Source organism: Melitaea cinxia, chromosome 1, assembly GCF_905220565.1.
Source record: "Melitaea cinxia chromosome 1, ilMelCinx1.1, whole genome shotgun sequence".
Classification (NCBI taxonomy): Eukaryota; Metazoa; Arthropoda; class Insecta; order Lepidoptera; family Nymphalidae; genus Melitaea; species Melitaea cinxia.
In genome coordinates, this window is record NC_059394.1 from 16,359,829 (window position 1) to 16,431,917 (window position 72,089).

At 32.4% G+C, this 72,089-nt stretch overlaps 2 protein-coding genes across 2 annotated transcripts; both read right to left on the reverse strand.

Annotated features, from left to right (window-relative positions):
* Positions 1-922: 922 nt before the first annotated feature.
* On the reverse strand, positions 923-52,984 carry LOC123657816 (protein eiger). Its single transcript, XM_045593328.1, has 8 exons — positions 52,331-52,984; positions 20,573-20,782; positions 18,013-18,148; positions 17,064-17,202; positions 4,151-4,232; positions 3,517-3,601; positions 2,290-2,441; positions 923-2,041 (listed from the first exon to the last, which is right to left on the reverse strand). The coding sequence occupies exons 1-8, from the start codon at positions 52,691-52,693 to the stop codon at positions 1,754-1,756; spliced, it is 1,455 nt and encodes a 484-aa protein (XP_045449284.1). The 5' UTR covers positions 52,694-52,984; the 3' UTR covers positions 923-1,753.
* A 17,014-nt stretch (positions 52,985-69,998) lies between these two features.
* LOC123654380 lies at positions 69,999-71,903 on the reverse strand. The gene has a single exon (XM_045590293.1). The coding sequence runs from the start codon at positions 71,901-71,903 to the stop codon at positions 69,999-70,001; it is 1,905 nt and encodes a 634-aa protein (XP_045446249.1).
* Positions 71,904-72,089: the final 186 nt, after the last annotated feature.

A 72,089-nucleotide genomic window follows, 5' to 3' on the forward strand; every position in this document is an offset into this window, starting at 1 on the left:
AATACGAACGACTACAAACTACGTAATTAGAGAAAACTGACGTATGCTACATCGCGCTATCAGAGTTTTCAATGTGAATAAGTATATATACAAGATCCTGACAACAGTCGTCGGGGCGTTAGCCCACCAGACACAACACCCGTCTGGTTGGAGGATCCTCCCTTTTCAATGATTGATGAGGAATTCCATCACCATGTTCCTCATACTTCCAAACTTTATTTTTAGTCCGAGTATATAAATATTTATTTTTAAGTTATTCGTAATATAATCTATAGGTATATATAAAACTCGTGTCACGCTGTTTTTCCGGGCTAATGTCCGAAGCTACTCGACCGATTTTTTTGAAATTTTGCACACTTATGTTACATAATTCAACTTAAAATATAGGCTGTATATAACTTCAATGACCTGACTACATTATTTTTATATTTACGGATGATTTCATACCCATTTATGATTACAAGAAATACCGAAGCTTAATTCGGATAAATCCGAGAGTAACGTTGTGTATAAATTAATAAGAGGTAAGACCACATGCTGCTCAGACGTATACCGCGTCACTTGCACACAAATCAATATTTAAATTTACATATTTATAGTAAGTGCACAACTGCACACATAAGCGGCGTGTCAAGATAAGTTGAACGATCTATATCTCCTCTTGAACTTCATAACCAAACATACACAATTCCAAACCATATAATGATACATATATAATATAACTATCTTACTGAATATTGAGTAATAATTACGGTATAAAAATATTTCGAAAAATTATTTTGCTAAGCTAAAACTGGACATCTATGTATAAAATGTCATATTTTGTAAGGATTTCTAAGATGTTACCAATCAAGAATTTAAATATTAATTTTTATAAATAATGTTTTATAGTTTTTGTAAATGGAATTCAATAAAAAAGCTCTTCAGTTTTGTACTAGTTTAATCTTACCATTTTAACATCAATATACACAACGAGACATTGCGTTAAATTTTCAGAAAATAATTATTCAATAAAAAAAGTAAATATAATTGTACGAATAAATTAATTATGTACCTTAAAATATCAATGGCATAACAGATCTTTCGTAAACATTTCGTTAGCGTTTATATGCTTATAACTTATGATCTATAAATACTATTACGTACCTATTTATTACGTCGACATTAAAGTACGAAATAGTTCACAATCTTAACATAAGAAGAAACAATAAAAGTATATGGTCAGCCTAACGGTAACACAATTGTTTCAAAATAATGATCAACATTCGAATGATTTTTTTTTTTTTTTTAAATTAAAGGCGGCCACTTTTTATACCAAGAATATTTAAAAAAATAATAATAATTTAAATATGAGTAGTTTTACTGTTACAATAAGTACGCACATATGTAAATTCAATACGCAATAATAATTATGTTACTATTATAACATGAATTGATTCAAAATAATAAGGAAACCTTAAATTAAAATAAAACTTAATTATAATTATCGATTTCCCATAATGGCACTCGTTTGACTACTAAACATTAATATACATAATATATATTAAAGCTGGGCAAGAATAAGCTTTCGTTTGAAATGATATGCGTGTAACAATTTCCATGCCAAATAAATCCACTGAAGGCAATGTTCGCCTTTAACCAATAAGAATAGATACATACTAGTTTATTGTAATGGATACCCAATTATCCTGAATTTATTTGAATAGAATTATCGAATAACGATTTACACAACATAGATAACATAATATTTTAACTAGAATTCCTCGGTCGGATCTTCGGCATCGGCCAGTTTAACGAGACCTATGAAACTCTTCTCGGGTTGCATGAGGGAGTGTCTATCTCCACCGGTGTTCCTCACGGCGAGTCTGTCGCCCGCTTTCAGGAAGAGAGCGGAAGCAGAAAAGCAGGAGTTTGGTTTGTCTTGCGGTTCAACAGAGTGAGAGGATTGCGCGCATTGCAGGAGTGTCTCCCTTTCGTCCATGTACGCGTTTGTGCGGTGTAAGACCCAAGATATTATGTCGTGGCTGTCCAAATAGTAAATCTGAAAATAATAGTGGACTTTATTAAAGATAAACAGTTATAATACTAAGTAATCTATTAACATTGAATTTAATTCTTTCGCAAGCTATAATAATCCAGTGTAGTTTCGTTTATTAGCATGACATTTAGTTAATATAGGCCAAACGATTTTGATTGTGATTAAGTTGACGTAAAAGAGGTATACATATCTACTAATATATGCTTTAAATATGTCGACAAAACATGGTATATTATAAAGGATTACAGTACCTGAACATATACGAGGTATATTCCAGTGTGGTGCACGTGTATGTGTCCGTTGCGCGTGAGAGTGGGGCGAGGGTGTGGTGAAGCAATCGTCCACGGAGCGGGGTACCACACGTCGTGCGGAGCGCCGTGCGCTACACGGACTAGACCGTTTCCTGCACGAATCATTGTCATGTTATCTCTATACTCGTATGTGTTTTATCGAGGTATTCAGAACGGGATGAGTTAGAAAGAATATTTATTAAATTCAATCACAATAATCCTGATCAATTAATACGGAAAACTATTGGAAATACCGAAATTTGAACATTTATTTTTAATAAGTTTTTACGATTATGTTATAACCGATAAGGAAATCATTCGTCTTAGAGCAAAACACTAGAAATTCGGTTTTTGAATTATAAGAACAATCCTGTAACTCTCTCCTTAACGAAATTCACGCTTCAAGGCATATTAGTACTATAATAATTAATATTCGTAATGGAATATTATCCTAATAAATATAAAGGTGTTTTGTTCTGTTTGGCGTAAATTAAATCAGACGATGATTATGTTTGAGAATTGGAAGAGCCCATAAATATCTTTTAGACAAGGTAATTTGTGATTTTCATGGGAAGTTCAAAATAGGCCAACGCCACTGGTTTTCAAATGTACATTTTGTTCTTAGACTTTCTACTGAAATCTTTCTCTACACCAGAAGTAAGATTGTGGGCCAGGACAGAAGTCGTTTTAAGCTGTAACAGGAGCTTGCATACTACATTAGAAGTATTTTCACTTAACATTCGACAAGATTTATTTACATCTTTCTGCCTGTTTTAATACTTATTTCAAAAATAAATTTAATTACTTTAGTAATAGGAGATTACAAACTATTATTTACCTTTACATGCTGTGTGGTTACGGCAGTAAAAAATATAGCCACCCCTTCTCTTCCCGTGGGTGTCGTAAGAGCCGATTAAGGGATAACACAGTTCCATTACCACCTTGGAACTTAAAAAGCGGACCGATGGCGGGATAGTCATCCAACTGCTGAAAATCCGGCTTTGAAATACACAGGCCGATGACGGGCAGCAGCGTCTTCGGTGTGACAAAGCCAGCCCTGCGGTCACCAACTCACCTGCCTGCAAAGCGTGGTGACTATGGGCAGCACACGTGAGTTCACGCCATTTTTGGCGCAAACTTGTGGAGGCCTATGTCCGCAGTAGACTGCGATAGGCTGAAGTGATTTACCTTTAAAGTTTTCATGAATTTCGGTGCTCAGATGTGACGTGTTGCCGTGAAAGTGAGCGGCTATGAAGGGTCTCCTTTGACCGTCCTGTAAATAAAGGACCTTAAATAAATTCAACATTTTATAATAATCAAGGATTTATTACTGAGAGCCCTAGCCTTTACGTTAACACGTCACGTAGTAGCTGTGTCATTACGACGTTTAAGCAAGGTATTATAGTTCAGTAGCTGAGACTATATTGTATACAACAGTCTTAATCTCTATTACAATAAAAATAATACATTTTTTTTATTTAAGCGACTTGTTTTATTTTTAAGTAAATAAAATGTGTTATTTCCGGATTCTTAATAATATAATTAAAAATAAAAATGTTTTCACTGTGAAAATTTAAATCTAGGATAGATATTGAAAAAGGAATTTATCCTTTTTGAATTTAAAATTGATATTTAAGCAATCGATTTTGTTCCACCAATCGACTAATCGATCTTTAGGACTCTAATTAAATCGTGATTTTCAATAAAAGTAGTCAATGGTATTGCGATCGTTCAGCTGGTACATAGATATGCATTAACTTATTACGTTTAATTAATTTAAAAAATTAATAAAAAATCTATAAATCTACTTCGTTACTCTTACCTCAGAATCACTGTTCCTGGCGGTTCTTGTTACTTTGTGAAGCGGTGGAGGGTTGCTTGGGTTGAACTTTTTCGTCTTTCGTCTGGTGAATATAAATATTACATAAATAAGTTATTCTATTTTTTTTTTGTCGCAACAGAAATGCGAAAAGAAAGAAAGTTGTAGTATCGAGTTTGTTTTTATATAATTTTTAGGATGACGTCTGCCGGATTTATTTTGCATAGGTATTAAAATCCGTGCTAATATTCTTATTATAGCGGTGATTTACAAATAACTGTCTGTCTGATGTATTAAAACAAAAAAAAAAAATCTACACAAATAAATAAAATTGGAGTGTCTGTTTGTAATATTAAAATAATGTCTTTTTACTAAATTCATATGTATGCACACGGTACATATACCAAAAAAACGTTTGTTATAATTTTTGTCTCTCTGTCTGTCTGTCTGTCTGTTTGTTCCGGCTAATCTTTGAAACGGCTGGACCAATTTTGACGAGATTTTCACTGGAAGATAATAAGGATGATGTAATAAGGAGTAACTAAACCTACTTTAATTTTAATAATAATAATAATAATTACTTTATTTGTTAAACACACTGATCCTAACATACACAATACATACATATACATATAACATCATACAATATTTGAGAAATAAAAAAATAAAATAAAAAATAATCAATAAAAGAAGATAGTAGCGCGGCAACAGTGTGTTTCACAAAAAGGTGGGACCTCAGCTATATTCAGGACTAAAAGCCTTGACACTGGTTTTCTGGACCACCATTAGTTTTCCCATTTTTGCGGCAATAACAAAAAGAATAATAATAATAAAAATAATAATAAACTTTTTTTTGTTAAATTCCACGCGGACGAAGTCGCTGGCACAGCTAGTATATAAATAAACAGATAATAAAAGATTAAGGTGATACATATAAAATGGAGAGGGTAGGTGCTACTGAGCCACGATAAACGTTGACTTCATATATAGTGTAAAATAAAAATATATACCAGTGACTTTTAATATTAAGAATAAGTGCAGTGGAACTATAAGCAAGTGACTATCGAAAGGCATTGTGGGCAAGGACCAAAAACAGTGAATAACAAATCATTATACGTGAAAAACAATTAGTGAATAATATTTCAAAACTGAACTATTTAGCAACATTTCCTACATTAAATTGTTAACAGTGGTCTACAAAAAGATAAAAAATGTGCAAAAATTAAAACACACATTATTCAAATATAAAACTTGCAGAAAACAATTAAATATATGCATAATTTCTAGTTTGATCAATAAAATGAGCGCCATCTAGAGAAAATACTTGAAAATACTACTATAACTATATAGCTTGTCACTTACCAAACAGCTTCTAGTACCTAGTTAGAGCAACAGAGGGCAGCGCAAGTATCAAAACAACATTAAAAATAATCACAATATTATATTACCGCAAAACATAACCGATAATCATGGAAGAAGTTTTAGATATGCTCAGAAAAATTCAAAATGAATTAAATGAACAAAAAGCAACAATTTTACAGTCAGCTGATAAAGTTACGGAACAAGTTACGCAAAATATAAACTGCTCATTGGAGGAAAAGTTCAAAACAATAGATGTAAAATACGAAAATCTCAAAGAGAAGCTGGAAAACCAAGAAAAAAGATTATACTTCCTAGAAAAACAATCAAGACAGAGAAACATCGTAATTTTTGGTTTAGCGGAAACTGAAACATCATATGCAAATTTAGAAAAAACCGTTTTAGGTTTCATAAATCAATATTTCTCTTTAGGCCTAGAATACAGAGATATACAAGAAACTAGGAGAATAGGGAAGAAAGGAGAAAAACCCCGGCCTATTATTGTAACTTTTACTACATTGGGCACAAAAATAGAAATCTTTAAAAAGAAGAGTTTATTAAAAGATACCACTTACTATATAAAAGAAGACTTTCGCACAGCATATTTTAGAAAAAAGAAGGGAACTGCAAGAGCAAGTTAAATTAGAAAAAGAGAAAGGAAACTCTGCCACTATCAAGTACGACAAACTGATAATACATCACAAAAATGCAAATTCACCAAGCAACAAGAAAAGAACTCTATCGATATCACCAAACCACAATGATCTTACGCAACCAGAGCCAAGGGCACAGGCTAATAAAAAGAACAAAACTCAAACAGGACTACAAAGATCATCGAGTTTATCAGAGGGAGTTATTAAACCAGGAATACTTAGTTTCCTAACCCCCAAAAACCAAATCACTAACAACCAAAAGGCCAACCCAACAAACGATCAAACAAACAAAAATAATGAACAGTAGCAATTACCGCCCTCTCTCACGGAAAACGTATTACAAATAAAAACTAAGACTAAGCCATATCTTCCAAGCCGGCTGGTCACCGTGGAAGATTACGACCAAAACCCTCCAGAGGAAACACTAGCAGGTTCTTCGTACACTGTAAAAAACAATTATCATAACAACCTATATATAACAACTTACAATGTCAAAACCCTATCGACTTATTCACGTCTACTGGAACTATTAGAATCTTTAAAAAACGTAAAATACGATATTATTGGTCTCTCAGAAGTCAGAAAACTCGGCAACAAAATAGAGGAACACGATGAATTTATCTTCTATTACATCGGAGAAACGCCAGGATTATATGGAGTAGGCTTCATTATCAAAAAACAATTAAAAAAATACATAAAAAGTTTCAAGGGATTGTCAGAAAGAGTAGCGATGATAAGAATGCATATCAACAATTTGGACTTAAGCATCATTCAAGCTTACGCCCCAACAGAAGCCTCGATGGAAGAAGAAATAGAGCTTTTCTACAGTACTGTCGACAGAGCCATAGAACTCTCAGGGAATAATATAATAGTGATGGGTGACTTTAATGCCAAAATTGGTCTAACCGAACCAAACAAAACTATCATGGGAAACTACGGCTATGGCAATAGAAACTCTAGGGGAACTAGACTCATTGAGTTCGCGTACGAGAATAATCTAGCCATTATGAACACTTTTTTCAAAAAGAACAACAGACAGAGATGGACTTGGAGATCACCTGATGGTAAAACAAGAAACGAAATAGACTACATCTTAACAAACCTACCGAGAAATGTAGACAATATACAAGTTCTAAACATCACTTACCCTTCGGACCATAGACCTGTTAGGGCAGCGCTCAATATACTTTCAAGATCAAAAAATCGTATCAAGTTTGGTAAATGTCCCAGATCTCAGTTAAGAAACGAAGAGGAAGTGAAAACCTACATTGAATCACTAAAAAACTGCTCAGCAAATCTACTCGACTACTGGAATGAAAACGACACCGTCCAGAATTGCTACGATAAAATAACAAACGCAATAGACATTAGCCTAAAAAAATCATACGAGCTAGCATCTAGCACAAAGGCAAAGAAAAACCAAATAATTTCAGCACAAACAAAGGCACTAATCGGCAGAAGACAAGAAATACAAAAGACAAAACCAAAATCTAGGGCTATGAAAAACGAATTAAAAGCACTTTATAAGATGATAAGTAAAAGAATAAACCAAGACTATAAGGTACACCGCACACAAACCATCGAAAAATGTCTTCAAGCCACAGGGAGCGCCAAGAAAGCGTACAAGGAATTGAGAACACACAAATCATGGATTGAAGAGTTAAAGGACAAATCTAAAAGCACACAAAATAGAACGGAAATACTCAAAATAGCAACAGATTTCTATAAAAACCTTTATAGCTCGCCAAATCTACCAGCATATAACTTACCAAGTAGTAGTACAAATGAGATAAAAGCAACCGTTGGTGAAGACGAAGTGGCCAAACGAATTAAAGCACTAAAGACAGATAAAAGCCCAGGACCCGACAAAATCACCAACGAGGCTATAAAAATAGGATATATGTATCTAGTTGGACCTCTAACTCGACTATTCAACATGATATTGAATTGTAAAAACACTCCACGTCAATGGTCAGAGTCGGAAATAGTTTTGCTCTACAAAAAAGGAGACCCACAGAATATTAGTAATTATAGACCGATAAGTCTGCTACCTTCACTATACAAACTTTTTTCCTCCATAATAGAGAAAAAAATAAAAGAAACCACAGAAAAATTCCAACCAATAGAACAGGCGGGCTTCAGACGAGGATTTTCCACAGTTGACCATATACACTCGCTAGAGATGTTAATAGAAAAATTCCAAGAGTTTAACAGACCACTCTATGTTGTCTTTATTGATTACCAAAAAGCCTTCGACACTCTACATCACTCATCGATTTGGGAAGCTCTAATATCTCAAGACGTGGCATTGGATTATATACAAGTCCTAAAAAACATTTATGACAATAGTATTAGCAGAGTGAAGTTGGAGACCACTGGGCCACTCATACAAATAAAAAGAGGTGTTAGGCAAGGAGACCCAGTCTCACCAACAATCTTTATAGCGGTGCTAGAGTCCATCATCCGCAAACTAAACTGGGAGAAAGTCGGGATAAACATAAACGGATGTTATTTGAGTCACCTAAGATTTGCTGACGATATAGTTCTGCTATCAGGAAGCACAAACCAACTACAGCTAATGATAAACTCTCTACAAGAAGAAAGTTGTAAAGTAGGCCTAGAAATCAACTTTAATAAAACGAATGTCATGACAAACCATAAAAAAACACCTATATATTTAAAACATCTGCCTCTATCCTATGTTGATACCTACATTTACCTGGGTAAACAAATTTCATTTAATCAACACAACAACGAACTTGAAGTAGAGAGAAGAGTCAATATCACTTGGAAAAAGTTCTGGAGCCTAAAGGAAATTTTAAAAAGCGACTTGCCCATAAGGTTGAAGAGTAGAGTCATGAACAACTGTCTACTCCCCTCACTAACATACGCCTGTCAGACCTGGAAATTTACTAGGAAAATAAAAAATATGATAATAACAAGTCAAAGAAGTATGGAAAGAAGCATTATGAAGATTAGGAAGATCCAAAGAATCCGCCACACTGCCATAAGACAGAAAAGCAAAGTCATCGACGCTCTCAGTTACTCACAGAAGCTGAAATGGCGATGGGCCGGACATGTAGCCAGACTTACTGACAGTCGCTGGACCAAAAGGACTACATCATGGTTGGGACCATCGGGCCAAAGAAAAAGGGGTAGACCAATAGCACGCTGGGCAGACGACATTACAAAAATAGCTGGTAATCAATGGATGCAGGTAGCAGGGGATAGAGAATATTGGTCATCTCTGGAGGAGGCCTTTACCCTCCGTTGAGAGGGGTTCTTGCTTTTGTACATTTACATCCAAAATTCAATTTAGAATATTCACATAATTTATTAAAGCACTTTTAAAGACTTTTTTATTTTTTTATTTTATGTTTATAGCATTGTTTAAAATTAATTTTGTATGCACGCTGTCTTTTTAAATTGTAAATATTTACTGTAATGCAGGAAATAAAAGGCTTTTTTATTTTTATTTTATTTATATAAAATGGAACCAGGTTGCAGAGTTATAAAATAAATATATTTCTAAAATAAAAGTAGCCTACTTTACTCCTTATTGTATCAGCTATTTGCCAGTGAAAGTCCTGTCAAAATAGATCCAGCCGTTTCAGAGATTAGCTGGAACAAACAGACAGACAGACCGACAAAAAATGTAAAAAATGTCATTTTGGTACATGTATCGTGTATCCATCCATATGCATTTAGTAAAAAGCGGTTATTTTAATATTACAAACAGACACTCCAAATTTATTTATATAACTATATATAGAAAAAATATATAAAAATCTTCAAACATATTAGCTATACTATAATTAAAAAACTTAAAGCTTCATTCATTCTAAAACTCTATTTTTACGAGATTAAAACTTGGAAAACATAGCAAAACTTGGGATGCTAAAGACTTTTTAATTACATTTTGGTAAGTGTCACCTTAAGGTAATTAATTACAGTCTCAGTTCAGCTGAAAATTTTGAGTAAGAAGAAAAATTCTAATGCGGTGGTCAGGAAATCAACATATTAAGTAACATCGTACCACTGCAAATGACAATACGAATGGATCATGATTATAATCCTATCTGCGTAATTTTTTGCGAAATTTCCATCAAAAGAAGCGTCAGAGGTTTCTTATATACTATTAGGGTAGCACGAAACAAACTAGATTAAAAGTTGAATAAAAACTGAAACCGAACTTAGACGAGATCGTTAGACTCAATTTCATTCTATTTGATTTGGTGCTTTTCACCCCAAAATTTCCGCAGATTTTTACTTCTCCATCCACCGTGGTAATAAGCCAATAAAATAATGAAATATTTATTTTTGTATGAGATATATCTTATACTAACTGGACCCGCGGTTTCATCCGCATTGATTTGAGGAATAAAATAGCCTCCCTTCTTCTCGAGCATGCCTAAAATTCCTTTTTACCCGACTGCCAAGGAAGGGTTATGTTTTTTTAAATAATTTAATTTTTTTAGTTATGGATGCTGTGTGGTTACGGCAGTAAGAATATAGCCACCCCGGGAAGACTCCCGTGGGTGTCGTAAGAGGCGACTAAGGGATAAGACAGTTCCACTACCACCTTGGAATTTAAAAAGGCGACCGATGGCGGGAAAACCATCCAACTGCTGGCTTTGAAATACACAGGCCGAAGACGGGCAGCAGCGTCTTCGATGCGACAAAGCCAGCCCTGCGTCACCAACCCGCCTGCCCATCGTGGTGACTATGGGCAAAACACACGAGTTCACGCTATTTTTGGCACGAACTTTTGGAATCCTATGCCTAGCAGTGGACTGTATTAGGCTGAAGGGAGGTGAGGGAGGGAGTTATGGATGCCGGTGGCGCAAGCAATTATGTATATAATGATATATTATTTAAGTGGAGTAATTGTGAGGTTTTCCTAAAAAGGGAGGCAAACATCTTAACCTTAGCGTATTAATATATACTAGCAATACCCGTGCGAATAATTCGCATTTCAATATTTTAATAATTAATTAATTTACAAAAACATAAGTAATACTATTTTTTTTGTTGTAGATGCCGGTAGAGCAAGCAATTATTTATAAAATGATATATAATTTATGTGGAGTAATTGTGAGGTTTTTTCTAAAACGGGAGCTAAACAACCCTAGCGTACCTTAAACCTAGTAAACCTTAGCGTATTAATATAATGAATAACCTGACTAGAAAAAAGGTCAGGCTCAACCAGATCATGTATCTGGACCGGATACAATGAGGCATGCCGGATCCGGCAAGCTCTATCAGGACCAGGTCTGGTCCAGACAAGGACAGCCTGAAATTGACGCTTTATAATCGTATACCAACAGTAAATTCTAGAATACTATTATACCTGTATCTTACGTAAATAGCTTAAAGCACCGCAAAGCTCTCAGCGTCACTGCTCATCATGTTTCACACAAATTCACTTCCCATAGTTTTGTATACCGCGCGCCTTATATTTTTACATGCTGTTTTTTTATTGTTGGCTTCACCTGTATGTTTGTATCTATCATACAAATGTTTGTAACCAACTCCTTTGGACTTCATTTTAAACCACTTTAAACGTTCAGATTTCATTGAAACGAAGTTGAATTATCGAGGACCTATGACAATATACAAATTTGAAAAGCTTATTCCTTTTTAGTTTGGTTTATTTATAAAAGCGTGTTTTTTTTTAAGTATTATTTATTATTTTATCAGAAAGTGAATTCCAATAAAATAGACCAATCATAACTACTCGACTAGAAAAAAGGTCAGGCTCAACCAGATCATGTATCTGGACCGGATCAGGATAGAATGAAGCATGCCAGATCCGGCAAACTTTATCAGGACCAGGTCTGGTCCAGATCAGGATAGCCTGATGTAAAATATAATCAAGCATGGTAAGGCATACTGGATCAGGACCCGGTCCGGTCCAGATCAGGATAGTCTGATGTAAAATATAATCAAGTATGGTAAGCATACTGGATCAGGACCCGGTCCGGTCCAGATCAGGGTAGCCTGATGTAAAATGATTTCAAGTATGGTAAGGCATACTGGATCAGGACTCGGTCCGGTCCAGATCAGTATAGCCTGAAAGAAATTACGCGAACTGAGCCTGAATCGCGCTATTAATGTTTTTAAGCGAATTTAGTATATATACAGTTATCAGGACTGTCTAGCAGGGAGTCCATTTCTACGCAGTGGATCAGTCGTTAGTAATAGGAAATAGTTAATTATTAGTTAATTATAAGAAGTTAATAAATGAAATTTAATTAATAATAATTAATTAATAACAAAAATAAATATAAATAATTAATATTAATATTTAAAGTAAAAACATAAATAAATAATACATTGGAACAAATAAACGGAAATAAATATCATAATAATTATGTTAAGTAACATATTTATAATACCAATTCGCTTTTTTTTTTTGTTAAACAATTTTTTCAAGAATATACATTCGTGTTTTTTAAAAGGACCGGACCGAACCGGCTGATCAGGATGAGATGAGATTTCCTGATCTGGACCCGATCAGGAAATCTCATCTCATCCTGATCAGGTCCAGACCAATCATCTGCGTTACATGCCTTATCTAGTCCTGATCAGGCATGCCTGGTCCGGTCCTTCTAAGGAAGACGAAAAAATTTCTACTCGGGTTAATGGCGATAATCCTTAATTCTAGAGAGATATTTTTCTAACTAAATAAAATATTGTCGTTCGTCTTTAAATAATTAATGTCACAAAGATTGAACAATAATCTATTTTTCAATTAAGCCAGACATTGTTGTTTATACTTGAAAATGAAATTATTACAACAATGCTACAACAACAATTTAATGATATTATTTACGACGTCGACTTTTTGTTATTGAAATCCTTCTTCTTAAACCGAAATAATTCCAACAGCGGGACATTGACAGATTTATGCAGCACAATAAAAAAAAATATTACAGGTATTTTTTTCTACATTTAAAATGACAATAACTTTCTAAAGTTCAATGTACGATATTCATATTGAAGCCATAAAATTTCACATTTTCTCCTCATATTACACGGATTCTATAATTTAACACCCAAACCGCATGATGTTTTGTTAATGATTTTACTACGATACTGCTAACGCATATATCAGTATAAGATGCATATGAAATTTAATACACGTGTTATGATCAAAAACAAAAGAGTAAAGCCAGTGTTACATAACAGGCGTGTTATATTAGTGCTTGAAGACTCTCGTATTGATTTCGTCGCGACTCGTCGCATTATATTACGGGTCCTGTGTCCGTGATATTAAATTCACCATCGAGTTGAGGCACGTTGAAAAGAATTTATATTATTATTGCTAGCGTTATACTTGGCTAATGCTTCTTGCTATTATAGTAAAATGAAATTGCTTTTATCTATACTTTAGGTTCCATAATGTTATTATTAAAGTTTAGTAATAAGCTGTTCGCTATTTTTAACCGACTTCAAAAAAGGAGGGGGTTACTCAATTCAACCGTATATATTTTTCTTTTTTTTATTGTGTTTGGGGATGACTTCGTCGTTTATGAACCGATTTTGATCATTCTTTTTTTTGTTAGAAAGGAGAGACCCCAAGTGTGGTGGTATCGCATAATAAGGGAACTAGGATCTGATGATGGAATCCCAGAGAAATCGAGGGAAACCCTCGAAAATCGTAGTGCGTTTGTTGATTTTTTTCGTCTACTTGCGTTGTATTACTTGTCGATGTAATTGAAGTCGGTTTTTTTTTCGTTTGCTAGCAAACGCAATCATATGTATGTGAATTACCACAAAATTTACGTTTTTATCTTTAAAGTCAACCTTTTCGTTACGCGTATTTAAGTTTACCAAGCTTCTTCCGCCTCATACTTTAGCTACAACCAACGCTAATTGGAAAGCAAAAAAACCTGTTTAGAACAGGCAGCTTGCATTATATTTTAAAAGTAAATATACTCTGTATGTGTATTTTAAATTAAGTATATATACGATATTTACTAGTCTCATATTTATATTTAAAATAGCTTCAATATAATAAGATTTGGCTATAGTTAATCAATCAGTCAGTCTGCAAAGATAACTGTATTTAAAGAACTTTTCGCCACATTAAAGGGGGTTGCTGAATCTTCTAGAGTAGAGCTTTTGCGGATTGGCGGTTAGTCAAACAAAAAGCAATATCAGTTGTCTGAATATTGGTATTTTACGAGTAAAAATTATTTAAATTCTACAGTTTAATACATTTTGTCATCAAGCTAGAACATTTTTTAAACATTAGAAACAAATTAACGAAACGTAAATAATTTATTTCAAGAAGTAACCCTAAAAACATGTCATACGTGTTTTCATAGTGAAACTCGATAGCTAGTGCAATTGAATTCCTTCTCCGCAGCGTAATCGCAAACCTTAAACAAGTTTATACAACGTGACAACTTTTATAAATTATTTTGTAATCACATAATTTGTAGACGCTAGTTTCAACTAATTAAAAAAAAAACAACTGGCAACAATTTTCTTTTAATGGTAAATTACCCATTAATTTCTTAATACGCTATGTTCCCAAAAATGCATTAAAATATAGAGTGTTCTTCTACAAATCGTAAGAAGTTTGTACCGCCAACTAAACTTACTCCTCTTAACATTAGATTATAGCGTCAGCGTAATATTCCTTGACGGGGTCAAAATGTAGTCATTATTTCGAAGTTTTTCTTTTATGCACATCGGCATTTCCATATTAAGCGTTGAGGGCTTTCATATTACAAGCCACTGTCTTCGTATTAACATCTGATAACCTGCAGTGGATCAGCGTGGTGAATTAAGCTGATCCTTCCCCTACATGGAGAAAGAGGCCTGTGTCCAGCAGTGGGATATTAGAGGCTGAATCGTATTAATATCCGATTAACAACTAAAAATGAATGTATTAAAACGCATCATGACGGCAGGTTAGCCCAGTTGTTACAGCAACTGACGATTACGGTTGAGGGTCGTGCATTTAATTCCTGCTTATTACAAACTAGCTTCGGCCCACGACTTCGTCCGCGTAGAATACTTAGTTACTTTGGGCCAATTGGGGAACCTCTTACAAGGAAAAAACCCGATTTTGAAACATTTTTCATTGGTGCTCCGCTCCTATTGGTTTTAGCGTGATGATATATGGCCTACAGTCTTCCTCGATAAATGGGCTATCTAAAACTAAAAGTAATTTACAAATCGGATCCGTAGTTCCTGAGATTAGCGCGTTCAAACAAACAAACTCTACAACTTTATAATATCAAAATTGTATAGATGATTATATAGTTCATACAAATGGTTGTCATGATCTGAGCGTTTGTGGTTGCAGTGTGTGTTTAAGGACCCTGAATACAAGATTTTATACTACTGAAAGTGCGCGCTGAATGTGATTCGTTTATTTATTTTATTGTAAAGTAAAACGGCAATGAGGCGGAGTATAAATTATTATTTCACCATTGTTTTGTTCGGAAAACTAAATTTATAAAAATAGAAAAACTGGTGAAAATGGGCTAGGATATTCTAGTGACTCTTTCCGAAGTAGACTTCGAACAATTTTATAACAATGCCCTATAACTTTTACGCTCGCTGCTCAGAGAGTTATGTGAAAATTTTTCACTTCTTCGAAATAACAAATAAAACGAAAATTTCTTTTACAACGTCTTCGTACAACTGTTACAGTTCTATGTCTTTGTAGTAACAAAAAGGCGGTAATGTATATATGACTTACATTTATAAACTGACCTAATAAAATTTCTTTTAAGATTTATTGGGCGTCTTGAAACATTGGCCATATATTTTTAACGAGCATTATACTCAATGGATATTACTTGAAAGAATACGTGGATTATATGAGAACAACTGGTTTCTTATGATTTTAGGTAAAAAACGTACATTTTTCGTATTAATACAATCTTTAGTCACAGCTGACTAACATGAAATTTGGAAATATTTGAAATTTTTCTATAAATATACCTATACAATTTTTTTTTTATGTCACTAGGTCGGCAAACAAGCATACGGCTCACCTGATGGTAAGCGATTACCGTAGCTTATAGACACCTGCAATACCAGAAGCTTCGCAAGCGCGTTGCCGACCCAATCCCCAATCCCCCCCAGGAGCTCTGGTCACCTTACTCACCAACAGGAACACAATACTGCTTGAAAACAGCATTATTTTGCTGTGATCTTCTGTAAGGTCGAGGTACTACCCCAGTCGGAATTATATACAAGTTATCACGCCATTGAACGCCCACATTTATTCCTTTTTTAATAATAATATTTTTGAATACTAATAATTTTATTTACTTAAATTTTTCTTACAAAAAGCCACTAGTGATTGGAGCCTCATTTAAGCATGTTGTTGCCTGTACCAGGAGACTTCGCTCTTCCATTAGCACAGTAGTAAAAAATAATCATAATAAAAAAAAACAACAGTATAGTAGATAGTAAAAAATAACAGAATTGGTTTTACAAAATAATGACAATTATGACAATCATTTTTGTTCTTTTGTTCTTATTTAAGTTGCCTAAATGTAGTGATGTGTCAGGTGAAGTGTGTGGTGTGAGTTGAGGTGGATGCATTATTATTACGAATATGTTATGCGTGTGTAGGATGTGTGTATTATGTATACGGGTATGATGTGTAGTGTAAATATTTTTGTTGCATAACAATCTGATTAAAAGATTCTGTTTCCTCATAACCGTATGGTGTCAACCATTCTTTAATTTTTTTCTTACACTCATATATCATGGGGTATACATTTAATATTTTATTTATTTTATTATACAAAAAGCATGAACGTGACTCATATTGAATGCTAGCAAATAAAGTTCTAGTTCCAAGGGTACGTTCTATTATATATTTATTAGTTTTGTAAAATGTAAGCATTTGCATTTGCAGGAAATCTTACCTTTCTTCCATTTTGGACATAACTTTAGGTACTCCAAAATCGAATATGGCATCAGCACTACTATCTGGGAACACACTGCGTTTGTCACGCGAGGTCTTCTCGGCACTAGCATCTGTCGTCGGTACTAATGAAGGTAAAGCTGTGAAAATATTATAAATTACTTTTCTTTCATACTTTGAAAGATCGAGAAGATTAGTCAGAAATAGTTCTTGAAATGTTTCTATATCGGACAAAATGTTGATAATAGTTAAGACTATTTTGCATGCAAGTCTCATGACGTTAACATATCCGAATAAAATAAAAAATAACAAAATAATTCGAATTTATACTTAAAATTATAAATTATAATTGTGTTTGCAGGCAAACTAAAAAAAACGACTTCGATTATATCGACAAGTAATACCTACGTTATATAGGTAGACGAAAAAATAGTCAAGAAAATACGCATTATCAAAGATTACTCCAAAAGTCGTAATCAGATCTCGATAAAATTTAAATGTGATCACATGATAAATATCAGTTTTCAATTAAATTAAAAATTATCAAAATCGGTACACCCAGTAAAAAGTTATGCGGATTTTTGAGTTTCCCTCGATTTCTCTGGGATTCCATTATCAGATCCTGGCTTCCTTATACACCAGGGATATCTCCTTTCCAACAAAAATGCGATTATAAAAATCGGTTCATAAACGAGGAAGTTATCCTCGAACATACACACACACACACACACATATATATATATATATATATATATATATATATATATACGGTCGAATTGAGTAACCTCCTTTTTTGAAATCGGTTAAAAAATAAAAAAAGGCAATTAAATCCAAGTAACAAACAATCATTAGCGTTCTCGGTAGCCTTCATTTTCATTCATTGAATGTAATGGTATACAATTACTGGTAAATGAGGAATCCACAATCAATGAAGTGGTAAAAACCCGTACCGCTTTCCGGTATCTCCGGGTTCTCGTTCAGTAGTCGTTTGATTTCTTTGATGTTAGACGCCAGCTCCGACTTGACTACTGCGACTGAATCCGTGAAGTCCTCGGGTTTCAGACGTACCATATTCGTCGTGCCAATCTGAGGAAACGTGATAAACACGAATAAAAATCTATCTATATATTTAATACGTGAAGCAAAAAATTTGTACCCTTTTTAACGAAAATTGCGCGGACAGAGGAGTATGAAATTTCGCACACTTATAGTTTATATAGTGCAGAATGCTAATATTTTTTTTTATTTATGCGTAATAAAGACATTAAATCATTAAAAAAACTTTAAGTTTTATATATATAGCCGTAAGTTTTTAAAAATAAATACATTCCGATCCGAACAGCGAAAGTGTTAATTCTCTCCAACTCCAAAAGAAGAAGTCTACAATTAGAATTGTTAGGGACAACCCAGTCTGTACCCAGATAAACCCGCGAGGTTTTCGTGGTACTTAAATTGCAAATTATAATGTATTTGTTATGTATTGGCCAATAAATTGAAAAAAAACAACACCCCTATATAATAAAACATAAAGTAGGTAAAGAGGCAAAATAACCTAATCTGATCTAACTACGATTCTGTAGGATTCATTCAGATTAATTACAAGGAAACTTGAAAAGTAAACACATAAACTGATTGAAATAACTCCGCTCTATTCCTGTGTAGAGCCGATTGGAATGGAACTTCACGCCACGCTTAATACTTTGTGAATAGTTATATACATGCGCAAAACTATTGTTTCAAACAAAAACACTACAACCTCAAGAATAGTTATACTTTTCTGGAACATTTTACATAGGTACATTAACGACTCACGAGTTAGAATTAGTAACATACACTCGTAGAGTCCAGATTTCGTTAGACCCTTTTCGTTAGGATATAACTATAAAATAAAACAAAAAAATGATAAACGCTAACTTAAAACATACCCTGATAAAACAACGGCGGTACTGCTTTAGTCGCCCCACATAAACCTTTTATCAAGCATAAATTGAATTCTTTATTAAATACACTAAGGTAACATTAGCTAGCACCTCAAAAAAATTTTTTATGTAAAACATTAAAGTCATGCGTTTAGTGATAAAAAGGTTGATACCTAAACCTTCTAACTAAGGTTTTTTTAGAGACTGGTACTTTATGGCACGGTTCCTATCTGTTTTATTTAAAAATCTTCATCAGAAGTTAAATAATTGCAGTAAAGATATCGAAGTTATAACTTTGAACAAGTTTGCAGAATGGCTGCAATCTTCAGCTGTAATACCTACTTATTATAATATAAGAGCTAGATATCTCTTTCGTCAACATTTGGCACACGTCTTACGTGTAGGTAGTAACTTAATAGTACCTACCTCAAAGTGACATTATCTTAATGGGACACTAATAGGTACTATTAATATCTGTAATGGTTCGCGATAAAAATATTTTTACGATAGAATAAAAGCAACGTATATCAACGTATAAAGGGTCTATATTTTTACTGCAATGGTATAAAATACACATTTTACTTTTTATTTACGTTTTATATAGTTATACCTAATATTTTCTATTTCAATTTTAATTTTTTTTTGACTCAAAATCAAATATAATATTTATGTTGTGTATAATAAGATACATTTAAAATAATAATAGTAGTAATACATAACTAATAGAAATCATTAACAAGTCTTCAGAATTGTTGGTATCAAGAACATTATATACATTTACTATTATTACAATTCATTAAATTTCTTTAATTTTTTTTTACACATTTAATATTATAATTTATCTTCCAATGTCGATTTTGATTTTTCGACAAACCTTGTTCGAAAGCTAATCTTTAGTCAATACGTTTTATTGATTTGAGAGACATTTTGTTTTTGGAATTTTCAACTGCATTTAATTTCAAAAAATGTATTCGTGTCAAAGCGATTCTTTCGGTACTGTATCAGATATCGTCGAATTGCTTCCGTGAAATTTAAAAAGCTTTTTTTCTGACAACAAAACAACCTCATTAATTAAGAAAAAAATACTGGGAAACGGCTTTGTTTCGGTTTTAGAGAAATCGTGTCTTACAAGATTTAGGTCAGTACGCTTGAATCGGCTCAGAAATATTTTCTCGGGTTTTACACCCAGCTAAGTGTGTATGACTACATTCTCTATCTACACATATATATTTTTTTACAGTTTTTGTGCGTTGCTTTTACGGTTGTTGCTTAATCTATTTACTGTTTTAAGTATCAAATTTTACTTAGCAGAAAATTTTATTTTAAATAGCATCGAAATATGGCATTGACATAATACTTTTACTTATATATTTTCCAGAAGTTTAAACGCGTGAAATAATCTCTGTTGATGATAGTTTACCTAATAATACGATTTGAAATCATTTAAAGTTTTAAACATTTATCGATATATTTTTAAGTTGATTTTCAATTATAATATTTATAATTATTTTGTTTTTGTTTGTCTGTTATCAGTTATAGCTAACTATTATGTTAATTTATCTAATTGATGAAGGAGGACAAAGTCACTCACCTTCTCTCTTCGACGATCATAGTCCGGATACCAATCACCACTTTCGGCGTCATCGTTACCGTCGTACATGTCTTCATCGTCAGCGAGTTGGGTGTCATCTTCTAGTACTGTGAGTCCGTGTAATTTCTCCAAAGGCCCAAAGCTCTGTTTATCTTTTTTTGTGTCTTTCGGTTCTTCTACTAAATTGTCTTGATCATCATCCGCGTATATCTGAACAAAAAACAACAACTGTTTTGTTAAATAATAATTAAAAATATCTTATACGCTAATAGATCAATTTTACAACAAACTTACTACACGTAGGTATATATTCCATATGTTTAGGTATTTTTCGATTACTAAAGATCTTTTTTGTTATTACAACTAATTTTATTATTTTTATTTATTTTTTTAGTTAGTTGCGGTGTATTTTTTAGTAAAAAGATTCATAAAACCATTATATGTATAACCCTTTTGTTAGAGAGTAACGAGACGAAATCAATTTCGTGTCGGATATTAACGAACCTGGATTATTTTCGGTAACCCTTTCACGTGGCAACTTTCATTTCACCTTGGCGTCACTTTCCTTTGATGGATTACGGGGTAAGCCATGCCTCATATGTGTATATGTGCAGGGTTTCATTAATATTTCGAAAACATTTAAATTTTAAATTAAATAAAGTTATTCGCAGAATATGTTTTATAGAAATTATGTAGTAATGTCTAAGAAAAAAGTATTTTGTTAGAGACCTGAGAGAAAAAGAGGTGTATTTTTATGAATGAAATTTGCTTGAAAGCGGGGATCTTTGCAATTTCTAGGTATTTTAACTTTTTCATACAAATCTGATTGGTATCATGTCCGACACTTAATCTAAGTGGTGGGCATAGCAATCACAAGGTATATCAAGAGGTAATAATTTTTTATGTTTAATTTCCACTTAAAAAATATAACAATGCTATAGGGCTATAACGATTTTATTTCATGATTTGTTGGTGTACCCCACATACACCATCGTTACTGAGACATAAATTTAAAAGGATGTAGGTATATGTATTTGTCTGCTTTTTTTAATACATTAAACATGAATACATGTTATTTATACCAGCTAAACGAAGCACGAAGCATTAAACGCTTAGCTCCAATAATAAAATAATCGCTTCATTTGATCGCTAATACAAGCAAGGGCGGTATTTGATGAGCTTGTAAGCGTATTTTATTAGTTTTATGATTGAAGAGAACATTTATAACTAACAGCTGCGTTATTTGAGGATTGATAACTTTAAAAATACTCGAGGCCGTAATCTTTTAGATAAACGTTCGTGTTTATATTTCGTATTTAATAAATCTTATGGATTCGTTGATTTATATGCTTATATCTTGTCACAATTAATAAAGACAAAGTATTAATACAAAGAACTGTATTAAGAAAGTTTACCAGAGTAAAAGCACTCTCATTCAGGAAATCAGTGCCAAGTTGCAACGTTAAGTGTAACTGTAAGGTGGCACTACGAGTAAGAGAAGGAGAAAGCAAATTTCTTATCTATTCTATTTGATACGATAGTAATATCGCACAAATTTATTCTCATTAAAACTGACATACAATAGCTCAGTGATTAAACAATAAGAGATCTATTTTAATATTATACATCTCTTAGTTAATCCTAGTCTAAACTATTTACTAAAGTATTAGTGTCAATTTAAAAATTCATTGTTACCTTGAGCTTTAAATAAGCCGTGTAATGTAATAAACATTCTATTTGACAATATTTCATTTCAAATAATGTTTAAACAGATAAAATTAAAATTTGAAATAACGGGTATTATTCATAACATTGCGTCGCCGCGTCAGCTCACCAACTTCGTAATTCAATTTGCAATCGTATAAAGCCGGGTGCAAAACTAAACATATAACTAGTTTATCTAACAATGCTTTAAACTAAGAACTAAATCCATTCGGCTTTCGCATACGTGTTTCGAATAATTGTGATAGAGTTCAAAGAGTTTTTATATAATAAAACAAATGTCGACTAGGCCGTTGGCGCAGTTTGTAGGGTGTATAGTCTGTGTAGTGTGCTTTCTGTTCCGCGGGTTGTGGTTTCGATTCCCACCTGAATCTGGGTGTAATATTTGTAAATATATATTTATATATGTATTTTTAAAAAATATTTAGCTATAAATTATCCGCCTGTTACCTGTAACACAAGTATTAAGTTGCTTACCTTCGGAACAGACGACTGTGTGTGAATTTTATAAGATTTATTTATATTTATTAATATTATTATTTAAAAAAATCAATACAAGCGTTCTTTAATTTCTGTTGTCTATTACTTTTGTTTTATTTATAGTATGATTGATCTATAATTTATTTCAAAATTAAAGTTTCTAATAAGGTAGATAATACATATAGGTATTTTACTAAATATCAAACTTTGATTATAAGGTTTCTTAGTACTACATTTGGTTGATTCGTTGTAAATTCTATATGTAACATATTCTTCTGTCTTACACCTACACAAAACGATAAACAATATTTCAAACTTCACATTAGCATATAAACTACCGAACTTATACGAAAACGTATTATATAATGACTCATAATAAATATTCCAAACTAACAGAAATCGTGTATTATTATTAAGTAGAAAGGAATTAATAATACTAAGGAAACTTCAGTTCAAATTAACAACAATAAATTATAAGTTTACTTCAAATGAAAAATATTTGTCGACGATATATACCTAAATACACTCGAAGTGAAATAAAAAATTATAAATCTTTTGTTAAAGTTTACAATCTAGAAACACATTTATAATAAAATTGCGTAATAAATGAAGAACTATAAATCTTAATTAGCAGTAAAAGTCGAATGGCTCGATCGATGTGCGGTTAAAAAGTTTGACCTTCAGTGACACAATCATTGTCACGATCCCTCTCTAGCGGTGATATTGATCGTCTGCTCCTTCAAACTTATGGCGAACCTCCGTTATCATTGAACTTTATAAAGTATAATAAACAATAACTAGCATTTACCATGATATTTCTCGAGTTGCTAAAATCTAGTTTTCCACTCGCAAAAGCCGTTTCTTATAGTTATTGACATTTTTTTATCTATTTACTTTAGTGTTAGACTAATACGTTTTGGTAAAATTATACGATGTTAACGACTTTAGCGGGTACACCCACGATAACTAAAGAAACTAGAAACATTGGTTGCCATTTTCGTTAGTTGCTATGAGTAGCAGGGAAATGTTTAATAGAAGTATATCTTAAGTAATTTATATATTTAATGCTAATTTTTTCAGACATTTTTTTATGTGTAGATATTGTTTTTAGGTTATTACATTTAGGCTACAATTATAAAGTTACTCTCAAAATAGAAGTAATACTCACAAAATATTATATCTAACATTAGATATGACTAATTTAAACGTCAGTTTTACAAACGTTATTACAACTCTTCACGCGACGACTTACCGAAATTAACATTTTGCGAGTCCCGATTCTATGACGACGTAGCGAGCGCCATGGTGACGGGACTACTCGTAATATTGGAAATCTCAAAATGAACCTCGTAATGCCTCATTTAAATGATAATATTATAGATTGAATGCTCAAAAACCTACGTTATTTTTAATAGGTAAAGGAATAAAACTATATATGAATAACACATATGATAGTTTAAAGTATTTTAGAATATTTTTTTTCATCGTGTAAAATATTTGCGAAATGTATAAAGATTAAGTCGGTGGTATCAGATAGAAATCCAACAATCCCATCTCCGGCAATGCGTTTGTTCCGACGCGCGACGTCTCAAGAATCCAATAAACTGGAGACCGGGGCTTAAGTATTTCTTATTTAAATATAGACTAGATATTTAATATTATATATTACTTTATTACCAAGTGCTAGTTCTTCTATTATGTTATGTTAATATAACGTCTTTAACGTTTTAGTACATTGCTTAATTATGTAAAATTATATTATAATTCAAACAATATTTATTTATGGTAGGTATATAAATCAAGAATGAATAGAAAAAATAATGGAATAATTTCCCACAAGTTTATTTATAATCTAATATTATATTTGAGTATATCTATACAAATAAATAAAATTGGAGTGTCTGTTTGTAGGTAATATTAAAATAACCGCTTGTAAAAGTATATATGTAAAGCATTTTTATTGTGAAACTAGCTGACCCCGCAAACTTTGTTTTGCCATATATGTTATAAAGCCCCTTAATCCCCCCCCCCACTCCCCTTATAACTTAGGGGTATGAAAAATAGATGTTGTTCGATTCTCAGACCTACCCAATAATATGCACACAAAATTTCATGAGAATCGGTCAAGCCGTTTCGGAGGAGTTTAACTACAGACACCGCGACACGAGAATTTTATATATTAGATTATATATAGATATAGTAATCAGTAAAATACCTAATAAACTAGCGTCAACAAAAAACTGTTCATTCAAAATCTACTGAAATTATAATTTCAAATGACTTCACAGCTCGAGGGATTTAGGGCGATTAAGTTTATGCCCGTCAACAATTGGTTGCTCAAATTGGTTATGACTCGTCGCGTGCCTCCCTACCCTATTTCAACGTTATATTTATCCTGGCTATGTTATTATTATTATTCGTTTAACTTGTAGTTATAAATAAATGGAATTAAAAGAAACCTAATTGAATAAGTATTGCAAACATTTGATTCGTTGCTAATAAATGAATTTACCGAATAATACATAATTTGGTCAATTTATTCACTAGTAACCGCGTTGTGTAGTTTTTGTAAGAAATCTGAAAAAAAATTGGGACATAAACATTTAATTAATAGAAAAAAAACATTATTTTATTAAAGATGTAATAAAATTGTCTATGATAATGTTAAATTATTATATTTCAGTTGTGCTTAGTCTATAATAAATATTTATCAATATAACAAATACATTAGTATTTTTAAGGCCATGATTGATAAATATTTTTACACTCGGGAGCTACGTGTCAGAGATGGAATGCGTTTTTAAACGTTTTAACACGCCCATATATCTTATCGAAACGTATTGAACACATTCATTTTCGAGAGCTTGCAGTCAAATATTGAAACCGTAATATTTAGTGATTAACATTCAACAAATATTTTCAAGTACCATAAACTGATCACTTTATTTTAATTTCAAAGTACGAATTTAATGGAACATCAATAAAATAATCAAATAATTGTGTTTGCTCACAAACGAAAAAAAAACCACTTCAATTTCATCGACGAGTCATACAACGTAGATCGACGAAAAAATAGTCAAGTAACTACGCGTCATCAAAGATTACTCAAAAAATAGTTATCAGATCTCGATAAAATTTATATGTGACTACATGATAAACATCAGCTTTCGATTAAATTAAAAATTATCAAAATCGGTACACCCAGTAAAAAGTTATGAGTGAGGATTTTCGAGAGTTTCCCTCGATTTCTCTGGGATCCTATCGTCAGATCCTGGTTTCCTTATTATGGTACCAAACTAGGGATATCCCCTTTCCAACAAAAAAAGAATTATCAAAATCGGTACATCCAGTAGAAAATTATGCGGTATAATACAACGTAGGTCGACGAAAAAAGCGTCAAGTAAAAACGAATGATTAGATATAACTCGAAAAGTAGTTGTTAGATCTCAAATAAATTTAAATGTGACCAATTGACACACACCACCTTTCGATTTAAAAAAAAATTGTCGAAATCGGTCCACCCGGTCAAAAGTTCTGATGTAACACACATTAAAAAAAAATACAGTCGAATTGAGAACCTCCTCCTTTTTTGGAAGTCGGTTAATAAAATAGCAATTCTAAAATGTGAGGAGAGGATTGAAGACAAATAACACATGTGGCAGTAAAATCGGAACAACAGTAAATAGGATTAGATTCGAAGTGTACAGTGATAGGATTAGGATATATAAATTTTTGATGTAAGAATAATTATGGCTCTTATTGGTACATCTCAATGCAACCAGAGCGTGAATTTTCCCGGCTGGCATCGCGTCAACGGTTATTAAGAACGGGCGTTGGTTCTTTGTTTTTCGAGATCATTGAACTTGTATCAAAACAATTCTTTAATACAAAAACATATCGCGGGCGTGACCTGCTTATTATTATTTCTCATAAACGTTTTCAAATTTGGTGTCGTGTTCCCGTTGGCGAAAATAAAACGAATTTTAGGCACGATGAAGAGTAGCGGTAATGGAACGGGTAAGTGGATCAAGCTTCATTTCCTTGCTGTCCGCCTGACCTGCTAGCAAAATGGCGGACTGTCACATCATTCAATTGTAGCTGCATCTCTTTCGAATTGGATGTCAATTGGAAAATAGCTCTAATATTTCTCATCGATTTACGCTTAGTTTACATTGCCTCCGAGCTTCGCGTCGTCACTGCGTGGCGTGGGGTCTCATTCGCGATGTGGTGTTGTCTTTGTATACTGTTATAATATATCATATGGATTAGAATAGAATAGAATAAACTCGACGCTACTTTTATCACGAGAATTTTTAGGTTTGGTTTCATCACGAGAATATCACGAGAATTTCTGGTTTCCTTCTCATGGTACCAAACTAGGGATATCCCCTTTCATCTAAAAAAAGAATTATCGAATTATAAACTTCCTCCTTTTTTTGAAGTCGGTTAAAAATATGTAGGGTATTAAAAAAAACATTCAAGGCCTGTACAATTTGTAATATTTCGACAATGTGAAAATAAATATTAATTTGTCCCTCTATGAAGTCGTCTAAAACTAAAATCGAGATTTGCGTAAATTTTTATTGGGTAAGTTCAAAAACATCTACAAATCAATAAATATTTCAGAAATAGATATGTAGATATCATTTTCATCCCCGTGCGCGACCTTGGACTCTCGCCCACACCTGTGACGCATGCTCAAAAAATTGCCTAGGTAACCTATATATCCTACAGTTCTACATAATACCTGTGACTTGATAGAACGCTTCAAAGCGCCTCCGGACCATATAAAATAGATGCACGTAGAATTTATATATATATATTATGTATGTACATTGGATGATATCGTTGTGGATCTAATGTTTATTATCATGTATAAAAAAGTAATAGTTAATACTGCTGTAAACTATAAATTAATTCGACTTTTTTTATAAAAATTTGTAATATTCTGTAAAAGGTAACTACGGAGTGGAAAATTATGAAAATTTCGCTGAAAATATGAAAATTCCAGAAAAAAAAACCTTTTTTAAAAATAACGTTAATGACAGTTCCTAAAATAGTCAACGTCTGTCGGTCAGCTAATTAAAAATGGGCTAGGAAATATTTTTCACGTGGGACGTGATCTATAACACCCACAGAACCCTCTATTTGAAGGAACGCAGTTAGGAGTCGAACACCTATATAATTACGTATAATGTATATTTAAAAGAGGTTATATCTATCTTATTCTTCTCATCTCATTTTATGTGTCCTGAAATATAAAGTAGTGGCCAGTTTTAGGAACGTTTGTCAACTATTTTGAATTTATAACGATGTTGTTACATACTATTTGGCTTTGATTCTTGTTTTCGTTATCATAACGCTGTTATAGTGAAGAATACACTTTTGAAATTGCCGTAAAATTTTAGCGATACCTTAAACTTGATGACTTGCTTAGATTTACACATTTTAACGTTTTTGTTTATTACTTGGCTCAGATAAAATGTAGACGACGCGTTGGCGCAACGGTCACAGCACTGGTTTGTGTCTGTTGCGCTGGCGGTTGCGGGCTCGATGCCCGCACATGACAAACATTTGTATTGGTAGTATTGAAATAATTGGAAATCTTATATATAAAATTCTCGTGTCGCGGTGCTAGTTGCCAAACTACTCCGAAACGGTGGGACCGATTTTTATGAAATTTTGTATGCATATCGGGATATTAAGGTGGCTAATAATATATGGCAAGTTAACGTTTGCTGGATGTATCTAGATAGCAAAAAAGCGAGCGGCCCACCTGACGGTAAGTGATTACGACGAACGACGTAGCTTATAGACGCGTGCAACACGACCCCATCCCCAGTTCCCCCCAGTTTTATTATAAAGTCATTAAAATAATGTGAATAACAAACATGTTTTTATAAAACTATATTATTAACTTCTCTAGGTTATATCTTCATTATATCTGGGCCAGAGCCAATTCGATACGAAATTTTAAAAAAACATTCGTAAGAAAAGGTGGCAGTTTGCCAGTAAACATATTTATTTACCTTCGTATAATATCAATACAATTTCCAACGTAACTAATTATTTCCAATACACGTAATCTGCTTCTGGTAGATGAAAACGCGCATCTTATTTTGTTAAAAATAGATTTATGTACCTATTTATTTTTATTCACTCTCATGTTATCCAACAAGAACAACTGCCTTTATAATTTCAAGAACATACTGAAAAAAGGGTATCTAAAACCGCATAATAAGGCAGCAAATGAATATCTATACCGATAGATATATTTATCCAGGCAAATCATTTGCTTATGACCCGAATTGAGTATTTCATTTGCAACAAGGGATTTATTTCTGAAATATCGGTCTTCGTGTAGCGAAATCAGCTTAAGATTACTTTTCCAAATATATGAAAGTTACGTTAGAATGTCTGCACTCGGGACACGCAGTCGAGGTGATTCGCAAATATGCATCTTTTATTAAGTTCACCCCGGAGCCTGTCTCCTGAATAATAATAATTAACTTTAGAGATATGCCTTTTGACTTGATTTAGCTCTTCTAACTAGTTCCTAAAACGTACGTTTTTTTAAAATCATTAGCCAATCCGGTGAATTCTACCGACCGACCTATTTCTGTTTTGTCGTGAATATATCGATTATATTTATTAATTTTACACTTTATCCAAAACGAACTCAGAATGAACAAAAATGAATTATCCAATTTGGTGAAGCCGTTTCGAAATTAAGGCGCGTACATACATTTAGGGGATTAAGTTTTATTTATATAGATAGATCCTTTCGAGGGGGATAGAAGTTTTATCATAGTTATATAGCTTTACTGCAGATTTGAGTAGATATGTATACGAAATATTTAATTTAATTTTTTTCCTTGTGGTTTTCTTTCGCCGTAATTTAAAAATAGTAAACCATGTCTGGATTTAAGCCACGTTTCAATTAAGATCAATGTGTTTGATCCTCTGGATTACATCAGTATGTCAATACGTCAGTTGCAAAAATAAAAGCAAACAAAAAATTAATAAATTGTTTTTATTAATATATTTCGACGTCAAACTTTGTTTTTACTTTCAAAAAATAAATAAATATACTTAACAGACCTATGCAACTTTCTGCTCCTAAATCAGGCAAAAAGCCTTTATAGTCGTATAACAGTCGAATGACATGACTCGTGTTATAATAAAGGTACATTTATAAACATAGGTAACACTTATACATATTAAACATAGACTCCAGGCGTGAATCTAACCCTGAACCTTGTAACACTGTAATATGTTATGTAAAAATACAGAACCTAATATTTAAATTTTTATTTTTATACACATGAACAAAATTGAAAAAGATACGCAAACGATTACCTTTCGAGAGATTGGATTACGAGATATACGCTTTGATATCGCTGAAATGGTTCAATTAAACCGTACGTGTTTATATAACACGAGAATTTAAATGTTTAGTGATCAAAAAAAAATTTTTTTATAAGCTTGCGTGAAATTAAATAGATATAAAAAATAAACCTATAGGGGTATATAGATTAACCCTAGTGGGTCTCAAGCATTAAAAGACAGTATTTGACTTCAAATACGGGCTAGCACAGGTTAATTTTTAAGAGCATTTTTTTAATCAAGTGGTTATGTGAATAAACACCCTATAAGAACATCTGCATCCATAACAATAAGTCTTTTATGACAAATTTTGAAACATTTATCTGTAATACTAGCTGACCCGGCAATCGTTGTCTTGCCGCTAAACGCTATTAAAATTAGGGGTTAATGGTAGAGGGTTGAAAATTTAGGGTTGTATGTATTTTTTAATGTTGTATCATAAAAAAATAGAAATTAAAAATATTATCTAAAAAAAAAAAAAAAAATTAGGGGTGGACTACCCCTAACATTTAGGGGGATGAAAAATAGATGTTGGCCGATTCTCATAGATACCGGATAAGCACAAAAAATTTCATCAAAATCGATCAAGCCGTTTCGGAGGAGTATGGCAACGAAAACTGTGACACGAGAATTTTGTATATTAGATCTGTAAAGCAGCGTGATGAATTAATCTTCACTCCATTACCCTTAATGATATGGTTATGATACTTAAATGATAGTACGGTCATCCATTTTACAAATACAATATTTGTATTTAGAAACAAACGACATTGCTTAAACATATAAAATGGATAGAAAATGGCTAAATACTTTCAACTATATTTGCAATACCTGTGCGAATAATTCGCACTAAATAAGTAAAATATTTACCGACCGTCCATCGTGTTGATGTTGTTTCAAAATTAAAGCCGTCATATATATAATTTTAATGATTAATTAATTTACAAAAATAAAAGCAATAATATTTTTTTGTGGTGGATATCGGTAGAGCAAGCAATTATCTATAAAATGATATATAAGTTATGTGGAGTAATTATGAGGTTTTTTTTTCTAAAAAGGCAAACACCTTAAACCTAGCTTTACCCGTGCATACTCAACTCATTAAAATAAGTTACTGTACATTGTGATACTCTACTAAAGCCATTATACATTTATAAAAAACTAAATTCTAAACTTCTGTGTCAATATACAAAATTGTGATAAAAATAAAGATATGTATTAGTAAAGATAAAATAAAAAAATTCTAATAAAAAAGAACAAAAGTAATGAAATAAAATTAAAAATTACAATAATTTGGATACGCACATGCATATATATAACGCTCAAAAACATTACCATTCGAGACTTAGGCTAATATTATTTGATATTATTTTAACAAACGTTAAAATAATATCAAACACTTTATGTGGTGAAGTCAGAATAAATAAATGGACGTTAGTAAAATAATATCAAATTCCATTATTCATAAGTCAAATATTCACACAGTTTGAATATAAATATTTTTAATAACGCCTTGTAATTAATTATACAAATTGATTTTTATCATTTTACTGTGTTTACATTAATTACATTAATTATAATTAAACTATATTAATAAAAACTATTTGCCGAAATGCATGTATGCGCATAACTTCCTAACCACTCACTTCAGCCTATCTCAGTCCACTGCTGGACATAGGCCTCTCCAAATTCGCGTCAGACATCCCGGTTCTCCGCAACCCTCATCTAGGCACCAGCATCTTAGGTAGATCGTCGGTCCAGCGGGTCGGAGGACGTCCCACAGTGCGTTTGCCAAGACGCGGTCTCCACTCCAGGAAACGTCTGCTGCAACGGCCACCGGTCCTCTGACACAGGTGACCAGCCCACTGCCACTTCAACTTGTTGATTCAGTGGTGTCTCATAGCTTCCTAATGACTGTATCAAATTGCATAATAATTTTTTTGTGTTAATTATTGTCACAACTTTATTGTATGTTGATAAAGTTTGTGTGGTATACAATTTTAGAAAAATCGATATATACCAATATATATATATATATATATATATATATATATATATATATATATATATATATATATATATATATATTGCAGTACTAAGTTTTCGGGTCGGCTAGGTATATAAATAGCATAATTATATTTTTATTATGATTCAACACAAGAGCAATGAATTTATTCATTTTCTAAAGCTGTGACGTTTCTAATGAACTCATAAACCGCAAAATTGCAAAACTTTGATATAATTACAGTAAATAATACTTGTTTATAACAAAAACCGTTTTTAACAGTTTTTCAAATGGCTGTAAAATGTGAATCAATTCTTGATTCTCCATAATTAATTACCTCAAATGTACACACGACCGATTCTAAGTCTATTTACTTTTAAAACTTAAATTGACAAGGATGACGTCAGATGAACACAAAAAAATGTTGTTTGCTTTTTACAGCACTAACGCCGAGTTGCACGAAAAGAAATTAAAATTTAAGTAGTGATTAAACTAATTTAATCGCAAGAATTGTATGAAATTGTTGTGATTAAATTAGTTTAATCTCTATTTAAATTTTAATTTTGTTTCGTGCAACTCGGTGTAAAACAAGTAAATCGAAATGGTTATTTTTGTATGTTGGACAAATAATAATTGGAAAAAATGAGAATTTAGTTATTACGGCGGAACCTGGAAATCGTTCCTTTATAAGTAGCTACTAAAGTATTATCCTTATAAACGAAGTATTATTTTTTCTCAAACTGAGAAATATAAACAAGTAGACATAATTTATAGCAATATTTTATTTATATACATATGCTATTTAATAACTTTTTCGTTCCTGATAAAAGTAATAGAGAATCTACAAAATACCAATAATATATAAATGTAAGTATGTTATGCATAGGTATATAAAATTCATTAGGGGAGAGCGTTCTACAAGCGCTTCCATTGGGTAAGAATGTTTATCGAAGTATCGCGTGCTCAAAAAGAGCAGGTCAAAGATTTTTCTTTACTTTTCATTTCATACGTTAGATGGAAGGTTCTGGTTCTGATTGACGGAGTGTACAAATACACATATGCATTTTATATGACGTCTGGTTTGTGCAGCGCTTTTAATTTTTTACTTCATTGCATCATCTAGCAAATATCTCGCTTGCGTACATATAATTTTCATTTATCTTGCTTGTGTTATTAAAAACTTATTAAATATATTATATATTTTACTTAACACTTATTCTATTATTAGCCGAATTAAATTCAAATCTTGTAAAAATAAGTAAAACAAAAAATTTTATACCTAGAATAATAAATAAATAAAACCTGTCTGTTGTTCAACAATCTCCAATAACAACGTATTAAGATCTAAGAGCGAACACACACACACATCAAAGGCGAGATAGATAATGTTTTAATAAGCGTTCAACTAAATATAAACTTAATATAGTTTTAATTGGTCGTATTATTAAGCGTATCCTGCAAGAGACGGTCGCTCTGCGGTATTATGACACAAGCGACGTGAGTACGCAAAATCGTGTTAACCCACATATTCGACTGAAATAGACCTGCGAAATATTTACCTTCGAATGTTCGCGTTTGGCATCCGAGTCGACAGCTATGCAATTCGCAAGGGTTCTATTTTTGGTAATGCCTCAAACACCAATACGGGAAACTTGTTGCAAAGTTATTACGTACATATTATTAACCTTGCATAATTATGTTTGCTCGCAAACAAAAAAAACTGACTTCAATTACTTCGAAAGTAATACAACGTAAAAGATTACTCAAAAGTCCTAATCCGATCTCGTCCAAATTTAAGTGAGACCACATAATAAGCATCATCTTTAAAAAAATCTAAAAATATAAAGCATACATACTTGTACACACACGTATGTGTATGAATAAGTAGCAAATGAAGCATTAGTAGAACTATAAATAAATGCTAGTAGCTATTGACAATTAGTAAAGAGCATCTGTAATAGAAATCAATCAATCCATAATTTACGGCTTCCATCAATTAAAGACTGATTGATTAACTCTGTCTTAAGTACTTCACGCTATAAACTTGTGGTTTATTATTTCAAAGGTCGAACTGAATTGTTATGTAACAATCATCCAATATGTTATTTTTTATATTAATTTAATAAAGCGATACGATAATAAGAAAGTATGAAATACATTATTATTTCGTCATTTCTCTGGTTTAGAAAATAAAAAGTGACTATATACTACGTACTATGTGCTATTACGTACAGAAGTTTTCGTAACTATAAATACATGTCTTACCTAAATAATCTAAACAGATAGGCTTTGGACTACAGTTCAAGTTAAAAGGAATTAAGGTTATTTAAAACGCATACATCGGGTAAACAGTTTTATGTATTTCAATACGAGTTCGTACGTATATACATAGGTAATTATAGTAAAAATTTGTAGTTTCTGAATTACGAGATTTAAACAGTTTCTATATATATAATATTAATAGTGCCAGGAACGGATGCTAAATGTCGTAAAACATTCGCAATTATATGAATCGTCACCTTGAACTACCAACATTTAATATTTTTGTAAAGGAAATCCGTTGACTAATTTATTTTATTACATAAACTTGAGAAAAATTGCGTGTAAAATGTTTCCAATCAAATATTTAAAAAAAAAATACTTAGAAATGATTAAGCAAATTACTTTTCTCATTATTTTATTTATTTCTATTAATCCTCAAGTTGATGCAAATCTATATTAATACTAGCTGACTTGGCGAACGTACCGCCATTTATATATATATATATATATATATATATACATATATATATATATCGCGGTCATTAATCAAAGTAAAATATAGCCTATGTTTTAAGTTGACTTGTAGCTTTACATATCTGTACGAAATTTTATTAAAATCGGTCCAGTAGTTTCGGAGATTAGCGCGGACGAACATGGTGACACGAGATTTTTATATAGGTCGGATATTGCAAACGTTTTTTCATTGTTGTGGATTACAATGTCAAATTTAACGTTACACATTTTTATGATCGCAATACATTTCACAATGGCACATAAACGTTCCATGAAAAAGCAATGATATACAGATATTTATAGACTCCATAAAAGTTTAGATCGAAACAATAAAGAAACTACAAAACACTAAAACGGCGCAAAGAAATCCATTTGAAAAATCGATCTTCATTCCGAACTTTACAACGTTACGACTACTACCTTACGATACTTTTGGACGTGACATCAATTTTTATATTCCATTAGTCAATTGTTCATATTACTACAAAGTTATTTGGGATATTATAGAATTCAGATATTTCACTGATCGATCATATCGAAATGAAAATATTCTTGGAAATTCTAAAACTATGCGCAACCACCAAATTAATTAAGTTCTAGTTTTATTGATCGTCCAGTCTTAATAGTGAAGTAAGGCAATTGTATAAGTAAACGAGATTCTGCCCGCGCCTTCGTCCGCGTGGAATAGTTACTGAGCGCTATCTGGGAAAGCTCTTAAAAGAATATAGCCTACAGCCTTCCTCGATAAATGGGCTATCTAACACTTAAATAATTTTTAAAAACGGACCAGTAGTTCCTGAGATTAGCGCGTTCAAGCAAACAAACAAACAAACTCTTCAGCTTTATAATATTAGTATAGATAATTATTGAACTATATATCTACTCTTGTGCGCTGTTTTTCTATAAGTATTTTGTAAAACGTGTTTCGCTTGTGCTATCAAGAACATGTTTTATTCTACATCTTTGTAATATCATGAAAGTTCTATTACATTTTAAATTGTACAGTTACATTCAAGATACCATATAATTGCTTAAAGATATAGAAATGTAGTAGCAGTGTAAGATATCTCTGTAATAAATAGCAAAACATTAACATAGATAACGTAACTCGTCTAGACGTAACGCAGGCGACCAGGCGACCCGACCTCACTGGTAACACAATACACCACTCTAACAAGACATCACGTGGATTATAATGGGTTTTTATTCGGAAGCGACTGGGCGATAAGGCTTTTAAGATTAAATATGATCAGTCAAATGATAGACGTGTTCATTGAAGGAAAGGATAAAATGACTTTGTATTTTTAAAACGAAGACATGATTTGTTGTGCTATTCACATTGATTTTATACTCGATAGATTTCTTATAGGCAACTTCTGACGCTAATATAGCTCATAAATCATCCATAATCCCGTGGAAGATTAAGCAAACCCTTGAATGAATTTACGTATAATATATTCTATGTATATAAGCATTGAATATGTTTGCATAATATCGCTACGTCTGAAACATATTTTTACTTAAGTGACAAAGAAAAACCGCTAAATATTTGAATAAGTGTTAGGTGGAACGTTTTTATCGCGAACGATCTGAAACGACAGCCACGTGTTTAACTTATGACTGCATATTTGGGATTAAAATACCAAGGCAACTCTTTTTAAATGGAGACGATTCAAAGCTGAACATTTTTAATTTTTAATAACGGTTTCATATTACGAATATATATATTAGGTATATTAGGTAAGACATACTTTAGCATACACCAAAATATATTTATAGGATAGTTTAGGGTGTGTGTCGATCGATTCTATTTGTCGATCGATTCTTTTTGTCGATCGTTGTGGTGTAGTAATTCGAAATTGATCGGATGTTTGCGTTTATGTACCTACCATCTTAATGTCTGAGGAAAGTGCGAAAAGCCAGTCATTTATATAAATGACGATTGATGAAATTGAGATGAAGTGTTTGATCAGATTGATTGCGAAATGATGATATTATATTATTACTTGATAACAATCTTTATTTATTGATATTGATATTGAATTTATCCGCCAACCCGTTCTGAGGAAATTTGGCGGATTAAGCTCAGCAAATGCAATATTTAGATGAGGCCTTTTCATATCAGTGTGAACAAAAACTGTATTTATTGACATTTGAATTTCATTTCATCAAAATCAAAATAAGTTTATTCAAATAGGCTTCAAAAGCACATTCGAATCGTCATCTTACAAATTTAAATTAATTTATATTCTGCAGAGAAGAATCGGTAAGAAACTCTGCAGTTACTTTAAATAAACTGTGTTGTAATACATTTCTGATAAATATTTGTAGACTAAACAATGAAGTTTTGTGTATTATAATTCATACAATGTTATATAGTTGTACTTCTAACGAATAACACCCTCAGTGAAATATAGAGAAATGTAAGTAGGTACATAAGAAGCTTTCCACCAACGCAAGTCTTCATTCCTCGTAATACTTTGAAAATAGAAATGTTTCTATTCAGGAAAAATTTTAAAAAGAAATTGTACGATCTAACATATTGTTACATTTTCTTTTATCAAATAATATCTTATAATTTATAACGTACTGGCTGCGCCACACGGTTCACACGCGTGATTTCCGATCACGTGGGAATGTCGGGATAAAAAAGTAGCCTTTGTGTTATTCTATATCTTCAACTATCTACGTAACAAATTTCATTAAAATCGGTCCAGTCTTTTTTGCGTGTAAGAGCAACAAACGTACACGTACATACATACATACATACATCATCCATCCAAAATTTTGCATTTATAATATCGTTTCTAGATATGATTACAAACTACAAATATATAATACATGTGTGACGTGTACAGCGAGTGGTCATAATAGTCACATTAATTACTGAGAATAGTACATACATTTTGTGGTTAATTTTATGAACTCATACCGCTATATTTAGATCAAACAGTTACGTAATTTATGGTAGTGTGTATTTATTTCTTTTTATACTTCGTATCAAATTTCAGTGCTAATCTGATTAACGGTTTTGTGTTCCTAAACAGCCTTAAATTAAAACGTTACTTTTTTTGTAAATAAATATTTTATAATTAAATTGTGTTTTTTTTTTTCGTTGCTAGATAAGTAGATGTTATAGATGGTTGTTATTTTGTCTTTTAGTTATTATTATTACTGAACGTACACAGAATACTCTCTAGACTATAGTAAATATATTGCTAAAATTTAAAATAACAAATTATTAATAATTATTCTGTATAATAGTAATACTACTATATTCTGCAAAAATTATATATAAAATCTACAACGAAGGGACAATTAATAAAGTGTATTAAATATTAATATTAATATCCGTTGTCGCGCACACGGCATATAAATTATTACGAGCGAATGCCTGCATAAATAACTCTACCTGTAGCCGCGCTCAGAAAAACCCTTTGGAAGTTTATTATTAAACAAATTAAATTAAATTCTTTTATAATGTTTTTATAACACAAAAATTATAACGCTGTCTGAATTAAAAAAATAATAATAATAATCGCAGAAATTTATTTACGCGAAGAACTGAAAGAAAATTGGATTTTTTTTTTTTGTTTGTATTGACAGATTAGTTTAAATAAAAACATTAGCCTTAATCAATCAAAAGTAGCTCTCATGTTCCTATTATCGTAAAATGTATGTTACAAATATAAATACTCTGAAAAGCTTTTACTGATTTAAAAAGGAAATGTGGGAGTAAGGAGGTGTTTAACGTAGGAGGGTGAGATCGATACAACTAGGGAAACTTAAAGGAAAATTCATTATTACGGAGCACTGAGAAATTTTACTGAACTATATTATGTAAAATTATTTAATTGACAATATGAGGTACATTAAATTTTTGCAATATATATCAACTATAAGTAAAATTGTTATCCAAAAAACTGAGCTCTCTCGAATTCATTTTGAAAACTTATTATTAAAATAAAATTCAATAAAATAAATAAATAAATAAATAGAATAGGCCACTAGGACCAGTTTCAACTTAATTAAGAAACTACAGCTTTAAGATTCACAATTATAAATAGAAATATGCATGCATAGAAATATGAATATATTTATATATATCTACACCATACACACGTTCGTCTGTTCCTAAAGTGAGCAACTTAATGCTTGTGTTATAGGTAACAGCCGACTGGTATAGCTACATATATATATTTTTTTTTCGATAAACATAATACATATATAAATATAAATATATATAGTACACCCAGGTTCGGGGTAGGAATCGACCACTACCCCCGGAGCAGAAAGCAGGGTCACTACAAACTGCGCCAACGGGCTAGTCAATAATACATCATAAACTTCTATGCGTTTGATACAGTCATCTATTAAATAGCATTACCGGCAACCAGTGATACACGCCCTTAGGATGATAAATAGTTCGGACGTCCTGTGTGAATTCAGCGTTGTGGTGGCAATAAAACAAAGATGGCCGCTGCTACGTCTGCGATGGCCTTCGGGCGTCAAGCGATTTTATCAACGGACACCTACGTGCAGCTATGTCGCACATTTAACAAGAATCTGCTAGCAATTAAGATTGTCATTTATCTATACATATAAATAAAATTAAAGTTTTAGCGCATGAACTATTTAACGAATTAAGTAATGATAAAATTTTCGACTTTTTAAACAAAATATAATAGAACAGAATTAATGGATTGTAAATATAAATTAACTATAAAGAAGAATTTAAAATACAAATTTTTGACATATATAAACAATTATTTATAAAAATTATAAAAACATGAAATGAGGTTTGATTTATTATTCTGATATAAAAAGTTTGTATGTGTGTGGATACGCCACAAAATCGCCGTCTGTGATTTCAAAGTATGTGTTTTATCAAGTGCATTCACATTAAACGATTTTTAAATTTTTATCTGTCTTTCTGTTTGTCCGGGCTAATCTTTCGAACAGTTGAACCGATTTTTATGGGACTTTCCCTAGTAGATAGAGGAGATTATAAAGCAAAATTTAGGTTACTCATTATCACGGAATTCCCGCGAAATCGGGATTATCGCAGGAAAACCCGTGTATACCGTGTGCGAGTACAAACCGCCCAAATAGATATGGAATAACCAAACATTTTCTATTATCATTATCATTCCAACCCGCCTGCCCAGCGTGGTGACTATGGGCAAAACACATAAGTTCACGTTATTTTTGGCGTAAACTTGTGGAGGCCTATGTCCAGCAGTGGACTGTATAGGCTGTAATGATTTTCTATTAAATATTACAATTTTTGTCCAGACATCTATAGATATTATAAAGCTAAAAAGTTTGTTTGTCTGTGTTGTTTGTTTAAACGCGCTAATCTCAGAAACTACTGCTTTATCATCATCATCATCATCATCACTTCAGCCTATCGCAGTCCACTGCTGGACATAGGCCTCCACAAGTTCGCGTCAAAAATGGCGTGAACTCATGTGTGTTGCCCATAGTCACCACGCTGGGCAGGCGGGTTGGTGACCGCAGGTCTGGCTTTGTCGCGCCGAAGACGCTGCTGCCCGTCTTCGGCCTGTGTATTTCAACGCCAGCAGTTGGATGGTTATCCCGCCATCGGTCGGCTTTATAAATTGCAAGTGGTAGTGGAACTCGTCTCTTACGAAACCCGCGGGAAGAGAGGGGTTTGCTATATTCTTTACTGCCATAGCCACACAGCCTACTGGTTCGAATTGAATAATTATTTTTGCGTTGAATAGCCGATACCGAGAAAGGCTATAGACAACTTTTCCTCAAATTAACGCAAGTGAAACCACGGAACAAAGCTAGTAACCTATATAAACAATAATAAATGAATCGCCGAAACGTATGTACATAACGAACGACCCACTGCACCACACGAGATACCAAATTGGAATCTTAAGACAAGGTTTGTATAAGTAAAAGAAAATTTTAAAAAAATTAAAGTATTTACAGAATTTTATATATCCTGTCATCCTTATTAATTCCAAAATATTTTAATAACCATGACTCACCAACCAATATATCCTTGAATTTTTTTGTTAGTTAAAAAAGTAGTCTGGCCTATATTTTAAATGAAGCAGTATTTTTATAATATTATAAAATTCTCGGTTAATACATATCAGGATCAAAAACGCTCAGCTTTCAAAGTTTTCTAGACCGTAAAATTCCATTCAAACTTATTAACAAGAATATTGATTAAAGCTTTGTGATTCATTGAATCTAATGAAGTACCTACAAAATCGAGTAGAAATAATATTTATTAAATATATTATTTGATCGGCACAGAAGTAAATTAACTGTAAATTTGTTTTTAACATTCCTAGTATAATTATAACATAAACAAGATAAGCTTAGTTGAAAATCTCGTACTCGTTACTCGTTTACTTGATAAGGATCGTCGGAGACAGTGAAATAGAGGTGTTGTCTGGTCCTTTTTTATATAAATAAATAATTGTGTTTGCTCGCAAACGAAAAAAAACCGACTTCAATTACATCGACAAGTAATACAACGTAGATCGACGAAAAAATAGTCAAGTAACTACGCTTTATCAAAGATTACTCAAAAAGTAGTTATCAGATCTCAATAAAATTTATATGTGACCACATGAAAAACATCAGCTTTCGATTAAATTAAAAATTATCAAAATCGGTACACATAGTAAAATGTTATTGCGGATTTTCAAGAGTTTCCCTCGATTTCTCTAGGATCCTATCATCAGATCCTAGTTTCCTTATCATGGTACTAAACTAGGGATATCTCCTTTCCAACAAAAAAAGAATTATCAAAATCGGTATATCCAGTAGAAAGTTATGTGGTATAATACAACGTAGGTCGACGAAAAAAGCGTCAAGTAAAAACGCATTATTAGATATAACTCGAAAAGAAGTTGTTAGATCTCAAATAAATTTAAATGAGACCAATTGACACACACCACCTTTCGATTAAAAAAAATTTTGTCGAAATCGGTCCACACGGTCAAAAGTTCTGATGTAACATATATAAAAAAAATACAGTCGAATTGAGAACCTCCTCCTTTTTTGAAAGTCGGTTAAAAATTGAGTGTGCTTTAGACCACACGACCTAAGCAAAACTTATGAAACGTTCGTTCTATCTATCTTCACTAGCTTATATTTCCCTCTCAAGTTCGCCTCTTCCTATCACACTTTTCCCCATTCACCAGGTTACTCCCCAAGTCAACCGTTCAATAAAATGCTACGTGTAATATTCTACATTCTAGAATAGCGCCGGGAGAACGGTTGAATATTGTATTTTACTCTATTATTACTCGTAACAAATATTTCTATTATCTCTAGTTTGAATATCTTAATTGTATTGTGAGTGGCACATCAAACATCTGATCAAACACATAGTTATATCGGTGTGAAAGGATTCATTATTTGTTGTTTGCTATTACTAAATGTTTACAAACATTTAATGAATAATTTTAGGAATTAGATAAGAGTTGGATGGTTATGATGGAGTGAGAACTAAGAGAGTTCAGTAACGATGTTTTTCACTTTTTAGCTATTTTTAAAAGCATAAATAACTTCTAAATTTTCTTTTCGTAGTATTACAAATATGTAAAATATATACATAATTATATTTCAATTTAAATGCATTCATAACGGTATGAATCATTGATTCAAAACTAACAATGGATTGGTAGGCATATGTGGGCGTTAGTTTAATATTCGTCATGCGGGCGGCCAGTGGCCACTTTAATTAGATTTGTATGGGTAATCCTATCTGCTAACTCGATTGTCGCCTGCACGGGACCAACAATCCCTCCTGTGATCGCAATCATAGGTCATGAACTCTTTAATTCAGTGTGACAAATATTACTGCAAGATGACACGTGACGTTTCGTTTTGTAACAAAGATATGTAAGGAGAGACTTTAATTCGGTAAAGTAGGTAGATAATGTTTCAAAATGCGTTTCTTGTTTTGTTTATACTTCTTATCTTCGTAAAGATTTGATGTATTTCTTTCAATATTGTTTTTGATTTGATATTTAATGCTCAGAATAAAAAACATACTTTTATCCACCAATATTCAACCAGAAAAAAAATGGAATAATAGTGGATACTTAAAAAAATAATGATTATAGTAAGACCTTACTAAAATGTTTTACGAATGAATTGAAATTGAGTTTAGTCATCGTTTCACTTGTTTTCTGTCATTTTATAGAGAAATATTACGTGTTACATGTTTCACCATCAGTTGATAATAATTAATCCAACATGATATGGTAAAATGTGGTATACAGTTCATTTAGTAATAATTACATTTAGTGTCGCAATATTACATCTAAGTTTTAAAATTGTATATGGATTATAGATTTATCCGTATATGGAAATTTGCATAAATCTAAGGAGATAACAATAATGTTTTATGTCGTTGTATAGTAAAATTCTAACTATTTATAATGTGTTAAAAATTTAATTGAGTTGGATCCTTGAGTGCACCGAATCACCTCTGGGTCTTCTCCGTCTCATAAGACCTTGGCGATTTTTTTATGTCGAATTAACACAGCCAGTACAACGAAGAATTGAATGGAATCATAATTATTAACACCTAAGTGTTTTCTATACAAATTTTAATACAGGATAAGAATATTTTAAAGATTACTAGCGACCCGCCTCGGTTTTCCACGGTTGCAATATTGATACGAAATATAAAATAAAATAAATATTATATGTAAGATATACGCAAAAAATGTGTTTATTTGCGACATTGCATTAGAAATCTCTAAAACTATCAGTGTTCCTCTACTATATTATGAATGTACTATACATATAAACCTTTCTCTGGAATCACTCTATTTACCAAAGAGAACCGCATTAAAATCCGTTGCGTAGTTTTTACAATCTAAGCATACAGACAGCGGGAAGCGACTTTCTTTTATACTATGTAGTGATGATTTCACAACAATTCAGTTTTTTACCGAGATAGGGAATCAGGCGCTGTTTATTAGAATATTTTAATACATTCAGGGCCTGTACAACAGTTGTGGATAACGCTATTCTACGGGAGACGGTACAAATAGACTTTGACAGCGGGAGGTAGAAAAGGCCAGTAGTAACTGTTTCTCCTCGATGAATAAACTATATCTTTAAGATTAATACATGCACTATTTGCATATATTAATCTTAATATCTCATAAATATAATAGAATTCCAAATTCGAATTAAAAATTGAAACAGGCCATTATAGTTGTTGTTCTAAAGTAAAACGCTATCAACACGATGAAACTAAACACTAACCAAGGCTACCCCGGTTAGTCAACAAAAATTCGTCGATTCGTCACTATACAATCGTTTAGTTGAACCAACATGTGGTTAATTTTAACGTTTGTCTGTCTTTACAAGTTAAATAAGTATTAATATTAGAAGGAATTGAGTAATTTTTACTAGCCATGCATTGCATAATGCCAAAAAAAGGAATCCATTTGGATTTTAACTAAAATATTGTTTTTAACGATAAGGCCGCCCTTTGTAAATAATAATGATATATTCTTAAAATCCTTATTTCTTTTTTTGTCTTATTTCTGTTTTTGGTGTACAATAAAGTGTATTATTATTATTATTATTATTGACAGAATGTATTCAAAATTAATTTTAATTAAAGTTCTCCTAAAAAAACTTATTTAAAAACTCCTAAAAATTGTAAATAAAAATGTATTTCGTCGTATGTCCTCGTGTTAATAATTCAATAAAAAGTTTTAATATATTTTATGAATATTTTAAGGATTTATGTTATGTGTTATATGCCTTCAAAATCATTGCAAACGCGTTGCCGACCGTACCCTCGACTCTCTTCAGAAGCTCTGGCTAGGTAGGAGGATGGTTCCTCACCACAGGAAGACTATACTATTTGAGAGCAGTATTATTTAGCTGTGATCTTCTGTATGGATAAGGTAATTCCCCAGTAGCGCTGATCCAGATTTTGAATAGGATATTTCCTGCTGTGTCCTACCTCAAAATCAATAATAATAATTTTCGTTTTGAAGAAAAACGGTGGTCTTGCAATTGTAGGTACTATCTTATCTATGCCGTAAACTCATATGAAAATAATTGTGACATTATATAAATATATATATTAGCTAGCAATGTCGTACGAACATTCACTCACCATAAAAATAAATTTTGTTTTGACGTAGGTAATTTTTAATACAATGGAACAACAATTCCAACAAATAATTTTATATTAAATACCAATCTATACTATAATGTAATAAATACTAATTTTATAAAGCTGAAAAGTTTGCTTGTTTGTTTGTGTAAACGCGCTAATATCAGGAACTACTGGTTCACATTGAAAAATTCTTTTTTTTTTATTGTTAAGGAACACAAACAGTTAAAAATAAACACATATAATTAAAGTTACAAACATAATACATAAACCAAAACTGTGTCCACAAATAAGTTTAACACGATCAGCTTTCGCCAAAACTAAAAGCAAGAATACATTTATTGTTAAATAAAATAAAAATCAACATTAGCATTTAAAAACTAAATTAAGGCTACAACTACAGGCAAAGGAAGAAACATTACGAAACAACTATACAAAGAATTAAAAATTAAAAAATCAAAAAATTAAAAATTAAAGGCCAGACATCACCAAGATTTGTTGCAAGTCAATTCTCTAACCCTACTCTTATAAAAATTAAGTGAGCACCAGAACTGGTCAATTGATTTAAAATGTTTATTATATGATGAAGTTGCACGTGGAATGAATGTGTTGCCACCATACTTGGTTTTGGTCTTAGGTATATGGTACGACTCCTTTGATCGAGCACTAATACGTGGACATTTTATATCAATATTACGTAATAAAAAGGGAGAATCAATATAATTATTAATAATTTTATATAAAAAGCACTGATCCCTTTCTAATCGGCGAACATACAATGGTTGAATAGGATGAGAAGTCAAGTCAGCTTTTAAAAGAAATTTACTCTTGCGATCCAGATGTTTCAAAAATTTTTTGTTTATTTTTTCGATCTTATTAATGTATTTTTTATATTGGGGATTCCAAACCACTGAAGCATATTCAAGTATAGGTAGCACAAATGATCTATATAAGAGTATGTAAGTCGAGACAAACATGAATTCTCGAGATACTCTCAGAATGAAACCTAACATTCGGTAGGCCTTATTAACTATATACTCTATGTGAAACTCGAAAGATAGCCGTGAATCAATGTATACACCCAGATCCTTGACAACGAAAACCCTTTCTACAAATTCATTAATTAATTGATATTTAAAAATTAGTCAAGTAGTTAGTCAAGTTCTTTTGGATTTTCATGTTGGATAGCTTATTTACCGAGGAAGGCTATAGCTAGCCGCGGGACATAGCTAGTCTATATATACTTTTAAGGTAGACACAGCAAAATATCATGCTAATATTCAGCCCGACCGGGAATGTACCTCAACTTTACAGATCACATCCATTGCTTTCAAGTTGTGATGTGTTTCTATAGTAAGGTAGTATAGCAGTCCGTCAGATGTACCGTACGCTTATCTATAAAAACAATATAAAATACCCATACATAAAATTTGTATTGATGATATCAGATACAAATCATATTTAATATCCATTAATTAATTTGATTTATAAATAATATGTAACAAATTAACTACCCTATTATACTAGAATATGATACGGTCATCTGCTCCTACTACCGTAGCAACTTGATTATTGTGTTATAGGTAGCAGCCGTCTTATATAGCTATATTTTTTATAAATGTTGTATGTATATACATATATAAATAAATAACATACAAATATTTGCCCAGACTTAGGCCTCCGGAGCAGAAAGCTAGCCCAAACTGCACCAACAGACTAGTCATACAAACAATACTAACGTAGCCATGAGAAGTTTTGTACGTTTGTTTAGTTTCAGACTCGCAAAACTTTCACATGATATTAGTTATGTTCCAAAGGTATATATTTGTCGATCGTGCTGTAATTATTCATTTTAATTTGAAATAAAATTGTTTTCATAATAAAAATCGAAATAAACAATTCTCTGTTTTGAATTATTGATGCCGAAATTTGTATGGAAGTCGTAATATTTAAATAGCTTTACCAATGGAAAAGATAACAGATCATGTGTAAGAGATCACGACCTAGTTCAAACAATCAGGTTATTATTTAAAAAAAAATTAAAACACTTTTATACAGTTTTATTCTCAAAGTTTAATCACGCAAAGAGCACACATACACACTTCTTCTAGAATGTATAAAAACAAATATTTTCAAATTCTTCATTCAACAACGACTTTATATAGAAATCTAATACCATTAGATCCTTATTTTACTGAGGCCCTTTTCATACACGTGTTTGAGTATCGCCGAATTTATAAAATCACTCGCAAACATTGGCGTTTTTCCAACAAACATTTGTTCACGCGTAATCTATATTTATTTCTGTTCAAGAAATTATGCACGCTACCTTTATATATATCTCAGATATTCGTACGAGGCGGTAAAAGAAAATAATTTTATATGTATACTGGATGTGTCTGCGATTTCATTAAAGTGAATTACCTTTAAGATGAAGCATGCACACCTGGATAAATTGAGCCGTAGTTTCGAAGGTTTCTGTAAATTCTGGATGTCTAGTTCTTTTGGATATAATATTGAATATAATAATGACTGTAATTTCCATAGTAACAAACGAAAAATCTTAAAATGGTTGCGCGATTACTTTTAAAATGTATACTTTCTAAGAAAAAATATTGAATGAAATCTGACTAAACTTTGATTAGTTACAGCTACCATACACATATATATTTTACTGTAAGCCCTTCTCCCAAGAAAACTGCGCTGAATTTCGAACTAAATACTGTCCAGTAATATGTCAAGTTTTATTTAAATTCATTCAATAATTTCAGCGCAGCCAAGATTTTTAAAATATATTTTAATACTCTGTTACAGTACTCTATTAAGTAACTAATAACATCAAAAAGTAGATACTACGGTGCTTGTAACAATTTGATTCAAACTACGTATGATTACTGTAGTGGGAAAGGGTTTCCAAAAGTTCCAAACCACATTGTTGTTTACCTATTGTACCAACATCAGAACTAAATAATTTCCAAGTGGATCTGTTTGAATATAATTCAAAAATTTGAAACTGTTTTGAAATGATCTCATGTCAGAACATTTCACTCTTAATAGAACATTCGGTTAGTTAGAAATTTATGCTTAGAAAGTGTTTCTCGGGAGTTAGTTTCTTGTTAATAAAACATCTATATTGTAGTAGCAGCAGCGACTTCGTTGCGACAAAGCCAGCCCTGCGGTCACCAACCCGCCTGCCCAGCGTGGTGACTTTGCGCAACACACATGAGTTCACGCCATTTTCGGCGTGAACTTGTCCAGCAGTGAACTGCAATAGGCTGAAGTGATGATGATGATGATGATGATGATGATGATGATGATTATTGTAGTAAAGAGCGGATTTATTTAGAAAAGGTGCAGCACAACACCTCGGTACCATTCCTACGAGACACAAGCCGTAATTTAATATACTTATACGAGCTGGCTCGGTGAACTTTATATCACCTTTATATTATATATATTTTGTTTCGTTTTTTTTTTTTTTTTTTTGGAAATATATGGATCGAATCAAACAAAACTTTGCCCTGACAAGAAAAAACAAGAAATATAAGCAAAATAAGGAATTACCCTATCCTTATGGACGTTTGCTAGTTATGCGTGTACACACGTTTCCGCCGTTTGTTTTTATACATGAAACCGCTTCTCCTTGGCTAGTATTAAATAAAACAAATTCAAGTCGCAGACACGTGAAACCGTAAAAAATTAATGACCTGAGCTAGCGTTTCATTATCGCTTAATTTCTCACGACGTTTTGAGAGATTTGTTATTACAAATTAATATCTTGTTTAGATTAAATATAAATTGCTTATTAAATATAATAACAAATACTTTTGTTTACATTCGTATAAAATAAATGTAACAACAAAGATTGATGACATATAAATAATTTTTGTTACTACTTTTGTGGCTAAAAATGTGTGAAAAATATTTGCATTTGTTGTAATTATAATTTCGCTCTTAAATACAATGCATGTCGGATATGGTAACGGTTTAAAAAACCTGTAGTTTGTCTGTTTTAGGGTGCAGTTTTCAGTATTTTATTTATATATATTTTTAGTTTAAATTAACAACACGAATATAAAACCCGTCTTTAAAAATGTACTGATACGCAAGTACAAAAAAATACCTACCTAATCTTATCTATATGCTAAAAACAGATCAAATTTAATTGGATGAACAGGTTATTTTGGCAATAACAAGTGGAAACAAAAACAAAATGTGTGGCTACAAACACCTGATACAAAAACTACTCGTAATTACCTACTCGGCAAATTTTGACAGCAGCAATAAATGGATCAGTTCATTAACATCACATATTGTTTATAAGACATTTTTGTCTATTTACGAAAACGTATAATATTTATTAATTTTTGAAAATTTTGTCAAGATTGAGAGGTGACACCATCGGGTAATCACTTATCAATATTGGTTCATAAATAATGAAAATGCCGGGGCACATACAAAAATATACACACCAAGGTACACACATATAACCTCTTTGGTAAATATCTTCATTTCAGTTTTATCGAGCTACGAAACCTTTATACGCTCTTACTAATTTATGAATATGTAAAAAGGAGTAGTATTCACAAAAGAGTTAACTAAGTTTTTATTTAATACATTAAACAACTCCAAGACCAAATATTTATAAATTGCAGCAGTGCACACTGTTCAGAACTTTTAATTAATTTAGAGTGGTATGGCATTTAGAAATGTTTTAAAGGGGAACTATTATTACTTACTAGAATATCTTTTTGTTTATGTTTCATTCAAATATAGAACGTAAATTATACCAGCTACCAAATGAGTACATATACGATGACCAGAGAGGTTTTACCCGCGTTTGTAGTTGATCTCTTACTATCAGTCACAACTTCTCTGGTTGTGTGTGTAGGCGGCTAGGCGCCTTCAATCACCGACGGTTTGCTTGTATTTACCGCTCGGGATGGATATTTGTGTTTGTACAAATATTTCTTTCCGGTTTGGATTTCTGTCGTTGTCTGTGTCGGTGTCTCCCCACCGTGCCTCGGAGAGCACGTTGTTATCATAGACACCTGATAGCGGTTGTTGCTCGTAGTAAGGGTAAAATCCATAATTTAGTCTATACACATTGTCGAAATGTCAATTATAATGTCATTGTCATTACTTTCTAGATATTCACACTCTCTAATTCGGCATTATATTAATATCCAAGTTTCTTTAATCTTATATATAAAATTTTCGTGTCGCGGTGTTTGTAGTTAAACTCCTCCGAAACGGCTTGGCCGATTCTCATGAAATTTTGTGTGCATATTGGGTAGGTCTGCGAATCGACCAACATCTATTTTTCATCCCCCTAAATGTTAAGGGTAGACCACAACATTTTTTTTTAATTTTTAAATAAATTATTAATTTTTTATTTTTATTATGATTTGGTGTTGAAAAATACATACAACCCTAAATTGTCATCCTTCTACCACCAACCCTATTTTTAAATAGCGTTTAGCGGCAAGACAACGTTTGCCGAGTCAGCTAGTAAGAATCTAATATTTCTGTATATTTTCAACAATTTTAATTAATACTGCAATCATATAAAAATAATATAAATATTTAATGTTCAGATTAGTTGACGTTTATAGCTGGGTAACTGACTACTGATTCACTGATGATAATTTAGCTATTAGTTAAATTTAATAAGTCGATAATCAAAACGCGTTTTTTACATCATGTAGTGGAAAGGTGTCTAATATCTAATAATGGTTATTACGCAATAATGGCTCCACGCAGGTCCAACGCATCTTTTTTTGTTTACAAACCTAACTGGTTTCTGCGAATCAAACCAGTTCCAAACATTGTAGCACGCACATCCGCTGGGGATTTTGATCAAGCTTTTTTTCTGCCAAATTGTACAAAATTTAATACATATTACATACCAATGAGCAATCTATAGCCACTCCTAGTGGTTAATTAACAAGAGTTTTTTTTTTTAATATATTAACAAATAAGGTTATGATCAATCAATTTTGTACTAACTACCGACTTCTCAATATGACTCTTGTGTACTTGTGGACTCTCTCAGTAAGAATGTATTTTATTTTGATTTTGATATTTTATTAATTATTATTATTGTATTAAACGGATATATGTACTACTTGATCTATATTTAAATAAATTGAATCGAAAATTCTGAATAGTTAAACTAATCATAGTCGCTAGAAATGTCGATCATGTAAGCTTGAATGTATACATCAGGTATATTTTGAGGTATAACGTTTAAAAAGACATAAATAACAATTCACAACACATTTAACGTGCATAACATCCTCATAGTTGGCACACCTCCGCAAACATTTTAGCTTTTGTTGTGATCAGAAATAACCGACGAGATGTAACAAACTTTACGGCCAATTCCGAAGAATTTCTAAATGAATCAAAATACTTTTTATAGTGGTTGAGTTGTCATTCATATTTTAATAATATCTGTTAAATTTTTCGAAAGTATTTCATTTTCTTAAAATATCGGACAATTCTAAACAAACAAATTTAATATTTTGTTAGTTTTTAAAACATTGTATCTATAACAACAAGCATTAGCGAAATAGTAGTTTTATGGCATCGAATTGAATTATTTTATGTTCTGTCATCACATCATAAAGTCAATTGAATGTAATGATCGCCATGTAAATGTATAAAACCTTGGACCAGGACTTACAAGTATAATCTATTATCAAGTTCCTAGCTGTTACTACTCCAATTACACTAGTTATGTAAATAAAGAAAATCGATAGTTTGAATTCTTTTAGAAATAAATCGTAATTTAAGATTAGTTCTTATCCAATTGTAAAAAATATTTGAATATGTATAATAATAAGCACAGTTTATTTAATTTTGAGAACAGTTATTCTCAGTTAAGCCCAAAGATATGGTGCTAATTAAATTAAATCCACGCTGATAATAAAATTGAATAAAAATATATGCTAATAGCGGTATCAACGTTTTAGCAACATCTCATCAGCAATTAACACACATTTCAAGACATCATAATATGTAAATGCGAATTTGATATTTGTTATTCCGTTGTGTACAAAAGTAAACATTGTAATCAAAACCTTATATCAACATAGGGGTAATAAACTTATCGATATTTGGGTCGTGTTACGTCTTGACTTTATCGGTGACATATTAAATATTAAATAGTGCCCATGTGTGTATTCTATTTTTAATGCAATACATCATGTTGGATGAAAGTAAATAAGAAATAAGGACTCACCGTGTCTTCTAGAGCTTTGAATTCGTTAAAAAGCCTGTTGTTTTCGAGTTTCTGGTTTAAAGACACGACGTTAGCCGAGATAGCAATCATGTTCGCAGATAGATCATCAAGTTCTTGCCTGAGACGAGATATTTGCATTTCCCGGACAACTGTGAGGACCAGCAACCACACTGCCAAAGCGCTCACAGTTACTCCAAATATGACACAACCTTTGCGTCTCCGGTTATTTCTGTCTCGTCCTGCATATTGACGTTCGTAATCTTCACTCATTAAGTTCTTCGATAAGTCCTTTACATCTTTCAACGCTTCCGTCTGAGTATACATTGTAACAGGCTCGATTATGAGAGCACAATTTTCTGCCATCACACCCCTAGGGAACACTACACTCGCGATCTATCACACGATAGCGAACTAATAGCAATTAGCCGTTATCGGCCCATTATTGACTTCTCAGAAGGTCGGGACGAGCGATTGATAGTGGACCACGTGCAAAGAAATCTCCGAAAGTCAGGAATACACGCGTGACCGGCGAGGCGGACTAGAACCGAGTGGAACAAAACGAAGCGAGTCGTGGCACGCGGCGCCCGCGCATCGCTGCATGCGACTCCACAACATTCAACTATCCGAATGTGGTAATTGGGAAGATTAGCCTTCATAAACATTCGAGGAATAAACAATTGAATACCTATCGATAAACACTCGTTAGCGTTATAAGCATTGGTTATATTTCCCTGTATCCTACTGAGTTTTTTTTATATGCATCAGCATTTATCAGCTGTTTTTATTATACAATAAATAATTACTACACGTTTTTCCCTCATGCAATATAAACATGGCTTGCCTATGCAAGTAATAAATTCTAATAGGTATCACGACGTGTAGCAGAATTTATAATGTAGTTATGTTAAAATCGTTACTGATAAGATAAGCATATATTGCAATGATGATGATGATTGTGAAGATCACGTCTAGTACAAAATTTGGACTAAATGCTTAAAATTATCAAAGAGATATAAATATTTTTTTTTTATTAGTATACGCATTGTTTACTATGTAGGTGTAATTTAATGAGTTGTTAAGATAACGAGATTATACTTCTAGCTGTGGAAGATAATTTATCTCTGAACACAACCCCAAAACTAAGTATAACAATCCTTTTAAGCATCTGTTTTGAACACCTTACACCACACATACTGATAATAATATTACGTGAATGTATAAGAGTGAATTTATGTCAAAAATGTAACGCCTAAGTAGTAATAGGTACCTACTGCTAACAATAAACAACATAATATTATATACTTACTTAGGTACGAAAGTTATATTTTTTATTTTTACTCGATAATGAATAAATGGATTTGACTCTAACAAATATAGTACTACTCTAATTTGTCCTTTTTTATTTTTTACTACCTGTTCTCGCGACTTTGTTCGCGTGGAATTTAACAAAAAAGTTATTGTTCAGTTTGCAGAGTTATAAAATAAATACATTTCTAAAATAAAAGTAAGCCTAAGTTCTCCTTACTACATCAGCTATCTGCCAGTGAAATTCCCGTCAAAGTCGGTCCAGCCGTTTCGGAGATTAGCTGGAACAAACAGATAAACAGACAGACAGACAGAGAAAAATTCTAGAAAGTGTCATTTTGGTGTACAATAATACAATAATACTATTTATTGTGTACAACACAATAACATAATTAGTACAAATGAAAAAAAAACAGTGTACAAAGATGGTCTTATCGCTAGAGGAGCGATCTCTTCCAGACAACCTTTGGGCATATAGGATACAGCATAGTGAAAGCGGTAGGGAAGTGTACACAGAGAAGTGACAATTAGTGTCACCTAGAACAATATTAACTATACATAAACATATGCATAAAAATACCTACTTATAAACAAGCATAAAATACAAGTGAAGCGATACTCATACATTATGTTATGCAGAGATATAAAAACAATTATGACTAAGTGACAAATAGTGCGCCTTGAGGTATTTTTTAAAGCAAGACAGGAATTGGGCTTGTTTTATAGGAAGAGGTAGAGCGTTCCAAAGTTGAACTGCTTTAACTGAAAAAGAATTGGAGTAAAAAGAAGTAGTGTGAGCTGGAGTTTCGAGCATCAAAATAGACTCAGATCTAAGGGTGGGTTCGTGTGTTTTGTCGATAAAAAGATACTTGAAACGCTCCTTAAGGTACAGAAGTGTATCAGAATGAAAAAGTGTACAATATAGTAGCGAGAGTATGTGAGTATTCCTGCGAAAGCGAATCGGAAACCATTTGAGACAATTGCGAAATTCGGAAACGTGGTCATATTTGCGAAGATCAAATATGAACCATATGCAAAGATTTTGAAGGCGCTCAAGCTTATTTAATTGCTCCTCTTTAAGATCAAGATAGCAAGTATCAGCATAGTCAAGAATTGGTAGAAGGAGTGACTGTGTATTGCAGGCGTCGCAGTGATCCGATAGCTGCAAATAGTTTACGGCTCATCTCACTCAACTGAGGTGCCCAAGAAAGATGTCTATCGAAGATAATTCCGAGGTTTTTGACTTTGTCGCTGTAACTGATTACGGCGTTGTTATAAACGACTGGTGGAATAAGTAACCAATATATTCGACATACAAGTTTAGGACTACCGATAATAATTACTTGACATTTCGAGGGATTAATGTTTAATCCTTAGGAGTTACTCCATCTATATAGGTTCTTCAAGTCATTATTTAAATTGTTTATTGATGTAAGTAAATCTGTCAACATAGCGTGAGAATAAATTTGAAGATCATCGGCATACAAGTGGTAGAGAGAAGATATTCGGAGAGTTATTGAATTTATGAAGATCGCAAATAAGAGCGGGCACAACACGCCACCTTGCGGAACGCTAGCATTAACGTTAGACCAGTCTGAATAAGAATCCTGGACACGAACCAATCAATTGCTGATGGAGATATGTTAAGCGAGCACAAGACAGCCAGCAGTAAATCAAAATCCACCGCGTTAAACGCATTGCTAAAGTCCAGCAAGGTCAACACGGTGAGATTCTGACCGTCCATTGCCCGCCTAATGTCATCAGTTATTTTCACAAGGGCCGTAGCCGTACTTTACGGAAACCGGACTGATAAGGATTTAGAAGATCATTGGAAGAAAGAAATAAAGTTAGGTGTTGATGGACAAGACGCTCTAAAACTTTGGATAGGAAAGTGAGAATGGCGTTTGGGCGAAGATCGGAAAACGTAGAACAATTAGGTTTTTTAGGTAGGGGAATGATTTGAGCGTTTTTCCAGCTAGTAGGAAATGTATTGGAACTTAGGGATTCGTATAAAATATGGATTATGACAGGAAGGACTGAGTGTATTATAGGAATGATCATATTACGGCTGATGTTATCGAAGCCCACTGCATTAGAAGTAACAGCTAATATGCTCTTCTGAACATCACATTCAGACAATTGTGTGAAAGTAAAACTTGACGAAGAGTCACGAATTTTAATGGCAGAAAGGTGACTAAGGGTATCATCGTCTTTGGTCGCACTGTCTATAGTGACAGAAGAAGTAAAATGCTTATTGAGCTTATTGAGATCAAAGGAATTTGAAGGCGCGTATTGTTTGACTTTGCCAACTCCGAGTGTTTTTAGAAATTTCCAGATTTTTCCAGGATCTGCTTCCACTAAAGTGTGGATATTGCGTCGTTGTGCATTTTTACAAGCTTTGTTGCAACGTATATGTACCGTGTATATATGTACATCCATATGCATTTAGTAAAAAGCGGTTATTTTAATATTACAAACAAACAGACTATTTGTATAGACTATTTGTATAGATTCTATTTATTCAGTTCTATTCTATATTTAATTCTATTTATTTGTTTAGAGAAGGTGTCGAAGCAGAAAATATCGAAAGTAGAAACTATGAAAACGTAACATATTTCATGATATAGTTTTTAGTTAAAAGTCAGTAATAATGTAAGTCATTAATTAGAAGGATCACAATTAAATCCAAAAAATGGTAAACACGTATTTTTTTTTTTTTTTTTTTGTAAAAATTGTAATAAAAATAGAAAATCTCACAAATAAATAAATTTACAGAAATCGTTACCATTTGTAAAATTTTCCAAAATCGTCTAGCCGAGCAACGTGTTAAGCGATTTATTTTTATTTATATATATTTATTTATTTTATTAAGACCACACTTTTAGTCAAGTACGTTTCATTTTTTACAGTGTTTATATTACCAAAGACGTCCTTCAAACAACTTGACAAAGAAACCAAAAATGTTTCTTTCACAAGAAAGTTACTTCGATGACTGACAAGAAGCTGTTAAAACAAATCTTCAAAAATATTTAATTGAATCATTTTTTGTTTATTTTATTTTAACACTTTTAATGCACGAGGTGGCGTCAATGTAATAAAATAACAACGAGAACAATGTCTCCGTAAACCATTGTTAATTTGAAACAATCTAATTTATATTTGTTACAGATTAAGAAATAAAAAATAATTAAATTTAAATGAATAGCTAACAGTATGCAAAATTATTTTGCTGAGATTTGTATTATTCATACTTATACTCGCTAACAGAAACATAAAAATTCGATCTGGAATAAATCGCTATAGACCCGTATTAATATAACCTTATCTTATATATAAAATTCTCGTGTCACAATGTTAGTTACCATACTCCACCGAAACGGCTCGACCGATTTTTATTAAATTTTGTGTGCATTTTGGGTAGGCCTGAAAATCGGCCAACATCTATTTTTTAAACCCCTAAATGATAAGGGTGACCCACTCCAAAATTTTTGTTTTTATTTTTTTTTTTTTTACAAAAAAAATTAAAAATACATTTTTATATTATGACAGACAAAAATTGTAAAAAATGTTATTTTGGTATATGTACCGTGTATATTTGTATATATCATCCGTATGCATTTAGTAAAAAGCGGTTATTTTTTAACCGACTTCAAAAAAGGAGGAGGTTACTCAATTCGACTTTTTTTATGTATGTTCGGGGATAACTCCGTCGTTTATGAACCGATTTTGATAATTCTTGTTTCGTTGGAAAGGAGACATTCCTAGTTTGGTACCATGATAAGGAAACCAGGATCTGATGATGGGATTCCATAGAAATCGAGAGAAACTCTCGAAAAGCCGCATAACTTTTTACTGGGTGTACCGATTTTGATGATTTTAAATTTAATCAAAAGCCGGTGTTTATCATGTGGTCACATTTAAATTTCATCGAAATCTGATTACAACTTTTGGATCTTTGATAATGCGTATTTACTCGACAATTTTTTGTGTACCTACGTTGTATTTCTTGTCGATATAATTGAAGGCGGTTTTTCTTCGTTTGCCTGCAAACACAATTATAATATTACAAAAAGACACTCTAATTTTATTTATTTGTATAGATATAGATAATGTCAAAGGCGACAACCTATTTTCGTATTTGTTCTTAAAATTCGTCTCTTCTTGGTCTTAAAATCTTTAAAGAAAAATTTCATACTATTATTAGTCTGCTCATATAAAATATTTTAGACCTCATAAGAAACAACATTTTAATAAGTAAGCCTTTTTCAGTGTATTTGGCTATATTTAGCGAAATGTACGAAGAGCACTTACTTTTTAACCGACTTCCAAAAAAGGAGGAGGTTCTCAATTCGACTGTATTTTTTTTTTTTTTTATGTATGTTACATCAGAACTTTTGACTGGGTGGAGCGATTTCGACAAATTTTCTTTTAATCGAAAGGTGGTGTGTGCCAATTGGTCCCATTTAAATTTATTTGAGATCTAACAACTACTTTTCGAGCTATATCTAATAATGCGTTTTTACTTGACGCTTTTTTCGTCGACCTACGTTGTATTATACCGCATAACTTTCTACTGGATGTACCAATTTTGATAATTCTTCTTTTGTTGGAAAGGAGATATCTCAAGTTTAGTACCATGATAAGGAAACCAGGATCTGATGATGGGATCCTAGAGAAATCGAGGGAAACTCTTGAAAATCCACAATAACTTTTTACTAGGTGTACTGATTTTGATAATTCTTTTTTTGTTGGAAAGAAGATATCCCTAGTTTAGTACCATGATAAGGAAACCAGGATCTGATGATGGGATCCTAGAGAAATCGAGGGAACTTTTTGAAAATCCGCAATAACTTTTTATTAGGTGTACCGATTTTAATAATTTTTAATTTAATCGAAAGCTGATGTTTGTCATGTGGTCACATATAAATTTTAATGAGATCTGATAACTACTTTTTGAGTAATCTTTGATAATGCGTTGTTACTTGACTATTTTTTCGTCGATCTACGTTGTATTACTCGTCGATGTAATTGAAGTCGGTTTTTTTTTCGTTTGCGAGCAAACACAATTATTAAATTAATTTTTACATTTTTTTATTCTTTGGCTGTGTTTAGTTATTAAAAACACGTCGAATTAACGTTTAAGTAGATTTTTTCTCTTAAAATGAAGGTACATTTTATAGCCGATTCGGAATACAAAACTGTATTTGGCGAACTATCTGTGATAATGAAACGTTAACTAAATCATCATAAAATTTTTTTACATATAGGTGAGTGATATCTGTATATAAAGGCTAAAAATAAAATGGAAGTTAATTTTTAATTGAATATTTATAATAATATACTTACTTATTTTACTGTACTGTGTTTTATTGTGGGTTTTTAATGTTATTCAGTATGTATTAGTATCAAGGTCTAAGATTTTCTTACAGATATTTTATTCATTTTATGGTTTGACTTTACGATATTGTTATTTGTATTCAACTAAATCAGCAAAATTTATAATTTATTTTTACCGCTAGTTACGATTTTTATCGTTATTTTTTATCGCACTGTAAAATGTTTAAAATGTGAAAGCAAAGCACATTCACGACTTAATCACGTTAAATTTAGGTTAATAATTTGTTTTTTCCACATAACTAATAACGTAAATACTATCATTTAAACGTCGTATTAAATGTGCAAAATGTGATGTGCAATCTCAATTTAATTCGTTCTTTGAAAGAAAATAACACCACAAAACAGTTATATAAATAAATCGCACTGCATAAAATATGCAGGTCAAATATTAATCTCTGGCTGTTTGAAGTTGGTTTAAATTTATCTCGAAGCAATTTAGTATTATCTTAATATAATTGATGACGCGGGCGTTAAACAGTTCAAAGATCACTCCAGTAGATTTCTAGTGCAATACTTTGGCATTATCAGATTCAATAATTATATTTATATAGGAATATGAGAACAAATACATATTGGTAATGAAATGTAATCCTTATTCGTGATTCCAACACCTTTATTTTTATTGTTAAGGAACACAAACAGTTAAAAATAAACACATACAATTAAATTTACAAACATAAATCAAAACTGTGTCCACAAATAAGTTTAACACAATCAGCTTTCGCTAAAACTAAAAGCAAAAATACATTTTAAAAATTAACATTAGCATTTAAAAACTAAATTCAGGCTACAACTATCTGCAAAAGAAGAAATATTACGAAACAACACTAAACAAAAAGAAAAACAAAACAAAAAACAAACGTGTTTGTTGGAACGAAGTTCATTACGACGGCCATTCTCCGATTAGCAAATTTTTCGTGTCCGGGCTTGTTTAAACCGTAATATCATCATATTCAATCATGCACTTTTTTATATATTTTAGATAGCATCCGTACCTAGCTGTAAAAGAAATATTGGCTTCTGTTTTAAGTAATTAAGACGAAATTAATTTAACTTATGTTCAAAAAACCTCTGTTCTCTAATTACCGTGGCGTGTCCGCACACCAATTTAATCTTAAAACTTGCTTGTAATTTTTATAGCGTATAGATTTACTTTGATCCATTCAACGTTTTAAACGATATTAAGCAGCGTGTATCGCATAACAAAATATCAACTCAATAGAACCAGTCTACAAATAATTATTATGAAGTAATCGTATGTCCAATGGAAACTTCTAATTACCGTAACATCTGCTGTTCTCGAGTGCACATCCCTAAATAAAAGTATTTGGCACATTACTACCGTACGCATCGCGTCTCCTCAGTGTGTACCGAGGTCCATCAGCAGTTGTATGACTCTCATGTTAGTGTACCGCCAATGAAGCACGTGAGTATATAATTACCGTAGCCTTGGTTAAAAACTTTTCTAATTACCGTTGTTCTTATTTTAATACTAGATTTTTAAGATAGACCCAAGTTGATCATGTAAATGAAGACAGTACTTTGGCCTCCGTACGTTGTAATAAGCTAGAATTTGTATACTGTGTCGGTTTTAAACATTTTTATGAAAATTTATCGTTTTCTAATTACCGTATACTAATTACCATATGTTTATAATTACCGTTGTATGAAAAAGTAATACTTGTTTACCGCGGTTTTCGTAGATTATTATTATTACTGTCCGTAAATATGTCTATATTCATCAAATTATTTAATTTATAAGATAGGAAAACCTAAAAAGACCAAAGAGGAAGTTAAAGAAAATAGAAGGCTTGCCGCGCGACAATGCCGAGAACGAATTAAAAATGCCCCTTTTTGTATTAGCAATCAAAAAAAAAATAAAGGAGAAAGAAGGGTACAATAAAAAAATAAAAAAATACTGCCTATCTGCGAAATGTCACCAAAAGCCGGAAGAAAACTCAAAAAAGAAGTAGAGAAAATTTCAGAGCTTACTATAAAAGACAAAACCTTAGATATAGAGGTGCTTGATAACAATATAACAGATCCTCTTGAAACTTTGTCACACCACATCTCAATGATTTATGATACTCGCTGCGCTAAAAAGTACACTAAAAGAGTACAAAATTGTCCCGAAAATCCCAAATCAAAAAAAGAACATAATCAGCAAGACGAAATTTTTCTGCAGTCGACTTCTTTTGAAAAAGAATTAGTTCCCTTGAAAAAGACACCAAATTTTAAACCTTCTTTAACTACATCAACGCCGCGTCCATCTAGTGCTCTGTCATCATCTTCTACTGAAAGTATGTTATTTTATTATTAATTAATAATGAGCATTTGACCGAAAATAAAGATACAAGTGTGAATATTACGGAACGAGCGTCTTCCTTGTGTTCAACACCAACTTCACCAACTTCACCATCTTCAAAGATAACTGTCGAGAAACCGATACGTAAAAAAATCTCACTCTTATTGTTATTTAGAAGGCATGTATAGAAAACAAATAAAGAAATGTCATATTTGAGACAAAACAATAGAGCTAAGAAGAGCAAAAGAAAAGTACAGGAAGCAAGCATTAAGACTGAAATATAAAACACGCTACATCCAAAACCAAAACAAAGTCATGATAAAGAAATAGAACCAAAGTATTTACATAATAATAATATAGGGACTACTGTAGAGAAAACCAAACAAGACGTCCAAATTTTTGTAGAGCAAGATGAGAACAGTCGCATTTGTCCTGGCAAGAGAGAATATATTTCAAGAAAAACGTGGTGTGAACTCATGTGTCTTGTCTTGCCCATAGTCACCACGCTGGGCAGATGGGTTGGAGACCGCAGGGCTGGCTTTGTTGCACCTAAGACGCTGCTGCCCGTCTTCGGCCTGTGTATTTCAAAACCAGTAGTTGGATGATTATCCCGCCATCGGTCGGCACTTCCAAGTTCCAGGGTGGTAGTGGAACTGTGTAATCCCTTAGTCGCCTCTTACGATACTCACGGGAAGAGAGGGAGTGGCTATATTCTTACTGCCGTAAGCACACAGCATATTTTCTAATTACCGTTACATTAAATATAAAAATTTTCTAATTACCATAACCATAATTTTTTTAAGTCTCATTATCTAGAAAACCACAATTAACTGGTACATGCCAAATTAATTATTGAATTCGTATTTTTGATTTGTTTCATATTTTAATGTGTTTAAGTCAAATCAGTGAAAAATAAAAAACGTCACGGTAATTAGGCAAAGAACGCCGAATTGGAGAATGACCGACGACAGACTTGACATTTGGCTGGGCGACCAAACTGAAAAAAATGTGATACTAAAACCGTAAGAAAAATATATAACGGAAGTGACGTAATATCAATCACACGACTTTATAATATGACGTTTGTAAAACAAAAATATTACTAGTAAACTTTTTTTTAAATTATTTATGTAATTTTATACTGTCAACAAAAATAAATAAAGACATAATTATGTTTTTTTTATTTCACTTAATAGTTTAAATTATTATTACTATTTTTATTTTGTTTGATTTATTTTATTTTACGGTATCTGTTATTTGTTTCAGTATCGTGAAATAACTATATACACTAGAAAAAACACATTTATTTTGAAATCATAGACAGTAATTCCGATACTTTCAATACACCTACCTACCAATAGACTAACCTGTAGGTAAGGGATAACTATACATAGTCTTGCCCTAAATATTGTTACAAAGAGAAAAACATTTTTTCTGTGGCACGTAAAATTTATTAACTATTACAAAGTGTGAGCTTGATACAGTAATATAAAACCGCTAAAAATATTTATAAAGCTTATTCAAAGTGGTCTCCATTAGCTGCAATCCAGTCTTTTAAACGTTGAAGCCAGTTACTTACACGCACTTTTTCCATGAGAAAATTATTCACTGCGTCATTCAATCGTATGATTGTCTTGGGGACTCCAAATTATCATGGCATTTAGAGCAAGCCATACTCTCTAAAACTGACCATAATACATAATCCAGCGGATTAAGATCAGGACCAGATGACGGCCAGTTTTCAGCTCTGATGAAGTCTGGAACGTTGGTTTCTAACCAAGATTGGGTGAATCGAGCTTTATGACCCGGCGCCGAGTCTTGCTGAAAGGACCATTCTTGGTTATTGAACATGCGTCGTTAAGATGCTTGCGTATTCCATTGTAACTATTTAATGGACAAACCTATTTCATGGATGTGAATTTTGACATATTTGGTGTCGATAGAATTTATACTGGGAGCATTTAACTTAAATATCTAAATGATGGTGGGCTTGTGGCGTAGGTAATAATGTGTCATACGCTGGAATAACCCAATGAAAACCTAAAATAACAAATTTAACAAAAATAATCAAGTTTTTGTTTAAGCACGTTTTTTTATGACGGCATATACATATCATATTAATTATAAGAAATAATTCAAAGCTATAATTATAAAAAAAAGTTTTTAATTTGGTTTTTTGTCTGTCACGTAATACACGTGGAAATTTAAATTTGTATGAAACTTTAATAAATTTAGAAACAAAATGTAGCTAGTAAAATATTATATCATCTTTCAGTTAGAGTACTGTGCACTCTTAGGCGTATTTGTAAATTATAGCTCTAATGGAAATATGTTTTTATAAGAATCATATGAATATGTGAGTATGTATGTTGCTAAAAACCCCTGTGCAAGCAAACCCAGTGGGTACTCATATTATTCGGTTATATGTTTCACGTCTTCAATTTGCATGCCATAAAAGATACAAATTGTTTTGTACTCAAAACAAAATAAGGTTAATTGCTTATTTAGGCTGTCATTGTGATGAAAATAAACAGGTTACAAAATATTTGATCTAATTGTATGATATATAAGTTACGCGAACTGAAGCAAGCGTATAACCATCGTTTTTGGATCGACTGATTGATTGATTGATTCAGCCTGTAACGTCCCACTACTTGGCTAAGGCCTCATTCTCCATGTAGGAGAAGTATTGGAGCTTAATCTATCACGCTGTCATGCTATGACTCTGAGTTAGCGGATAATTTCCTTAAAATTCGTAACGATTCTTATCAGACGTCTAAGAAAAACGCCGTTGTATTTGTGCAAATATTTCTTTCCGGTTTGGATGTCTGTCCTTGTGGGTCACCGTGCCTCGCCGTCGCTCCCGGTTATTATCATAAATACCTGATAGCAATCGTTACTCATAATAGGGAACATATCCGCTAACCCACAGTGGAGCAGCGTGGCGGATTAAGCTCCAACCCTTCCCCAACATGGAGAAAGACGCCGTGTCGGCTACTAAAACACCTTTTCTTTTTCATTGAAAATAAATTAAATAATTAAAAGTGGAACCAGTACCATTACTCAGTTAAATACATATAAACTTAAAAGAACATATGTATATATCACATGAGTGCGTAATTAACCTACGTTCATAGATAACGTTTGCGGTTTGAGTTCGTCAAAGTGACGTTAAAACTGAATAGAAAAATCATTAAAAATAAATAAAAATGACACATACGCAAAACTTAATAGCTGGAAATCAATGTCGTTTTCAATGAAATTGAGCTGTGTATATTCTATGTATAAATATAATAAGACCAATGAGTATGGAGTACCTATTTGTTTATTTCAAAGCGGCAACCTCAGCAATTAGCAGTGGGGTTAGAAAAATTCTTACTGTACCTATTAATCATCATGTATACTGATAAAACTCACAGACAATCACGCTACGACTTATTTAAGAAGAATAATAATGAATCTAATCTCAAGTTGTTTGGAAAGCAGCCCTTTTTTGTTTCCTCCCCGAAAAAAATATTTGGCAAATATATTTAACTGCCAAAGTTTTTAGCCTCTGTTAAACAATGCCAGCCCTGTTAAGAAAATGAATGTATCTGTTACGTACACGTCGGGTAACTAACTGAACTTTACCGGCAACAGCTGAAACAGGCCTTAAGAATAACAAACTATCGTTAACAGGAAAGCCTATAAACAGAAAGTTATTTACAGATAGTCTCTTCATGCTCTTTGAATTTTTGGCAGAGGTTTAGATATTTTATCGTGACTATATGGTTAATCTTATTTAAGGTATACATACAATCACTGAAGACGGATTAAATTACTTGTTATAAAAGTTTAAGCTCCAAAACCAATTATTTCGCTAACGGCAGGTGGAGTGAAGAAGACACAGTGGAGATATGGACATCTCTTACCGTTTCGTCTATGTTGACTTTGATTGGTTGCAATCAGCTATTCCTTGTGGCTTAGTGTTTTACAGCCTACAAACTTTCTCAATACAATGTTTATCTCCATGACTTTCCTTGTAACAAATCCTAAATAATAACGCCATCAAGGAACGTTTGGTATTGCATATGTTCAGTACTAATCGCTTCATTTTCTCTCTGTTTTATAATAATGAAACTTATTTCCTGAAATAAAAGAATAGCAAAATATTACTAGCTACAAATTTTAATAAAAGCAGCTTCCTATGTTGTGGTACTTTCACTTGAAATACCTTTTATCTTTATCTTTGTTTTAAGTTTTCCTTTAACCTACTTTAAAAATACTACTTCTGTCTCTTAGTGCAATGAACTACAATTAATTAATTCTCTGAATTCGCTTGTTGGAGTAAATAGGACGATATTGTGAAATTAACTGTTCATTGTTTTCGGTAACGCAATATTAAGTAAATACATACTAGTACTACTTAAGATCAAGGAAAAAATAATTAAGTTTACGATTACTGCTAATATTTAAGATATAATTTATAACAGCTAAGCTAATAATAAATACTCGTATTATGAAAATTATAAATAAATATACTTATATTAATTCGATGAAAAACTGTTTAGTAATTGAAATTGTCATTTCTTTTTTTAACTTAAAAATTTATTTTATTTTTTGTTAAAATGTTTCGTTTAAACTTAAAATTATAAAAGAATAAAAAGCAATAAAGATTAAAAAAGATACGGTAAATTTTAGTAGTTTTTTAAGGTTCGGGCTCGTCCATTAATCGCGTGAGGCTCGAAAAGGGGGAGGGTATCGGGATAAATTACGAAATATTATAAGGGGGAGGGAGCTGTAATGAGATATCATTATGTGTATCTATTTGTTTTTTTGTTGAAAGTGCAATTTCTACACCAAAACAGCAACCAACAAACTCTGCACCCTTGATTTATAACGATGTTTAATTTTCCAAAATTCAATCAGGCTATACCTGTATTCAAAGATACGAAGGACATTCGGAAAATTTCAATATACTTTGCTTAAAAATAAAACATGTTTCTTTGGCTAGCCTGAAATCCACCAGTGGTCTAATAAATTACTAAACAAGATCACGTGATTAATGGCCGACCCTTGTCCTATTTACTGCCTCTGTGAAAAAAGAAAGTTTTTGAGTAATGCGAGGTCAAAAATATTGAAATGAGAAATTTATTAATGGAAATATAAAGAAAGACTTTATACATAAAACGAATAAGACACAATATTGCCATGTCCCTCACAAACTTGCCACCTTTGTTGCTAGGCGTGTTAATTAAATATACATATAAATCTGTGAAGGTCAACACGGGCTTATGTTTATTAAAACTGAATTAAGACAAAGCTTACCCTGAATTAATTAAGGTATTTTTCTTTATAATGAAATAACTTTTTCGGATTTTATCGCAGCTTATTAGGTTTTTACACGCCCTACGTTTGATATAGGTACTTTACAGCAACCATAGTCACGAGAGGATGATTCAAATTTTTTTTCTTCATTCTCGCTTTGAATTTTTTTATCTTAAATATCGTTTCTGTTGTATTCGAAAACAAAATCTTTGTAATATTAAATTGAGAACTTCAATGTTTTGTAAAATATGTTAGAAACACAAGATGTTTTCATTGAAAAATCTTATCTATATACGGGTTATAGCTATGTGCCTTCTGTGATATGTGGCATAAGTTGAGTTAAACCCTTTTTGTGATTTTATCATGAGCATTGTCAGCCTGCCCAGCGTGGTGACTATGGGCAAAACACATGAGTTCACGCCATTTTTGGGGTAAACTTGTGGAGGCCTATGTCCAGCAGTGGATTGTGATAGGCTTTAATGATGATGATGATTGTCAGAAAAAAAAACTAGTTTTTTGGTCCAATTCACGTCATTCTATCTGGTATAGTTACGAAAATATATTTTTTACAAAGTGATGTATTTCTCTTAAAAAATTCGTGAATATCGATATTTGTCAAATTGTTGATTCTTCTTCTCAGTAGTCAATCAGTAATATACCAGTGTTCGACTCCTAACTGCGTTCCTTCCAATGGGACCCCCCATTGGATCTGTAGGTGAAAAAGATCACGTTCCGCGTGAAAAAAATTCTAGCTACTTTGTTAGACTTTTTCTGCGTGATACGATTTCGTGAGCACCTAAACACGCTTTTAAAAGGAAAATTATTACTAACTGATGAATACAACTAAAAACTGCGTACTGGGAAGAATACTTTTCCTCGTAGAATGGTATTCATTGTAAATGACAGTCGTGCGTACGCACCAATTGAAGTTTATGCAGAACTACCCTACCAGAGTAGTTCATATATTAATACGATGTAAAATTTAAAAAAAGCTAGGATTTTTTTAAGTCAAACGTGATCTATAACGCCTACAAAACTTCCCACTTGAAGTAACGCAGTTAGGAGTCGAACATCTCTATCTATTATCTATGTACTCGTATGTCATGTCTATGTATTATCAATATTCAAGACTATTTTTCACATTGTGATTTTAGGTAAAATGCATGTAAATTGTGTTAATAGGCGAATGAAAAATTAATCTAAACCGCTCTTTATGTTTTTTGTTCGACAAATATTTCGCTAAGATCATTATTCTCGAGCTTACACACAGGCAAATTATAGGTATAGAGTAATTTAACTAAACAGTTACCATTTACGAGTAATAATTAAAAAAAAAAGTTACACCTCAAAATCTTTTTAGTGAATTACTTTTAAAATTTAATATTAACCAAAAAAAGGAAAATGTATATTCATAAGAGTGTTTTATTCTACTAAAGAAGATAGCCCAGGTGAAAAAAAGATACCCCAGGTCAACCTAGCGTACTTATTATAATCAAACACACTAGAATACTAGTACAATTAGGTCACGAACAAGATTTTTTTTGAACTCTTGTGTTTGCTCTCCTGTAAAATGGTGATTTTTGACATCTATCACTTGTCACGGGATGCACAGATATAATATTAATTTTACATATATTTTATAGATGTAAGTATATGTTATGTACCAAGATAAAGGACATTTTAAAAAAATGACCACGTAGTTTGAAAATGCCTAATATTGGCGGGTAGTGTGATATAAAAATAATCACATGTACCGCACAATTTTTTTTGTACTGATTTTACCTTTATAAGGTTAACGCCCAACCCCAGCGAAGTGGAAACGTAGTCAGCTAGTTACAGATATATTGTATGAAAAAAGGAAATTAATTTAGTTTAGTATATTTCCACTACCTTATTTAGTTTGATTATTTGCACAGCTGAAATTACTTTTAATTAATTACTATTTTTTGTTTACTAATAAATTTAACTAAAACTGATTTTATTTTATCACTTCGGTGGAATATTTTACCTACTTATTATACTTGAATTCAAAGGTAAATAAATCGTTTTAATTAAAATTACTGCATTCGTTAGTAATCAAGAAATATTTATGATCAATGTACTCGTAATATCTTTTATGTACTAATAGAAATGAAGCCAAGTTGAAGGAGTACTGTGTATAACGTGCCTTCTAATCACCCAGACCACGGCAAACACCTGTATGGCCAATACAAATGTTTGTCATGTGTGGGGATCGAACCCGCAACCGCCAGCGCAACAGGTACAATCCATGGCTGTAACCGTTGCGCCAACGCGACGTCGTATATTGTCTACACAAAATTAAAAAAAATCTTTTCTAATTAATAAACTACTATAAAAAAATTGATAAAATAAAATGATCTAACAGTGGATGAAATATAATTGGAATAAATAAAATTGATGAAATTATGAAATTGATGAAAGAAAATTCCATTATCCTATCATTCGTCTAGTAAGCAGGATTAACTTAAAGCGCCTGAAATAAACTTGTAGCAATAAATGTGTTTTGTATAATTTTGCTGCTACGTTTATGAAGTTATCGTTAGAGTAAACTAAGAAAATTTTTGTTTGACTTATATAATAAATTTTCCTGTTGTGTGGCTACAGCAGTAAAGAATATAGCCACCACATCTCTTTCCGTGGGTGTCGTAAGAGGCAACTAAGGGATAACGCAGTTCCACTACCACCTTGGACTTAAAAAGCCGACTGATGGCGGGATAACCATTCTACTGCTGGTTTTGAAATACACAGGCCGAAGACGGGCAGCAGCGTCTTCGGTGCGACAAAGCCAGCGTTGCGGTCACCAACCCGCCTGCCCAGCGTGGACTATGGGCAATAGGTACACATGAGTTCACGCCATTTTTGGCGGAAACTTGTGTAGGCCTATGTCCAGCAATGGACTGTGATAGGCTAAAATGATGATGATGATGATGATGTAATAAATAACATTAAACTAAAGGCACAATTTCAAATATTTTATAATTTTAAAGTTTGAGGTTGTAGTCTATAAAAGAATACGATTTAAATCATAACCAACTAATAACCACAACTAATCTGGGAATTATTAGATATTAAGGTTTATTAAGTAGGGTAAAGAAGGGTATTACCGGTCACTTAAATGAAAACAACTATAAATCTGTTAAAAATAAGTATTTATCTAAAAAACTTTTATAAAACATAACTTAAGGTATTCTTCTTACGAAATCACAGCCATTGAGATCAATATTAATTAAAAAAAATCCATAATCAACTCTTAAAAATAAAAGAACTTTGACCGGTATTGACCGACATGGCGGGCAATCCCGGTCGGCAGGTTGGCAATGCCGGTCAAGCTTTTTATCGGCACAAATCGCACACGTAGCCTTCGGGTGACTCATAACCCGAGCACTCGGCATGCGCCCAAAGGCCACACTGTACGCACCTGTACCAAAGCTCGTTGTTGCGACCATAATCGTCGCATAACATGCATTTGTTCTCAAGATCTTCGACATCGGTGTCATCATCATCGCGTACGTCAGCCATATCGATTTGCGAGTCTGATAAATTTTGATCCTTGTTATTATCCTGAAGCAGCTTCTTTTTCACCTTTCTGACAGTAGCAGGTTTAGCTGGTCTTTTCCTTGTCTTTGTTTCTAGTTTCATTTTTACGCCACATTGTTTCTTCTTTTCCTTCGTCAATTTTCTTTCTTCTTTTTGTATCAGAGCTTCCTTGAAAGGAGTATTTGTGAGTACTGTTGCATGTTGTTTTCGAGAGGCTCCCTGCACTTTCTTACTGTTTGTGGATTTCTTTGGAACTGGTAGAAGATCTTTGGCGGTAGCTGCTGAAGTAGATGGAGTGGCATTATCTATGAAAGGGAGCAGAACTTGAGTAGATTCCACAATATTAGTTTCTGGTGCTATTTGGTTTTGGTCCATGAGAAGTGATGGTGAATTGGATGATGACATGTGTGGTTCTGTGTTCAGTGAGATGGTTTGAACTTCTGGAGTTTTATTATCCTGGTTGCGCCTTTCTTCTACGGATATCATTAATTCACTGCTGTTTAAAATTTCAGCAGCTAGGAAGTCTTCATCCGTGAACACGTCTGGGTTTAGGGGATATATTCCAGTAGCAGCAAATCCTGCTTCAGCTTTTGGGATGCTTGCTATTTTTTGATAAGCTTTTCTAAAAAGCGAGGCAATGTCGTTTTGTGTGATTTTTCGTCCTAATTCAGTTTTCATCAAAATATTGCATTCCTGCTTATAGGCAGTTTTGAGAGGACCATAAATGGAAACATCCAAGGGCTGGATCCGGTGGGAGCCGTGTGGTGGTAATGACAGCATAACTATGTTACTCTCCTTGCAAAATTCATAAGCTCTCAAAGAAATGTGGCTGCTGTGATTGTCCAAAATGAGAAGTATTGGCTCAGTTTCAGAAGGTTTTGTGACAGCAGCAAAGTGTTTCAACCAATCTATGAAAAGGTCTTCGTTGATCCATCCATTTTTCGAGTACCGGTATACTGCACCACGTGGACCATCGTTTTCCAGTGCCAGTGAATGTCTCTGACGAGGATATATAAGCATTGGTGGAATGTAACTTCCAGTAGCACTTACTGCACACACAGCTGTAACTGTCGTCCCTCTTTCACCAGAGGTTATAGAGCCTACACGTTTTTGGCCTTTCTCAGTTATCACTTTTCCCGGGTAATGCACTGATGTGATGCCAGTTTCGTCCATATTAAATATGTTCCTTGGTAAAAACTTATATTTCTCCATTAACTCTTCAAGTAATTTGAAAAATATAGAAACTTCATGCTTGTTAAAAGCTTTAGCTCTATTCAGGCTCGTGCCCTCAGCTTTCCGAGCAGACAACTTATTTCGCTTCATAAATCCTGTAAGCCAATCCTTCCCAGCCATTCTTAAAGTATTGTTAAAATTGTGCTTTATGTGATTATGAACAGCGTATTCATAAGCCATTTTCCTTATTTGAATGGCAGTGCAGCCATAAAATATATTGCCGAGAAACTTCACTTGGTCTGCCATTTCCGCTTCCTGTTCTTTCGTGAAGACTGGATTTCTTCCCATAGCTGGTAACGCCTGGTTCTTGCTCTTAAGCCTTTCTTGAAGGGTTGAAAACGGAATACCATTCAACCGTGCAGCCTCTCTTATCGCGGTTCCGTCTTCGACAAGCTTAAATGCCCTATTTATATCATCTTGGCTCCATTTCGCCTTCAATTTTTTTCTCCTAGTTCGAAATCCCGACATCTAAAAAGGAAATTACATAAAAAATAACTGAATAAAAAAGTCTAAAATATCTATTTGTAAACAAAACTAGCGGGTAATACCGGTCAGCATGACCGGCATTAGCCATCCTTATACTTTTCTGATTTATAATAATTTTAACAAAAACCTGTCCCAAACAGCATGAAATATATAACTCAACGTGTAGAT

Coding starts and splice junctions, on each gene's coding strand:
- LOC123654380 (XM_045590293.1), bottom strand. CDS start 71,903: ATGTCGGGATTTCGAACTAGGAGAAAAAAATTGAAGGCGAAATGGAGC.
- LOC123657816 (XM_045593328.1), bottom strand. CDS start 52,693: ATGGCAGAAAATTGTGCTCTCATAATCGAGCCTGTTACAATGTATACT. Junction 17,203..18,012: donor CCCGGAGATACCGGAAAGCG/GTACGGGTTTTT, acceptor ATATTTTCACAG/CTTTACCTTCATTAGTACCG. Junction 3,602..4,150: donor CCAGGAACAGTGATTCTGAG/GTAAGAGTAACG, acceptor CTTTATTTACAG/GACGGTCAAAGGAGACCCTT.